The sequence below is a fragment of the Magnolia sinica genome, chromosome 9 (genome assembly GCF_029962835.1).
Source record: "Magnolia sinica isolate HGM2019 chromosome 9, MsV1, whole genome shotgun sequence".
NCBI lineage: Eukaryota > Viridiplantae > Streptophyta > Magnoliopsida > Magnoliales > Magnoliaceae > Magnolia > Magnolia sinica.
Window position 1 is genome coordinate 6,701,113 of NC_080581.1, and position 60,099 is coordinate 6,761,211.

The 60,099-nt window shown below is 39.4% G+C and overlaps 2 protein-coding genes across 5 annotated transcripts; one reads left to right on the forward strand and one right to left on the reverse strand.

Annotated features, from left to right (window-relative positions):
- Positions 1-10,469: 10,469 nt before the first annotated feature.
- On the forward strand, positions 10,470-42,523 carry LOC131256777 (putative lipase ROG1). Of its 3 annotated transcripts, none has more exons than XM_058257817.1 (10): positions 10,470-10,917; positions 25,551-25,618; positions 26,071-26,141; positions 26,464-26,742; positions 27,176-27,339; positions 27,424-27,479; positions 27,585-27,637; positions 27,765-27,885; positions 30,439-30,548; positions 42,227-42,523. In XM_058257817.1, the coding sequence occupies exons 1-10, from the start codon at positions 10,625-10,627 to the stop codon at positions 42,290-42,292; spliced, it is 1,281 nt and encodes a 426-aa protein (XP_058113800.1). In that variant the 5' UTR covers positions 10,470-10,624; the 3' UTR covers positions 42,293-42,523. The 3 variants fall into 3 exon arrangements, with proteins under 3 accessions (XP_058113800.1, XP_058113801.1, XP_058113803.1); XM_058257818.1 differs by having other exon boundaries at positions 30,445-30,548; XM_058257820.1 differs by lacking the exon at positions 30,439-30,548 and having other exon boundaries at positions 42,221-42,523.
- Positions 42,524-51,654: 9,131 nt separating this feature from the next.
- LOC131256778 (CBL-interacting serine/threonine-protein kinase 21-like) lies at positions 51,655-57,132 on the reverse strand. 2 transcript variants are annotated; one of them, XM_058257821.1, is made up of 15 exons: positions 56,026-57,132; positions 55,642-55,704; positions 55,467-55,538; positions 55,257-55,364; positions 55,065-55,136; positions 54,922-54,975; positions 54,530-54,655; positions 53,299-53,388; positions 53,061-53,186; positions 52,869-52,976; positions 52,656-52,775; positions 52,501-52,563; positions 52,293-52,367; positions 52,075-52,190; positions 51,655-52,001 (listed from the first exon to the last, which is right to left on the reverse strand). In XM_058257821.1, the coding sequence occupies exons 1-15, from the start codon at positions 56,185-56,187 to the stop codon at positions 51,938-51,940; spliced, it is 1,419 nt and encodes a 472-aa protein (XP_058113804.1). In that variant the 5' UTR covers positions 56,188-57,132; the 3' UTR covers positions 51,655-51,937. The 2 variants fall into 2 exon arrangements, 1 of the variants encoding a protein (XP_058113804.1); XR_009176938.1 differs by lacking the exon at positions 51,655-52,001 and having other exon boundaries at positions 52,167-52,190; positions 52,293-52,381.
- Positions 57,133-60,099: the final 2,967 nt, after the last annotated feature.

The following is a 60,099-nucleotide window of genomic DNA, read 5'->3' on the forward strand; positions in this document are numbered from 1 at the left end:
AGTAATGTAAATGAAAAGTCTGTGTATTATTGAATAATAAAATTTAGAATTTTCATTATTGAATAATAATCTTCTCCTCACACCATTCCCTATGTCAATCCTCAAGGCATATATGCATGTCAATCTAAACGTTTTCAATTGTGGGCCCCATCCGATCTGATCCCGAACTAATGACCATTTTCCTTTTGAATGATGCATCTGATGGACAACATTTGGGCGGTTAGGTTTCAAGCGAGCTGATTTTCAAGATGCGATCTGTCGACGAAGGGGCCCACAATTTAGATGGTGTATTGACATGTGTAAAAAGTGTTCAATTACACAATTGACATCTAGGTTCTTTCGTTCCAATTTTGCTCCAGGTGAGCTTTATGATATAGCCCCTTAATTTTGTTCCGGGTGCAAATATTCTAATAAAGTGACGCTAGTGAAAATAAAAATATTGCATACATAAATTAATATAGAATGTTGCAGATAAGCTTTTTTTTTTTTTTTTTTAAATAATAATTTATGGAAACAGTCGTCACACATCTCTATTTTATATAACAAGTAGTTGAGGCAAACATAGCTAGCAATTAGTTCTTGAGATGAAAAAAACTTTGCTTTATTTGAGGAATTGGGAAGTACTTTCTACCAAAGTAAAGATAATTTATGTAATTTACCCCTCCCAACATGCATATCCCAACCTGCTATCAAGATGCCCATGCTTAAAAGCTGAGAGAATGATCTAGTCCTCATTTAATATTATATGCTATCCAAGTTAGTATAAACCTTAGGGTGGGGGATGTGGATTGTGTCTAAAAGGGTGCTCGATGCACTCCATCCAATACCAATGAAAAAGTCTCATATACCAACATTATACGTGGAGCCGAACGTGGATAGCCTAATGTAGACACCTCATCCAAAATGAGGACATGTCAATTTTTGAGCTTCAGCTTTACTTCAATAAATTATCTCATGTTAACTTAGAAATTATTAAAAATCTAAACGGGTAGAACTGGGAGTATACTTAGCATATCCCAGAGATAAACCAATGGACCTTATCGGCTAACACCAAATCTAGTAATGAGTCGGTCACGACCATACATCCGAACTCCATAGCCTGAGAACTCTCTATATATAGCAACCGATGTATGAAAAATAGATAAATGAACTCTTTCTACCCAATGATCACTTTCTGTACTACTTAGTCTTCTCGGATAATGTTATGTTAAGGTGTAAAAGGTCACATTTTCAAAATTGAGGAAAGTATAGTCGTCCTTGTCTACAAAGTGGTCATGGTATTATTAAGAGCAAATGATCTTCCTAACAAATTCAAGTTTCCTCCAATTTAAGTTATGATGAGGAAAATCAGGCCCGTTTATCAAAACCATACATTATCGATTGACCAAAGTCGAAAAAATTATGGCAACACTTTAGACTAGTCAAATAAGATTCAATTGAAGTGATTTCAGTTGCATTGAAAATCTTATCAGACAGCATTTCCAATGAGCTTAAGATAATTGAAAACAGAACATTGGTCAAATTGCAAACAACCGATTTCATATACTGAACAGTCGTACTTTCGACAAGTCAAACGGATTCCAATCGAAGTGATTCTAGTCTTATGAGTACGCTTATTTGATTATTTTTCTAACAAAATTAAGATTACCAAAAATAAACAAAAAACGAAAGAAAATACAAATATTTAAATAATTTATAAAAAAACAAAAACTAATTATTATGTTTTTTTATATATACGATATATATCTAATAAAAAGTTTATATATATATATATATATATATATATATATATATATATATATATATATATATATATATATATATATATATATATATATATATATATATAACATTATATCTTATGGTTTAAACTATGGGTGCTCATAACACAATCCAATGAGTTACAGTCGTTGGTAGCAGAATGTGGCTGCCAATGCTTATATAAGGAACTTGAGGGACGAACAAAGGAAGAGATAAAGAGGAACAAGGGAAGTGAGCCAGAGAGGAAGAAAATGTAAGAGAAAGAAGCAAAGAGCGAGAGAAAAAAAGAATAGAGAAAAGAAATAGAGAGAAAAATATAGATAAGGTTTAATGGTTAGAGTTTACTCAAATGTGCTGCCCAAGGTACCTTAAATATTTTCAACACGGTGACATGTTGCTCGATATATGAGAAAAAAACGGCCATTAAAGAAGTCATTGAAGTTAAGAATTTGTCCATCTCTATTTAATTCGTATTCTACTCCACACATTCCAAGTGCATCAACTATATCCACATTTTCTTATATTTCATTCTGTATTATTCTCACTATTTCATTTTCTCTTATTTTATTTGCCTGCGTAGCATCTTAAATCTTGCAAAGCAAGACTAGTTGACATTTTATTTTATTCATTACATTTTACTTTATTTGCTTAACCGGGGCCATTTGACTCTGCGATGTAAGGCTAGATAGTTTTTTCTTGTTTTCACTTGCTTTGCTCTTACGTGTTATGCAAAGCACGACCAAATATAAAAATATCGAAACTCCGTTGAATTCCAAAAAATTGTAAAATCTTATGAAGTGGAGATTGCATATTGTGCGGGTGAGAAATGGTGCTTAATTTATTTTATTTCCGTCACCGAGACCCTTACTTAGAGTATACGATCACAGACCAACCGCGGGAGTCACTTGAGTTAGGGATTTGTGGGATTTCCGACCCCTAAGTGATTATATGGTTTCTAGTCAGTTGTAAATTTTAATTAGCTTCATTTAACTAGTGACGACTCCGAATCAAATACATTTTTATGCCCGAGTCAATAAGAAACTTTCGATTCAGTAGCAAATCAATACTACCCCAAGGAAGTGAGGGTACCGCCATTCGGCATGGGGGGAGGCGTTCACACTTACGTAAGCCTTTTATAGGAACTTCATGCAATGGGAAGCTAGGTAGGGCCCATCATGATGCTTGCGAGAAATCCACCTTATCAATTTGTTTGTCGTATCATGTTAGGACATAGGCTAAAAAATAAGGTAGATCCAACTCTTAAGTGGGTTGCGTGACGAGAAGCAATGAGGATTGAACGCCCGTTGTCAAAGCATTCAAGGGCTATATAAGTGTTAGATTATGCTAATGTTTTTGTTTTTACAGTTCATCCTAATAAGATTGACCTTGTGAATGGTATGATGGCATATGGTAAACTTTAATGAGGTTTCAACATCAGGCATTTCCCTACCCACTTTTTCCTGTTTACAACCCAGTTGAGTTTTGGAACCCCAGGACAAGAATTCGTATGGCCCAGGGTGGGTAACCACTAGTAAGGTGGTCTTAATTAGAAGACTTTTCCTCGTTCCCTCTTTCATGTTTCCTCTCGATAGTTCAAAATTAAATTTCATAGTCAACTTTAAACTTAGATGGAATAAGAGTGAGATTTGATAACCTCTAATCTTATCCTGACTTTCCAGTACTTTCTTATAAAATGAAAAAAAAATTATCTGATGAAAAATGATATTACTTGTTCCAAGCTGCAGAGAGGGAAAAAAAAGAAAAGAAAAGAAAAGGAATAATAGGCATTCTGTCCATCGGACTTAGCCTTTACGATGCCAAACTGCTGCTCAGATGGGATGTGATATGGAGGAGACACCAAAAGCACTTCTATGATGGGCTACCTTGTAGATGGTGGATAAGTCAAATAATCCTAAATGCTAGGCCCCCGCTCCTGCCAAAGTAAGGAATTTAATAATTGAAGGTTGTAAATATTTCACTCTTAAATTTTTAAGGCAATCCTCGTCGATTGGGCCGGGATATAATAGCTTACGTCATTAAAAATAACAGATTTACCAAACCCTTCGGTAAAAGACTTTTCAACTTTTCATTTCACGTGCCCGAAGACTGGGAGTGGGAGCTGATCGTAACACCGAATTCAATGCGGTTGTTGTGACCGTTGGGTCATCTTGATGTGTGTGTTGAATATCCAACTGTCCATCAGTTTTTTCAGCTCATTTTGGAATTTGACCTTAAAATGATCTCATATTGACTACACCACATAAAATAACGGTGACTAACAATTAAAATCTTCTTGTGGGCCATAAAAGTTTTGGATTAACTTAATATTTATTTATTTTATTTATTGTGATCTTTGTCACCTTATCAACAGGTTGGATGGCAAATAAAATTCACAATGGGCGTGAGGAAGATTTTAATGGTGTGTATGTAATCATTACTGTTTCATGCTGTGTGGTCCACCTGAGATTTGGATCCACCTCATTTTTCAGTCCATTCTCTGAGATGAAATGGACAAACAGATAGTGTGGATATACAGTAGATATATCATGGTGAGCCCACGGTGACGGCGGAAGTCATTGTTCCCCGACCTGACCTAGTCCGCTGCACCACATTTTTCAAGAGTGGGCTCACATTTTGGTGTGGTTGGTAACCGCATGTCCCGTAAGATTTACATAAGAATTAGTATCGGACGGTGATAAGATCTGTTACCACCTAAAGTCCCTGCCCACCATTTATGTCTGGTAATGGAGCAGAAGTATTATATCGTGCTTGAGCTGATGATAATATCTATAGCATGGTCCATTTCTGGTAATCCAAGCCGTTGTTATGATGGGATCTGCTATGGAGGAGACTACAAGAATATCTTAGAGTTGGAAACACAAACCCTTCAATTAGTGGCCATGAAAATATCTGGTTAAGAAAGAAAGTATATTAATGGTCTATATTTATCCAATTAAATAGGAAAGAAATTTAAATTTAATTCTATAATTTTAAGTTAGAAAAATATTCACCTTGAAAGAAATCATATTAACGGTTTGGATCTATGAAAAATAGGCCCCACTTGGACAATTAGAACCTGGCGCCACCTTTAGATATACACCAGCTGACGATTGTACGGTTAAGAACAGTTGATAAAGTCAAAACCCGGGACGTTGAGCATCATGTCATGGGCAAACGCCGCAGAAGTCTGGCAATTTCAGTATCATGCATGCACATCATTTTTCACGTGCTAAATGAGCTTTTGCAAATTGATGACCAGCTGACATTTTGTTTGATGTTTTGACAGCAGCGATTCATGCATTTTTGGTCCATGGACCATCAACCTTAGGGTTCGCTCTTTGAATAATTCCATCTTACCATGTGGCTTGTTTAGAACATCCAAGACGTTGAAAAGTGGGACATCATGAAAATTAGACCGATGATCTCATCGGGTGGGTCGAGTCATTGAAATCAACGGATGGGTGAGATCTGACGAACCATCTGGTAAGTGGGCTGCATGTGATCTGCATGATGGGGACCACCATTTTCACGCATTGGAGGTCCTGCGTTTGCCATAACATACGTGGGAAAGTTGGTGTAGATCCATTGAACCCAGAAACTATAAAAGCATATGCCAATGGGATCGGCTTCGGATCCACCAAGGTGGGTGGATCCTTCGTTGTGGGCCCCAACATGATGTATTTTTCTTATGTCCATGCTATCCATCTGTTTTACCAATTCATTTTAGGACATGATCCAAAAAATGAAGTGGATCCAAGTCTCGAGTGGACTACACGAGGAGAAATAGTGGTAATTGACCTTTAAAACCATTTTGTCAGCTATAAAAAGTTTTGAATCAAGCTGGTATTTGTGTGGTCATCAATACCTTGGATGGCGGATAAGCAATAAGATAGCCCTCAAGAAATTTCTAGCAGTGGGTACTCAATCATCACTATTTCAGCAAAGTGTGGTACACTTGAGACATAGGTTTGATTCATTATTTATTTTTTAAAATCATATCTTAAAATCAGTTGGAAAAATAGATGAATGCTCTAAATGCAAAAAAACCATATGTCACGGAGAGCCCTAAACTAAGGAATCCATGGTAGCCACAATGGATCTAAATAACCAAAGCTAGAGGTGGGCATCGGACCGAGTCAGATCGGATTGGGCCTAACCCGATCCTGTCCGAAATCTTGATACGCTAACCCGAACTCGATCCGATCCGGGGCCGGATCCGAGACATGATCCGATCAGATCCGACACCCTGTTGACCTGACCTAAATCGATTCCGACTCGACCAGGGAAACCGAGTCGGATCGGATTGGGTGCAACTCGGATTAATTGTTTTTAACGATGAAAATCATTATCCTCGTTATTATTTTCGGTGTGGTCCATTTGAGCTTTAGATATGATTCATTTTTTTCCAAATGATTTAAAATGATCATGAAAAATGAAAAAACGGTATGGATATAAAAAACTACATCATTGTGGGCCCATGTAACATTGATATCATTTGAGCCGTTCGTACAACTCGCAACTAGAGGCGTTACAGCTATGCCTGTGAACGTCACAGTCACAACAGCTGTAACGTGAAATGGTTTTCACGTTAGCATGTTCTATACATTTAGTAGGATATTTGTTATATCCAAACCGTCCATCCATTTGGCAATTTTGTTTTAAGGCTTGAGACGAAAAATAAGATAGATCTGACTAGTAAGTGGACCACACCTGACAAAGCATTCTCAGTTGCTAGATCTCCTTTAAACCGTTCGTACAACTCGGAGCTCGAGGAGCGTCAGTGCTCGTCTTCACACGACACGTGCCTACAGCTGTAGGCTTAGGGGCGCGGAGCTCTGAACGGGCAGTTCTGTGGGCGGGCCCACCATGATGTATCTATACATTCAAACCATCTATCCCTTTTCTCGTATTATTCTAAGGCATTAAAATAAAAAATGAGTAGATCCAACGATCAAATGGACCACACCAAAGATGACTCTTGCATTTAATTCAACTAACCTTCAATGCTTTGTGCATTTTAATGCAACCAAGAATAAGATTATTATTTTGTGTGGTCCACTTTGGCGTTGGATATGCTTCATTTTTGTGTTCATACCTTAAAATAATCTGAGAAAAGGGATGGACGGTTTGGATGTATAGATACATAACGGTGGGTCCACCCACAGAACTGCCCTTTCGGAGTTAGGCACTGGACGTACGTAGATTCTTGAAGAAGGTTATGCTTATTGCTTCATGAAGAAGCTTCAAGTACAGGCTAACAGTAACCCAGCTGTATACTCTCTAGCCTCTAGGTTGTCGTCGTGAGTAAACTCTGTTGGGCCCACCGTGAACGTATCTGGTCTATCCACGCCGTCCATCCGTTTTTCCATCTTATTTTAGATGTTGAGATCAAAATTTAAGCATACCCAAAGATCAAGTGGACCATACCATTAGAAACAGTTGGAATAATGACTTCCACCGTTGAAACCTTTCTAGGGCCCACAATGATATTTATTTCTCATCCAACCTGTTTATGAGATCACACAGATATGGATGAAGGGAAAACACAAATACAAGCTTGATCCAAAACTTCAATGGCCCCCAAGAAAATTTCAACGGTATATGTTCAATTCACGCTGTTTCCTATGGTGTGGTCCAGTTTAGGCTTGGATATACTTAATTTTTAGGCTCAAACCCTAAAATTATCTGGTAAAATGGATGGACGGAGTGGATATAATACATAAATCACGGTGGACCCCACAGAGTTTAATCAGTACGCTTAGCCTACTGAGTTACTCAGTATGCAATCCGTCGCAATCCGTTTCCAGCTAACACCAGCTGTAGTTGGTACGTGTCGCTCGAAGATGAGCACTGACCCTCCTCAAGCTCTGAGTTGTACAAACCGTTTAAAGGAGATCAAAGTTACATGGGCCTTACAGTGATGTATTTATTATATCTACACTGTTCATCTATTTTCAGAGCATTTTAGAGCATTATCCAAAAAAGAATCATATCCAGAGATCATCTGGACCACACCATAAATAGAAGCGGAGATAATGATTTTTTCACCATTAAAAAATTTGTAGGATCCACCTACTAATATGAGATGTAGGGAGGGGTAAACTTATAATTTTATAGTTACCACACCTGGTGCGGTTCGGATCAAATCGGATCGGATCCAAACGGATCGGATTTCAGTTCGGGTTGGTCGGATTTGTTACTTACCCGAATCCAATCCGACTGTCGTTTGGATCTGATTGATCCTACTCGAACCTAACCGATCCAGGCCATCAGTTCTGTTCAAATCGACATGGATCGGGTCTATTTTGCCCACCTCTAACCAAAGCTCAAGTGGACCACATCACATAGAGCGAGCTATGACAATAACACCCATAGTTGAAACTTTCCAAAGGCTTATTATAATATTTATTTTTCATAAAAACTATTCATAAGGCCACTTAGGACTAGAGAGGGGAAAAAAAAACATATAATAGCTTTCTTCAAAATTTCAGTTCCTTGTGAGCTTTTCAATGATAGGCTTTTAATTTCTAGTGCTTTCTTTAGTATTGTCAACTTAAGCTTTGGATTTGCCTAATTTCTGGGCTATGCCCTTAAATAATCCCACAAAATATATAGATATTGTGTATACAACACATACATCATGGTGTAGTCCACCTTATTTCAGTTGGGACCCACACATCCATCCAATGGGAGCTCGGTAGAGTAATTAACTGGGTACTCATGTGGAGTACCTTTCAAGAAAAGTAAACGCAGCAAACAAAGAGACTGATGCCGACAGCGCGGGCATTTCCCGACAGAGTAACGAACAACCCCGGAAGAAGTCAAAAATCAAAAGGGGCCTTTCGCGCCTTCGAATAGGTGGATGCATTCGTCGCACGACATCTGACACGTGTCAGGAGATTCGGTGGATCCAGCACTCCATCAGGTGGGTCCTTTCTCACACGGTTGAAAATCAGAGAGACATTGGCCTCTGAAATGGACGGCTAAAGTGGTTGACCATTGATGACTAAACATTCAATAAAATAAAGTGAAGGCCAGGATTATCAATCCGTTATCTACTTGACTGATAACTACATGCGAATAGGGCCCAGTAGATGGCCGGTCTGGATTCAGCGATAAGTCCCTTGCCTCTGGAGAATTTGGGCCACCCTCAGCCAAGGAAAAAAAAAAAGCTTTTCGGGTTTTGATCTCCAACAAACGGACCCATGATTCAATGATCCACACCATTGATCCTTTGGGTCCACCCAAAAGGATAAAAGATTGAAAGATCCCAACCACATGCAAACGTAGGTTGCTTATCCACAGTCCATTTATTTTCCAGCTCATTTTAAGGGTTGAGATCTAAATTGATCATGTCCAAACTTAAGTGGACCCACCACAGAAAACCATGAGGATAATGATATCCACCGTCAAAATCTTTTTAGGACCCACAATCATGGTTATTTTCCATTCGCTTAATCCGAAAACCTTTGTGCACCTTTTAAGATTTTAATGGTAGGCGTACAATATATGGTCTCCTGCGGTGGGACCCACTTGAACTCTTTAGATATATTTTAAATTTGACATATGATTTTAAATTTGACATATGATTTAAAATAAGCTGGTAAAACGGATGGACGGGTTAATAGGAAGCGGATTGGCTGGTGTAATACGTGTCGTGCAAAGACGAGCGCCGACTCTCCTGGAGCTCCGAGGTGTACTAACGGTTCAAATGAGATCAAAGTCACGTGGGCCTCACAATGATGTATTTATTATATCAATACCGTTCATTAATTTTTTGACATCATTTTAGAGCATTAGAAAAAAAATTGAATCATATCCATATCTCAAATGAACCACACCAAAAATTAGCAGCGAGGATAATGATTTTCACCGTTAAAAAATTCGTAGGCCCACCATAATGTTTATTTTCCATCCAATCTGTTAATAAGGTCAAAATTACATAGATTAAGAGGAAGAACAAATTTCATATTGATCGGAAACTTCCGTGACCCCCGAAAGGGTTTCAATGGTAGACGTTCAATCCACCACTGTTTTTTCAGTGTGGTCCACTTTGACCTTTATATCTGTCTTATTTTTCGGTTCAAGCCTTAACACGAGCTAGAAAAATGGATGAACGGTTTGGATATAACATATACCTCAGGAAAGGTTTCAACTATTGGCATTCTCATCCCAACTATTCAACTTGCGCATGGCTAGATGGATCGGTTTCAGATCGGATAGGAAGAATCAGGTGTGGCCCAGTTGAGTTTTAGATCGGGGCATAACTAAAATGAGCTGGCTCAAATGATGGACGGATCGGATGTCACACGCATTACAGTGGTCCCTCGCACAGGCTCCCCACAGCAACTATTGCACGAAAATTCGCGTGCCGAACGGAAAACTTGAGTCTTTTCGAGGTTACGATACAAGAATGACCAAACTACCCCTTCCATGCCGAAGCCCGTGAGGAATACTTTGATACTCTGGCTGGGTACGAAGGATGATACACATGCATGACTCAGAAATTGTTTACGTGGCATAAAAATAACTCAAATTAAACCTTCCAAATCCGGGCACCAATGTCTCATGAACTGGAAAAAATTAATCTTATTTGATCAAATAAATTCGAAGTGCCTGCGTATCAAGCGTCGTACGCAGCCGGAGTATCAAATAACACCCTCAACCCCAAAACCCTTCCAGAGAGAAACGCAGTATGGAGGAGTCTTCGATCCTTATATAAGAAGAAGAAGAAGAAACTGTCCTCTCCTCTATGCAACAGAAAAGGCCCCCTACTCAAAATTACCGAACTACCCCTGAAATGCTCTTCCCGATCTCTCTTACCCCGGCATAAATTCCGGTACCCCGACCTGATCGCCCACGCATGATCGGCGCCAACTCGCTGCTCGGGACTCCGAATCTCGGCTCCGGGATTCCCGCCGGGCGCTGCCGGATCTTTGCTTTGATCCGGACGCCCTACGTCGATCTGAGCTTCCGATCACGGGCCGTCCGGATGGATTTCGTTGCGCGCTGCTTCAAGGCCCCGTTGAGGAAGGAACGCCGTGGGAAGATTGAGGTGGAGATGGTGCTGGGCGGCGTGGACGTCTGGGATGCTACCACGTCAGCGGAGAAGTTCCCGGAGCACCTCGTCGTCATGGTGAACGGTATCATCGGGAGGTATGCTTGCTTCGTTGAGTGAAATCTTGGCCATGTTTGGATGTGCAATTGATTTTGATTGCGATAATTACGTTGCAATGTAGTGGCAGTGAATGATTGCGTTTTTCTTTTTCCCAATTTGAAATGTTTGTTGTCTCTTGATATAATTTCAATTGTTTTCCTTTCGAGTTCCAATGGGATCGTGATTTGAGACCAGTTATTTTCTTTCTTCTAAGTGGGGAGTTGTCAAACCTTGAGGATTTTTCATGCCTTAATTATCTGCAATTTAGATCAATTGAAGATCCAAACGTGACCATGGACTTAAGAGTTGTGGTGACTGTTTCGGTGGAGCCTGTGGAGTGTAGCAATCCTGCATGTGTTGACCAACTGAATTGGGCTAAAACTATGGACGCCAGTGATTACTAGATATGGCATGAATGTGGCTTTTACAGTTTATGTCAGCTGGATGAGTTTGTGTGTCTGACATCAAATTTTAAATGGTGGTGACTCCCACACATGGCATACATATAAGTTAATGCGGCCCATCCAAATCACAGGACGAATTGTGCATGGAGCATATCTTAACAATTACAATGATCAGATGGTCTTAACCAGCTAATATCTGCCATTGAATTTGGATGCCCGAGCATTCTTGTTTTAGCCAAACTTTGGAACTTGGATGGCTACCAGTTTGATAGTGATCATCACCAAAATGTGGGCCTAACTGCAGATGGAGCATGTCCAAAAAGTCACATTGATGGTATGCCTGGACAGTCTTAACAATCCAATTTCTGCCGTTGGATTTGGGTGTCTGAATCTGAATTGGATGGTTAAGACCATCCCATAAGTGTGATTTTTGGGACACCCTTCCACCATGGGTCCTACAATTTGGATGTCCGGAATGGATTTATGCATGGGTATGTAATGTATGCAATGAATGAGTCGCCACTGTTTAAGAAAAGGCATAGCAGCCAAGAACACACATAATAATCTAGCCCTTGTCCTGCCCCATGATTTAGCCTGCTGAAATGGCCTACCACTCATGCATGTGGGTTTTTAGTTTGGAAGTTTTGCCTCGCTATTTCACTGCATGCAACATTAATTTGGTGCCTGTTTCTCTGCATGTTGTTTTATTTGTTTCATGCGCCTGGCACATGTAGATTAACAAACGAGAAGATTGATGTGATGACAAAGAATGGGTGGTTGCATGCTATTAGGCTGGTGGTTGCCTGGAGGAGCCGTATATGGCATGAATGTTGTATGAAAACTAATCATCCCCTTTTAGCTATCACTAACTTAAATTGCTACCGAGTAGGCAATTGGTCTTGATTTTTAATTAAAAAACTTTCTGATTTAACAATTGAGAAACCATGGTGAACAAATTCGATATATCTCTTTGGGTTGCTAGATTTTGGTTTTCCCATGGTATATTGGGAGGATGTTATGGGATTTTCTTAGTGCCTAACAAAATGGGATTTAATACCACATTTATACCTAATAAGGCCTTATGGCCACATGTGCCAACAAAGATTTGTTAGTTATGTAGTTGCACTAAGTTTTGGTTCATCATCATCTAAGCCTTAACCTAACTAATCGGGATTGGCTACACGAATCCTGTTTTGCCTTTCCACTCTATCAAGGACCATATCCTTGGTTAAATCATAGGTTGTCAAATCTTTTCTTACGATCTCCACCCCCTTTTGGTCCTTCCCCTTGCCATTTTAGATTCTTCAATTTAAGCAATTCCATTGGTGTACTTCTCAATCTTTAATGGAAATGGCCAAACCATTTAAGTCTACTCCCCCTCATCTTATTACCTACTAGGGCTACTCCCAAGTTCTCTTGAATGTTTTTATTTCTAATTCTATCCTTCCTCATCTTGCCATTCATTCATCTCAATATTCTTATTTTAGGTAGACTCATTCTAAGGTATTCTGTGTTGGTAACGGTGACTGTAATGGTCACCACCATTATCAATATGGGTATCGGCCATAACGGCCGATAAGGGGGTGTGAATTCAAGGTGTTCTGTAACGGTAACGGTGGTCGTAACGGCCACCACCGTTACCTTTACGATACGGGTTGTAACGGCTGTTACAGCCCCTGTAACGGCCGTTACAGTCTCTTTTTTTATTGAAATTTTTTTTCGAAAAACCTGTATCTGCCCCTTAATGTTGATTAAAAAGTATGAAAAACCTGTATATTCCCCATAACAGACAATTACAGGGCTGTTATGGCCATTATAGGGGATGTAACGTGTCGTTAACGACAATTACGGGTCATTTTTTCCATAACGGTTGTTACGGCCGTTACGACTCCGTAACGTGTAACGGTTGCCACTGTTACCTTTACGTAACGGCCTTTACGGCCCTATAACGACCTTTACGGCACACCATGGGTGTGATGACCTCCGTTATAGTGAATTTTTTTTTTTTTTTTTTGCTTGAAAAATTCTAAAAAAATATTTAGAAAATCCTGAATAATGTAAATATTTCAAATATGTATTCAATTTTGTTTTGAACATGTTTATCATAGCATGCGGTTTACTCTTTGGTAAGAGTGTTGTATCGGGTTGTTTGGTGAATTTATGAACATAGTTATGTCTCTAGTGTTTACATATCACAATCAAACATTAGAACTAGAAATCGGAAAAACTGCACAAATACCACTTTTTCTCAATTTTTTGAAAAAATGGCCCTTGGAGCTTCTATTCACTCAAATTGCTTCAATCTATGGTTTTAATTCTAAAAACTATACTAAAAGTGGTTGAAATATGCTGTAGAATGATCTAAGAGAGTTTTTGGAATGAGAAAAGTGAAAAATGAGGATAAAATGGATATATATATATATAATACTAACAGTCGTTATGCCCCGTAACGGCCGATACGGTCCCAGAAAACCAATTGGCCTGTTTCACCCCATTAACGCATGACGATCACGGCCATTATATATATGTATCCGGAACACCTTGTCCTTGACTGTCCAATATTCTATCCCATAAAGCATGCCTAGTCTTCTAGCTGTCTTATATATATCTCTGCAAGTATGAGTTTTGTGTTCTCATGGCCGGTCACAAGCCTAGATAAAGAAGGGTTGTGTCAAATAGTCAGCCAACATAAAACTTTTGCCGTATCCTTCTCATGAATCCTAATAATCATACTATATTATGGTTTTTTTTTGGTGGGGCCTTTGGGAGACCTCTACTATTATTTTGTGTTTATAGGAGGCAAAAATCATCCTAACCATGGTTCCAAGAGCGCAGTTGCAAACACGCAAAATATGGACAAAATGCAAATGAAATTGATGAAGATATCACTTCACGTACACCCCTGTGTATGTATCAGAGGAGGAGGCGGGCCACACCGATTTCCCTGTGACTAGGCGAGTATACATGATCGTGCTGAAGACCCCATGTGCATATGTGAGCATCTGGAAGTCCCCACACTGGGAAGATGAACATGGGCTGCTTTATGGAGTGATCTAGACCGTTGGATCAGAGGGACATGATTAGGGCTGTACACGAACCGACTTAGCTCGGTTAGCTCACTCAACTCGACTCAAAAAAGTTTGATTTGACTTAGTTCGAAACTGAGTTTGAGCTGATTTTTTTAGCTCGAAAAAATTTCGAACCGAATTCAAGCTTGCCTGAGCTCGACTCGACTCGGATCGAACCCCAACTCGAATCGAACTAGTTTAGTGACTCGGTTATTTTGATATTGATGTTGCTCACCAAGTGTTTGATGAAATGACTCAATGAAATGTCGATTGGTGGCAAGGAAGGTATGGATATGAAACAAATATCCTTGTGTCTTGATTTTGATGTTGCTTACTGAGTGTTTGATGAAATACCTTTAAAACTGCTGCTGCTGTTTTACATACTGTGAGAAATTGAAGGTGCACTCCATGTGTTTGTGAAAATGCTGCATAGGTGAACTCGGCTCGAATTGGCCAGAGTTGCTCACCGAACCGAGCCAAACTGGCCAGTATGCTCGAGGATCGAGCCGAGCCGAGCTGACTTCGATTTGGGGTCAGCTAGTGGCTGAGCCGAGTTGAGCTGTGCCAAGCTTGACTCGGTTTGACTCATGTACACCTCTAGACGTGACGATCGGGCCGTTGGATCACATGATCGGGCCATTGATCGTGGATCGTCCACACTAGTTTTCTTAGATTTTATCAATATTATAGGATTTAGTTTTGTTTATGCTATGTTTGGACATCATTATGAGTGTTTTAGTTGATTTTAGTTAGACTAGGGCCATTTTCGTCAAAATTCACAAAACAGGGTGTTAATTGTAATTTTTAAACTTTCTTAAAGCTATAAAAAGAGGGTGGGCGTGTAACCCTCTCCCTCATTAGGTTTTGTGATAAAGAAAAAGAGAAAAGCTCTTGCTTTCTTCTTCTATCTTCAAGGGATTTGAAGATACTTCTATGTGATTTGGAAGGGAGATTGGTGTGAGGCTAATCTTCATCAACGGAGGTGTGAGGTCCCTATTTATCCTACACCGTCATCTCTTTTCCCCTCCATCTAGGTATTTTCTTTAGGTTCTTCATTCTACCATCCCGGATCTTCATCTTCTTCTAAACCTCACTTTCCCATAACCATCAATAATCAAAACCCTAACCCTACTTCTTATATATCTCAATCTCTTTAACCCTAATTCACCTTAGGTTGTATTAGGCCCTCTACCATTAAATAGACTATACCCTATGCTAATTGGATGTCCCTAAATCCATTAAATCCTAGTTTCTTTTTATTTAATCATCTCGTGTGACGATGTTGGTAACTTAGGTTAGGATTATGCATGATGTCCTTTTTTTTATTCATGATATCTATGGTGTTTAAGGCAATGCTTGTGTCTTTTTTGTTAATTGTCTTAATTCTGTTACTTGATCTCACAAGTTATTTGGTTCACGCATCGGTCCTGCATCAGAAACACTTGTTTATTAAACTGAAATAGTGGTTATGCAAGAAGCTTAAAGTTGAATAGCACGGTTTTGAATATGAAATTCGATCCTATTCTACCCAGGGTATCCCAAATTGGTTACGTATCGGCCGTTACACGTAATGGTAACGGTGGGACCCGTTACGCGATACGGGGTCGAAACGGCCGTTATGGAATTCTGTGACCGTAACAGCCGTTACGGGCCATAACGGCCGTTACAGACCCGTAACGGCTGTTACGGGCCTTTAAATAAAATAAAATAAAATAAAATAAAACCTTACCTTTTTTCTTTCTTTTCTTCTTCTTCTTCTTCTCAAGCAGCTGCGGCTGCGGCTGCGGCTGCTGCTTCCTGTTCTTCTTCTTCTTCTTCTTCCTCTCTCTCTCACTCTCTCTCTGTCTCTCTCTCAATCTCTTCTTTCCCGTTTCCCTCTTTTTTTCTTTTCTTTCTTTCCCTCTTTTTTTCTTTTCGTTTCCCTCTCTCTCCGTTTTTTTTTTAATTATTATTTGCTGCAGCTGACTGCGGTACGTGTCACGCAAAGACGAGCGCTGACACTCCTCGAGCTCCGAGTTGTACGAACGGTTCAAAGGAGATCAAAGTTATATGGGCTCCACGGTGATGTATTTATTACATCTACACCGTTCACCTATTTTCAGAGATCATTTTAGAGCACCAGCCAAAAAATGAATTATATCCAGAGATCATCTGGACCACACCAAAAATAGCAGCAGGGATAATGATTTTCACGGTTAAATAATTTTTAGGGCGCACGTAACGTTTATTTTCCATCCAATCATATCAGACCCGAGTGGGCCTCACCATAATGTATATATTTTATCCATATCATCCATCCATTTTGCAACGTCATTTTAAGTTAGGATTCAAAAAATTAATAATATCCAAATCTCAAGTGGACCACACCATAGGAAATAGTGGTTATAGAATGCTCACCATTAAAAATTTCCTAAAGTCCACTGTAATGTTTATTTTCAATCTAACCTGTTAATTGGGTCACATTGACGTGGATGAAGGGAAAACACCCATGTCAGCTTGATCTAAAACTTTTCTAGCCCTCAATAAATTTTTAATGATGAACGTTTAATTATTATTGTTTCTTACGGTGCAATCCACCTGAGCTTTGGATGTGCCTCATTTTTGGGCTCATGCCCTAAAATTATTTGGCAAAATGGATGAATGGTGTAGATATAACACATTCATCACGGGTGAGGCCCAAAAAACTTTGACACGTGTGCTGCACTTTACATCCGAATCCCTCCTAATTCAAACCTTAAAAAATTGTACACGAGACATATTAACTTGAAATTTGACAATTAAATTATGGACTGCAATTGCTAACTCACAATGCCAAAATCAAATTATTTGAATAGTTTTAATTGTTAATTTGTGAACTTTTATTTTTTAAAATAGGGCCTTTTGATTATTTATTTATTTTTTTATGATTCACTATCCAATAAATGTCCACCAATTTATAAGTGGGATAATGACAATAAATGACATGAATTTGAGGCTGATTTGGAGAATAAATTGGTCCTCCAAGTCAGCCCCAAATTGGCAACGCCATCTACCTGAATTTAATTTTATTTTTTTAAAGAACTATTGGGAGAAATGATATCAAGATGTTAAGTATATAAATTACATATTTAAAAAATTAAATATATGAATTTTGTAGTCAAATTCAAGTTACTTGGTTAAAAAATTAATCAGACAGTCCGATACAACTTCTCACCAAAGAGTGGACCGTTACACCACCATAAACATGTTCCAATTTATAAATGAATGCATATTTGGAATGCTTAGAATATTCTGGATTTAATCCATATTTTTTCATATTTTTTTGGCAAAAAAAAAAAAAATTGCGCCGTTACGGGCCGTTACGCCCCCGTATCCGTATCGGTTTCGGAGGGCACCGTTACGCCAACCGATACCGATACGGGACACCTTAATTCTACCCTTTAAATCTTGCAATTAGAAACGTGGAGATGGAGATGGGTAGACTAGAGGATTCTCTTGTGGATTATGCTAAAGCATGCTGCTACTAAGGTTCTCTCGTGATGCCGCACTAGCCAAGTTTCAGTTTAATTTGAGTTCTTGGTGTGATGTGAACCTTGATGTTGTTTGATACTTGATTCTTGTCACTTTTCCTTTGATTTTCCATCCTTTTGTGGTCTTCATGACATGTGACGGTTGGGGAAGAGAGAGTGGGTGTGGAAATTGCAATGAAATAGACCATGTTCTCTAACATCTCTCTCTCTCTCTCTCTCTCTCTCTCTCTCTCTCTCTATTTATTTATTTATTTTTTTAATGCTTATTAGTACACCCCACTGTCAGTTCACACTTCACTGTTAGCCACCCCCACTAGGGATCGAAACTAAGACCTCAATGTTGAAACAAGGTATCTTTCACTCAATCTACCACTTGAACTATGAATCAGGGTGTTCTCTAACATCTCTAAGAAGAAGATGACATGTTCTAGTTACATTGACTTAGTCAACTGGTGGTTGGAGCTGAGAACTGGAAATGTCTCTCCATGGTCAAGTTCCTGCAAAATAGAGGAGAAAAAGGGTTCTAACACATCTGGGTATTGGAATTATGATTGATATATGTTTAGTTGGTTCTTAGAACTAGATTTGGGCTTAAAAGATTGTGAAATTGGATTCTGGTGTGGTCAGTTTTGGGATTCGGATTCAGGCCTAGCGTGTTTTTGGAATTGAAATCCTGGTTATGAAGGGATTTAGGTTGGGTTCCCATTTGGCCATAATTGGTTAGTCTAAGTGTTTGTCTAATCTCAAATTGTATACATATGTTGGATGTGTCGCCTCCTTCAATTTGATGAGACACTTGGGGCAAATTGGTGGGTGGACGAGTTGTCATAGCTGATTGTTGTCGCCTACTACATTCATGATGAGTGATCATAGTGAATTATTTTACGAAGCTCCAGTTGTCAGATGTCTTGATTACGCCAAGACCTTTGATTTGGTACACTTCCCAGAGCAGATTGACCAGTGGGTCACATGATGATAGCATCTGTACCATTATTGTAATATTTGACGGTTGGATTATTTTTTAACTCCCGGCATGACAAATTTTATCTGCCAACAAATGCCCTTGGAAGAGCAAGGGTGGAGGGAAGGTGTCATGGAATCATTCCTTGAAACTCTTGCTTTGCCTTGAATTTTTGGTACACAAGGATTGAGATTGTACCCTTTTCACAAGTTGGCTCCTGACTTTGAATAGGCTAGTTCTTAGATCTAAATGGACTGAAGTTGGTTTCTGGTTTTGATAGGTTGAAGTTGGTTCTTGGATATGGGATTGAGCTCTGTTGGTTTGTGGAATTGGAAATGAAAGCTGGCTCTGGTCGGTTTCCAAAACAGAATATGATTGCAGTCAGTTCTTGGAACTAGAATTGGTGTGGTTAGTTCTTAGAGCTGAGATTATATAAATTTTTCATGAAATCTTTGAAAGCTGTGCCACATAAATCTCTTTGAGTTCAAACTGGTCTAAACGAGATTTTAAGTGTTGGATGCTTCTTTGGTAAGTCTAATAGTTTGGACTCCAAAAATGATTCAAATTCTCAAAATTTTCCATGTATAGAAGGACTAATTACATCTAGGATTTTGTCATTGTGACTTCCTTAAGACTAAGAATTACTTTCTTTGTACCCCTTTCTTCTTCCCTGTGTCAATTTGAGCTTATTTCATGGTTGGAAATCAAGGTGATGAGCACAATTTTTATTCTAAGGTTTTCATTTGCATTATTGGTTGTTTCAGGGCTTGAAACTGTAATTAATGGTGTACTCGCGGGGGGGGGGGGGGTCATCATTATCATCATTGTTCATTGTCATAATTGTCCCCATCATCTTCATGGTTTTGATTTGAAATCCTTCAACTGGTTATGATGATTTCTACTAGATTGTTAGCTTTCAGATGTTGTGGATTGTAGCTTCACTATAGGCCCTTCATCCTAGCCTCGCAAAGCATCGAGGCCTACCTTCTATGTGATTGGCTCGGAACCTCTTTCATCTTTTGTCTTGACTTTACGAATTGAACTAATGCAGGGGCATTTTCACACCGAGCTCGAGTGGGGTGGCATATGGAATGCAGGAGCACACTCGGGGTGGGTGGCACATATGAGGCGTGCCCCACCCGTGTGAGGCGGGTGGTTCGTGTGATGCGAAACCCATGTGATGTGGGGCCCATGAGGAGGGGTTCGGTCGATGACCTAACCCATGGGATATGGGGCCTGGGCTATGAGATAAATAGATTGATTTGCCACGCTTTATTAGTTTGAGCTTTTAGAGCAAGTGGTTAGTTGTCCCGTGTCATGAACCTTTATTGAAATTTCAACTCATAGCTGGGGTCAATTCCAGGTTCTGATTTTGGCTGAGTTTAGTTTTAGGAATTGATCTTGGTTGAGTTCGGTTTTGCATGTATCCTGGCCAGGTTTGATTTTGGAATCCTAGAAACGATCTTGCTGAGTTTAGTTCCCGGAACCTATCTTGAGGATTTTCCATTGCTAGTTCCAAACCTACGAGGGTTTTGTTCCATATTCTGAACCCATGTGATTGGATTTAGGCTTGGTTCCTCCTTAGGGTGTGTTTGGATCACTTGGACCTGACGTATTGCATTGTTTTATTATTAATAAATACAATATACACCGTTTGAATTGGATTTGAAATCCGCGTCTGTATGTGGCACACAAATACAACACCGAACTAGAATTGCGTGGACACGCGGTTCGGACATGATTTACAAAAATGAATTATTGGAAAAGTAGGAAGTTCGAAATGGAGCCAGCGTACCGATGGTTTTACTGACGCCCCTTTTCTTTCGTATACCACTCTTACATCTGCCGTGTAAAAGCACATAGATATATGGTTCGGTTTTACTGTTTCGGATTGCACATAGATATACCTGTACTCGGGGCTTAGTGGGGCCCACAGAGATGTTCTTAACAAATCCACTCCGTCCATTTGTTTTTAAAGACCACAATGGACAAAATATAAAAATCAATTAGACCCAAAACTCAGATGGACCATACCAACGAAACAGTGGGAACGGAAATGTCATACATCGTTGAAACCTTCTGGAGCTTAGCATGATGTTTATATGCCATCCAAGCCGTTCATAGGGTTTTTACCACTCGGACAAACTGTAGGAACAAATATCATCCTGATACAAAATTTCTGTCACCCCAAGCATTCAATACCCACTGTTTCGTGTGATATGGCCCACCTGAGATTTGGATCTGATTGATTTTAAGATTTATGTCCTATTGTGGTCTTTCAAAGAAGATGGATGGAGTTTATCTCTCACAGCCATCTCTGTGTGCCCCACACAGCCCCGCGCACAGGAATATTTGTGTGCCCGGGATCGTAGGCAATCCCGCTTTTAAATGAGGTCGCGACTCGTGAGCGACTGTGGTCAAGTGCACTCCGATGGACCCTGGAAGCTACTGTCTTGTTTGCAGGTTTGAATCGCATGTCATGTTTGAATGGCATTTGAGCCGTTGAAAAGGTTGGCCCTATCTTGGAGATCATTAGGTGACGAAATTTGGACAGTGGATTGACTCATAGTCCAAACAAGGCCCACCTAATAAGTAAATCAGACCGTTCTTGTAGGTGATAGTCTAGAAGTGGGGTGCCAACATAAACAGTGATAATCTGGACGATGGATTGACTCATTCCATACCTCGTATTGTATGTGGTCTACTTAATCGTCCATTTCAGATCGATCCTTCAATAAACAGTGAATATGCATACATCCACTGATTACATGTCCAAAGCCAGTCCTTCCCAAACAATCTGTTCGTAAACGAAAAGGGCACTTGATACAGTGTACATCCGTTGTTGTACATCTGCCGTATTGTATAACAATGCAATACAGTCCTATAGGCGAATCCAAACAGGCCCTTAGTCTATTATGGATGTTATTCTCTACCTCGGGCTCGGTTCGGTCATTAGGAATGTTAGATGGCTTCATGGTGCTATTCTTGAGGGCCTATGTGAAGCTACAATGAGAAGAAGAAGAAAGAAGGATAAGAAAGATGTGAGAGAGAGAGAGAGAGAGAGAGAGAGCGATGACCTTATTGAAACCCTAGTCTATGGGCCTAATAGGCCTTATTCAACTATCAACCTTTCAATACTCCCTCTTAAGTTAGAGTATCCTAATGAGGGCCAGCTTGGAACAAGGGCTAACATAATCAAACTGAAGAAACAATGAAATTCTTTTCTAACAAGGAAACACCTCTTCTCGAACTGCACCTCCATACTAGTCTATTATGAAGTAAAGGTTAATGACCTAAGCATTCTGAAGTCGGACTTCACTTTTGCTTGCCATTTGCATCATGATACAATTAAGCCAATAAAAGGTGATCTATGTATTCTTACAAGGGATACTTAATACAGGGGAAGGAAGTACACGTGTGCCAAGGCTACAAACAGTTGGCTTTTTTTTTTGAAAGGAACTCTTTGTAATGATTCTTCTGATTGTTTGGATACTTATTTGTTGGGGCCTAGTTGAATTTCGAAACCTGACAGCTGGATCAATGAAGAAACCCCCTACTTGGTTGTGAAGTTGAGTAAAGGAGAAGCCACTGAGCAAGGGATCTGTGTTTCAGAGGGTGACATTCGGTCTTTATAGAGTGGGCAACATGGACCTCGAACATTTTTACTTCACATAGGCCCATAGAGAAAGCGAATCTTTTGGGCCCGTTCTTGCATCTTCATTGGTGTTTGACCATCGAAAGGTTGTTACACAAGCAATGCTGGAAACCTTTCACCCTCTGTCAAACACCTACATACTCAGCAATGGAGAGCTGGGTCTTGCTCTTTAGGAGATGAAGTAACTGGACTCCCTATCTTATGGGATTTGTATGAAGACTGAAGAGTGTCCCTGGCAATGCTGAAGTTGAGAAGATGGATGCTGTCTTTCGAAATATCTTCAGGAACGTCATTATTGCATACAATAAGATGTATGCATAAAAAAAATAAGGAATGCAAACTTCCTTGGTTAGAATGTTTCACCAAGTTTCACTTAGAGAGTAATTCAGAAAGCCTTGTCTTTCTCAACAATGATGTTTTTCAACCAGTACACACTTGATTCTTCTTAGGCTCTGGCGATCTATCTGGTGTATTGTTTAAATGGGGTTTTCATGGTTCCAGTGACGCCATCCCCTCAAGACTTTTTCTCCTACCTGTTAGTTGGCATGTGACAGACACTTACCTTGCATTGGCTATGGTGGCAAAATTATGTGCTGGACGACGGAAATATGTAACACAGTTGGAGAGTAAGAATCCAACAATAAACACCATTCTGCAGTATCATTATTTCTATTCATGATTTGTTTACCACAATTAAGACTTTTACATCCTCCAAGGAGTTAAGTCGGGCTATTCTTTCATGTACCATTTGAGAGTTAGCAATGGGAATTTGATGTCTTTAAAACCTATGCATGGTCTTTTGCGGGACCACACGAATGTCTAGTTCAACATGTGTACTTTTCCAGTTTTGGAAGATTGGGTACTGTTTATGTTTATATAGAGGTTGAAATTCAAGGAAAGGCCGCGATAGATGCAGCTGGAGAAGAGTGATTATGACGTAGAGTAACTCAGTTTCGGCTCTAACGTTCAATCTTGTTCCCTTTGATCATTGCAATTACAACAAAGATAAAAAGGAGGCATTGTGAAGAGGGAGAAGAGTAGGTAGGAGGAGCCTGTTCCTAGACAATATTCTCCACCGTGCTTCCTCAGTTCCAAGGTGTTTTATATGGTTACGGCCACCGCCATTACTGTTATGATATGGGTAGCTGTTACGTCCATTACGGGGCTGTATCAGCCGTTGCATAATGGTAACGCTGCCAATCTTTACTTGTTACGGGTTGTAACGGCCGTTATGGAAAAAATGATCCGTAATGGCCCCCATAACAGTGGTAATGGCTCCCACAATGGTCCATTTATGGGGGCTGATACAGTTTTTCTTTTTCTTTCTTTCTTTTTTTTTTTTCAGTTTTTTTTTTCAAAAAAAGAAAAAGAAAAAAGAGAGAGAGTAATGGCCGTATCATAATGGCAACAGTGGTAGCCATTATAAATTTATAATTACGGCACACCTTGGTTACAACATTTTTTTTCTTGTTTTCTTTTTGAAAAAAGAATGTTACAGGCCATTTTTCTATAATGGCCATTTTGGCTTGGTAACACATTATGGTTATTACCGTTACCGTTACGTAACCATTTTGGCATATCATGTTCATTTATCTTGGGATGTGATACTTGCAAACTTAAAAGTTCTGGGTTTGATTTGAGTTCTTAGTCAGATGTAATTGGTTCTTTTCCTTTGATTTTCTGCCCTTTCTAGAGTCTTCATGATGTCCGATAGTTGGGAAAGAGTGTGATTGCAAAAATGGTGATGAATGTGATCATGTTTTCTAACCTCCCGACAAAGTAAATGACATGTTCTAATTCTGCTGGCGTAGCCAACTTGGGTTCAGAGCTGGAAAATGGGCCTCCGTGGTCTGATTCTTGCAAAATAAAGGAGAAAACAAGTTCTGACACATTAGGGGAACAGAATCGGGAGGTATTTGCTTGGTCGGTTCCAAGAACTAGATCTGAGCCTGGCTGGTTCTTGGAACCAGGAACAGGCCTAGCCAGTTTCTGGAATTGAAATCCTGGTTATGAAAGGGTATAGGCTCAGTTCCCATATGGTGGGAGTCTGTGTGTTTATTTAATCTCAAATTTTATAAGTACCTTTGGTGTGTCGTGAACTTGAATCTGCTGTGACTCTCAGGGGAAATTGGTGAGTGGCCCCACCTAAATACATCATGATGAGAGTGTACCACTAAGATCCAACTGTCAGATAACCTTCAAACTTTACAAATGTCTTCATCATGCTGAGACATTCGATTTGATGCAATTTTCAGAGCATATTGATGAATGGATACCATCATGGTATCATTTGTACTGTTATTGTGAGATTTGACTATTGGATTGTTTCCAAGCTTTGATGTAACAGATTTTATCTGCCAACAGTGTTTTTGTGCTTTGCCATGGTCGTTAATGACAAGCAGGTCACTTGCGATGGGTTCTTTGCTTTTGTTGTTTTTCTTTACTGATAAAAACGTCATCTCTCTCTCTCTCTATGTATGTGTGCGTGTACGTGCAAATGTGCACATGCGTGAGCACACATGGGTGTGAAACACAAACACTATAAGGGTCTGAAGTTGAACTGGTTGGACCGTAATTTATGGGCCACCTAACTAATAACTTCACACACAGTTGTCAGGTTGGATGTCACATGCATATGAAAGGTTGGAAGTTATCTGCTAGGTGGACAGTGATTTATGGTCCAACCAGTTGAACTTGAGACTTCTCAAATATGTGTATCTATGCATGCATGCATTTATGTATGTATATAAAATGGTTTGCAATCTGAGAGAAATTTCCACCATAGTGGATGGTTGTGCTATTCTCGATTCATCTCTAAGAAAATCATTCACCCTTCTTTTCCAACCAATAGATTTGCAATTATTATTACTTGAAGAGATGGAATGGAATACCAAGTCTGTAAAACTGCTGCCTCATGGTATAAGGCCAAGGTCCTTGCCATTAAAGCAAAAACAAGGAATGGTCATTTAACATCACTTTTCTATACTAGACGAAGTTATGCCTCTGACAAAGTCATCCTTTTTACATGCATTCAGTGCTGATGACTGGAGATATGCTGCAGAGCAGTTTGTGAAGAAGCTACCAGATAAAGTTATCGTGCATCGTGAGTTTTTTTTTTTTTTTTTTGTTCCTTTTAATTTATATGAAATGTTGTTTCCCTTTGCCCTGTGATTGTTATAGTGAATATGCATGTGCTACTCATAAGCGAACTGGATATCTGAATTTATTTTCTTATTATCTTCAATAACAAGGAAGCTTAAGCACATCATGGGATTTTGGAGTGCTAACAAATGGATGAGTGCCTCATCCTTGGGATTGAATCTTGAATGTGTTCTCCAAATTCAATTGGCTGACAGGGTTCCAATGCTCTAGTCATATGTTTATAATATCTTTTGAATCCCTCTTTTTCTCATGGACCAGTAGTCTATGAAATTTCACTCTTCTTTTCCTAGTCTTTGGTGAATAGGAGGGTGACTTGGGACTGTTCAGACTGTTCCATGTGAATGTCATTTTTTGACTGTATAATCCATTTCTGCCTTTGTCATTTTCATGCAGGCAGTGAATGCAACTCCTCAAGATTGACTTTTGATGGTGTTGACTTGATGGGTGAGAGATTAGCTGAAGAGGTACCCAACATTATTTTGTCCTTTTTCTTTTGTATATTCTTTGATATGACTTCTTAAAGAAATAAGGCGTTGACCACTCCTTTCTTTCTGCATGATTTTTTAACATGTTGATCCTATGTCAGCTTGAACCAAGAAACTTTCATGATTCTTCAAGTTTTATAATCTTTCTTGCATTTTCTCATGGTATTTTATTGTCTGTTGTGTGTCTACTTGTCTTATTTACAACATGAATTTGAAAGGGCTCGGATCCTAGTTTGGAATTTGCTTTGCTGGAAAAGATTTGTAGGAGATGATTCACCTTTAGCATTTTTCTCTGCTGTAGGTATTGTCAGTTGTTAGACGTAGGCCAGGGGTGCAAAAGATCTCATTCGTGGCTCACTCATTGGGTGGCCTAGTGGCCAGGTATGCTATTGGAAGGCTTTATGTACCTATTCCAGAGAGGGAGGCTTCGGTTATTAGCGGGAACTACTTGAGTGAAGAGGGCTCAAGTTACTCAACGCAGTGCCTTGAAAAGCATCAAGAAGGCAGAGTGGCTGGGTTAGATCCCATGAACTTCATAACATTTGCGACACCCCATCTGGGTTCAAGAGGGCATAAACAGGTACATACAAGAATGCTATTATATGCAAGCTGCTGACTTAAATGGCTTTTATTTATTTCTCATGTAGCATTTCCTTTATTCTTAAATATTTATGCATATGGTTAGATTCAAAATAACAAAGCAAGGTCAATGCATAATCCTCAAAGTTGGAGTCAATCTTTTTTCAGGATCATGAGATGAATGTATAATTAACCGCCATGGAAACGTTTATTTAAGGAACCTGTTAATCTGATTTAATGTAGGCTTATTTCTATTTGCATCAGTCTTTCTTAAGAAACCCATTAATCAGATTTAGTGCAATCTTAGTTCTTATCTCTCTCTCCCCTCACCCTCCCTCCTCCCTATCAGAATTGAAGAGCTTGTTGGATCTGTAAAATCTTACTTTTAGATTTGATTCCTTGATTCTGGTACCTACGTTTTCATGTTTTTGCAGCTACCCTTTCTTTGTGGTCTTCCGTTTTTAGAGAGAAGGGCATCTCAAACTGCACATTGGATTGTTGGAAGGACTGGGAAACATCTCTTCCTCACTGATAATGATGATGGAAGGCCTCCACTTCTCCTTCGAATGGTTGATGACTGTGATGAGCTTAAATTCATGTGAGGGTTGATAATTTATCCATCTAAGAGTTTTTTATGAAATTGAAGAGTTTAAATCAATGTCTACATTCTTCTGATTTGCAGGTCAGCTTTACGCTCTTTCCAGCGTCGTGTTGCCTATGCCAATGCAAACTTTGACCGTATCCTGTTTTGGAGTCGATTCCTCTGTCACAAATTTGTGATTCTTATCTTTTTATGTTCTAAAAAAAATTGAAATTAATGTAACCCTTTAACTAACCATGTAGATATGGTAGGTTGGAGAACGTCATCAATTCGCCGTCAACATGAACTCCCAAAGGTATGTTTGATTTATGCCTAACATGTATTCTTTTCAAGAGCTTGTCATGTATATTCTCTGATGCATTTATTTTTGCTTATGCCCCTCCCTATTATAATCCTTCTTCCCATTATTCTCTTCTCTACAGCACCATCTTCTAGTAAAGGATGAGAAATATCCACATATTGTATATGTAGAGAGAGAAAATTCTGACAAGATCCATAATGTAGCATCTTCCTATGTTGAAGGCAAAACAACTGATTTGGAAGGTTAGTAAACTTCTCATAGCTAGTTTGATATATTAAGATTCTCTTAGAACTGCATTTTCTTATTAATTTGATTTCAGTGTAGATGTGTTTCAACTATTTTATAGTTTCTTTATATAGAAAATAGTCATCCTTACCCTTGTTGAAAAAGATCTGCATGATTAGTCCAGAATTGTTCTTTTTTAGGGTGTCACAATGATTTACTGCAGGCATAACTTGTAAAAAGTGAGATATAAAGACTTGGTTTGAGGTGGCGTTCATCCGGGTACTGGACTGAGTTTCATCACTGATACCAATATGACTCATCTGATACGGGACGAGTCACCTTAATTTACACAAAAAAAATAATAAGATACTTTAATGCAGAAAAGTTCATAAAAATTAGAAAAAAAAATCATCGCACATCTAGGGCCGCCATGATGGAATGGCTTTCATACACAAGATCGAAATAGTGTGGCTACCATGATGGAAAGCTCGGATCTCGTAGATGTGTGGTCTAAGCACGGAGAAGAAAAGAAGCTTGCTTTGGACTCTTTATTAGTTGGTTCCCTATTTTGTTTGCGTTCTTCTTTTTATTAAAAAGCAAGTTGAGATAGTTCAGGAAATTTTTTATTAATCGGCCAATAGGATTTAAGTAACAGCTTATTTGGTTTAAAGTACGATTCTAAGCATGCCTATATAAAGTCATATTGGATAGAGTAGACATGGCTTTTGAGATATATCATGTATACAATTGGAATAACTTTTTATGGGGTTCATTAGGAGTCAAGATGTTTCTATCTAGACGTGGGACTCTTCTAGAACCCTAAAGGCGAGATCCCATTGGGTTATTATCCTTGTGGGAGACTCCATAAAACCATCTTCTTGCCTGATCCTTGCTTCTATACTGCTGTATTAGTTGATTGGATGAAATCTGAATAGATCTAATTGAGGATAAACCATTAGAATCTCGAAAACTCATGTCCTTGCGCCCTTCTTGGATTTGAATCGAACCTGGATTATTTTTGGACTTTGATTCCCATCATCCATTTTTTGTTGTTATTGAGGAGAGAATAAAACCACATCATGTTGCTTTCTCACAATGGTTGCCCAAAGCAAATAATTAAGTTATTGCAGCTATACCTGCTTTATGCTAGCCTATAAGGGTAGCAGACTCAAGGTGTTGTAACTGCAAACTCATTGTGTTGTTTTTTCACCATGGTTGCCCTATTACTGATGAACCTGCTCTTAATGAACATATACTAATCTCGCATAAACAAGTAATGTCTTTTGTAGAATACTTGTCGACAATTTCATATTTGAATATAGCTGCATAATTTCCCATTTTGTTTTCTACAGGAAAGTCCAGTAAATAAGTTTTAAGTGGATATTTGGAAGAAATAAGCCTCCCAATTGGTTATATGTGGTGTATGTTGTGGTTTCTTCCTTATGGATTGGTTGATGCAGGACAATTAACCACTTGCTCTAAAAGCTCGAATTGTTAGAGTATAACAAATTAATCCCTTTATCTCATAGCCCAGGCCCCACGTCCCATGGGTTATGACCTCGGCCGAACCTCCTTCGTGGACCCCAAATCACATGGGCCACCCACCCCGAGTGTGTCCCTGCATCCCACGGGCTATCCCACTCGAGCCCGGTGTGAAATGCGCATTAATCACCCCTGGTAAGGAGTTTCAAACACGAGATCTCCTCCGTCGACCCCAAATCGCATGGGTCACCCACCCCGAGTGTGCCCCTGCATCCCACAGGTGACCCCACTCGAGCCCAGTGTGAAAATGCCCCTGCATTAATCACCCTTGGTGAGGAGTCTCTAACATGAGACCTCCCTGATACTAATTTGATGCAGGACAATTAACCACTTGCTCTAAAAGCTCGAACTATTAGAGTATGGTGAATTAATCCCTTTATCTCATAGCCCAGGCCCCACATCCCATGGGTTAGGACCTTGACCGAACCCCCTTCGTGGGTGCCAAATCACATGGGCCGCCTACCCCGAGTGTGTCCTCGCATCCCATGGGCTGTCCTACTCGAGCCCGGTGTGAAATGCGCATTAATCATCCTGGTAAGGAGTCTCGAACACGAGACCTCCCCCGTGGGCCCCAAATCGCATGGGTCACCCACCCCGAGTGTGCCCCTGTATCCCACAGGCGACCCCACTTGAGCCCAGTGTGAAAATGCCCTTGCATTATAGGTGCAAGAAATATGGATATTGAACCTACTGTTTTATACTAATTATGCAAGAACAAAGAGATCCAAGAAACTTGTTTCATGTTTTGGCTTTTGATCATCTCTTATATTCTGATGAACAAAATAACAAAACAAGTTATATTGCTTTAAACATGTAATAGTTTTGAGGCTAACCAGTGTTTCTATATGACACCAATTAGTCACCTAAAGATTAGGTGCATGAAATTTTTTATTGGCTCTGTACTAGTGTCATTTGATTTTTTAACATCTATCCACTCATTTCATCTATATAAAAGCCTTACAAGTGAATTTCACAGTTTCTTTTTCTTCTTATGTTTCAAAGCATTTTGAGAATTCTCTTTTTACAAGATGCAGAAGAGATGATTAGAGGTCTGAATCAAGTGTCCTGGGAACGTGTGGATGTTAGCTTTCTCAAAAGTAGACAAAGATATACAGCACACAACACCATCCAGGCAAGGGTTTCTTCTGAATTGCCTGACAATATGCTATTTAGTGGCTTCCACTCTTGTTGCTGATTCATTCTTATTGTTCATTTGAAGCTTGATACAAGCATAAAACAGCATTAATCTAAAGTCAGGGGCCTTTATTTTTTCATATGCATTGCCGCCTTTAGATGCATATAAAGGATGTATTTACTATCCATTTCATAGGGCTGTCAATGGATCTGGTCCTCGTATACCCAGACCCAGACCCACCTGAGACTATGAAGCTCATGTCCTGTTGGGTTTGGGTCCGGGTACCATATTTGAGGTGCTGGACGGGGATCCAATCAGGTCCAGGTGCATGTCTGGTTCTTAGATCATTGGTTTTGTGTTGGGTTCAGCTCCTGTATGGTTGGGTCCACTCAATGGATGGATTAGATTGCACACACATGTGCCTCTTTAACATGTGCATAGTATGTAAATGGCCTTTATTATATACATGCAGCTTAGGAAACCTCATTTCTTTTGCTAGAATAATCAATATATATTAAATGAGAATACTCCAATGCTCCTACTTGTATTCAGCGTTCAAAGTATCAGTATTGTTATATGTATTGATGATCGGGGATACAAAAACATGTATCAAAATCAGTGATATTATCGCCAATACTTGGAAAAATATCGCTAAGGGAAATGTTGGGAAAAAAGGTTTAATATTTCAGTGAAACTTTAGGAGATGTTAAAAGGCACATGTTTACAAATGTAACAATCAAAATATGGCAAAAAACAACTATACACTAAGTTTCCATTTTATAGGGGCCTAACCACATGTTGTAAAAAAATCATTGAAAATAAATATATAAAATTTGTACTTAATCAATAAATCGGCCAACATTCTTTAATATATAAAACTTCCACATTAATTAACATGAAAAACACATATTTTTCAATATAAAAATGGAAAAATTAGGATTTCATCAATTTTCCTTAATTTTCACTTAAATATTAATTTTTTACCACAAATGCATGTTTGGGGCTGTTTGAATTTTCATTTGTCAGGGAAATACCTGGTAAAAAGCTCATTATTACCTTTTAACTCTGTTTGAAATTTCAAGCGTATTTTCATCTCAAAAATTGGTCCAAAAAAGCTGACTTAAATTTGTGGACCCCACTGTGATGTGCATGACATATCCACACCGTCCATCTGTTTTATCAGAAGATTTTGGGGCCTGAGTCCAAAATTGAGACAGATCCAACGCTCAAGTGGGCCATACCGCAGGAAACAATGGCCTTAAACGTCCACCATTGAAAGTTATTTCATTCATTGGGTCCACATTGATATTTATTTTTCATCTAACCTGTTCATGAAGTCATAAAATCATTGATAAGGGGTAAACACAAGTATCAGCTTCATCCAAAACTTCTGAGGGCCACACAAATTTTTATACAGTAAGCATCCAATTTCCACTGTTTCCTGTGGTGTGGTCCACTGGAGCTTTGGATCTGCCTGATTTTAGGGCATTTTTGGGCTCATGCCCTAAAATCAGCTGGCATAAGGGATGGACGGTGTGGATAAGCCACATACATCATAGTGAGCCCCACATTTATTTTGTACCTTTCCTCAGTTTTAGTGCTAAAAAGCTAGCTATCAAACTACGCATTGGTACTGGTGTGGGAATTGCATAGGGAAGTAATTATTACCTATTTACCAGTCATTTCCCAATGGAATAAAAAATCAAACAGCCCCTTAATGCGTGAGAATTATGCATAGACATGGATTTCCATTACAATTCATGCCGCGCTCAATAGAAGATATTCTTTTAACTTGGCATGCTGAGGATGGAGAAAAAATAGGGAAGAGAAAATGGCGAGTAGCTCTTCTTGCCATTCTCTGGGTCATCTGGGCTGAAAGAAACGACTACTGCTTCTGCAATAAGAGAAGATCCGAGGCTGGGGTTATCTTGAGGGTTCTTTAATTTCTGCAGCATTGGGGTCTATGATTTCTGTGGGGTTTTTCCAGCGATGGCGCTGGTTGTTGTTGTATCCCTAGTCTCTTTAAGTGTTTTTTTCTACTTTTTTCAGTTTCTTGTTGTTTTTCTTATCTTTCGGTTTTTTGGCACTAGGTTTGTTTTCCCTTCTTCTTCTTCTTCTTCTTCCTTTTTTTTTTTTTTTGACTTTTCTGTTTGCTTAATAATATTTCACCTTTAAAAAAAACATTTGGGAAAAAAAAATGTTTCTATGGATTTTTTATCACCTTTGAGTTTTGGCCAGTATTTGTTTCAAGTCGAGATTTCTCCCCAAATCCAAACTTTGATTCACTAAAAACCAAAAATGTTCAAAATCACCTAGGGAACAAAAAAAACCCTTAAAAATGGTATTTTTTGGGTTTTTGGAAAATTTTCAATTTTTCCGTCAATTGAAAAATTTAAACTTCTAATAGTTTTGGTATCACTAACCCGGCAATACCAATAATATCGCCGATATGGAACAATTTTTGCATTTAGTTGCATTGGGACACTTGGACTATCCAATCCATTGATCTAGATTGTTCAGTAGGTCCAGCATACATTTCATGGGCAACCATGTATGCATCACACCAATATGTCAAATATTAGCCATTTAATTATTGGTATTTAAAATGTTTGGTTAATATCATTTACACAAAATAGGTCTAATCAACAATTTAATCCACCTATTTGTTAGAGACCATCATGGTGTACTTTTTTTTTTTTGGGGGGGGGGGGTGATGCAGGACAGGAAAATTAAATATGATATGTGAGATTTTAGGCTTAAGATCATGTTAGTTCAGAAATAATTACACAAATTCTATATCCCACATGAAAGTCCAAACATTCAATTAAGGGGAATCTATGCGGGTCCAAGCCTACACATGATAGGGTTGGATCAATAAAAATTATGAAACAAACGATACTCAAAGATAAGAAATAATCATTCACACATGCATAGTAATTAGTTCCTAATTCAAGAGATTTACCAATTTCAAATCAAGGAACCCTAGGGCAAGAAAATGGGCATAAAATTGGAGATTTGAGTAATTTAGGGTTAGGTTTAGGGATTTTGGGTGAAAGCGGTGTGAAAGAGAGGAGAGAGACGAACCAGAGAAGTACCGCATGCGTGGACAACAACAATGGCCCAAATGCACGTGCGTGTGATCTTGGCCGTACGTGTGTGAGGCCCACTATTTAGAAAAAGGCCACCTTGGCCTTGGTCGGCCAGGGATGGACTCCAAAACCCCCAAATCTCAGCTCGATCCGATGTACGGTTTGTGCGCGGTGCTCTGTCGAAGTTTCAGCCCTCCTATAGGGCCAGAATCTGAAATTCTGATGCGGGGAGGAGAATTGCTGCAATAGATGATTGATTCGAAGTGTAGATGATGGGGTGAGATGAGAAGAAGGGATGATAGAAGATGGATAGTAGAGATGACGATGGTTGGGGGCGAATCGGGATAGATATGGCTTTGCACCACGGTAGTTAACCCTTCGATGAAGGGAGGGCTTCGCAACCAATTAGGCTTCACAACTCAGAGAGTAGGAAAATGTTGAATTTTTATTAATTTTCAATTAATGAAAAAAGCTACAAGGGGTGCCTATTTATAAGAAAACCCTATACCCCAAAACTCGCGGCATGTGCATAACCTATTACTTGGCGATGAAGTAAACCAAAATAAAAACTAATCAAAGAAATCTAAAGTGACCATGATGTTCTAAATAACATTAATAAACAAAACCTAAAATATGAAATCAATCTGATTAGTGGGCCATGATCATGAGATCCCATGATGGGCTTTTCTTGACTAACGGTCCTACTCTGAATCAAAACTTCGTCTTCTAGCTAGGAGGCCCTCCCTGGATGTCGTCATCGATCTAGATCGACGGTGGGGCCCTCCTGGCGTACGAGCGTAGGGGGTGGTGTGCGTGCACGTGTGGACGGCGTGCAAGAGATGTCCCCATCAATTCTCCCTGGCTGCGAAGATTTTGCCACTGACGAAATAAAACTCCTAAACCGCTCTGAGATGTAAGGATCAAGTCTTTGAAGCTCCTCCTCAGCGAGCCACGTATTGGTTGAAGTTGGACGTGACTTCAATTTGACTAGGTACTTTTGAAACCCGCCGTCCGACGTTGAAACTATCTGATGGTCCATGATATCCTCTATTTCTTCTCTAGGTGTGTGAAGGTTAGGTAGGGGAGGCAGAGACAGAGAAGAAATGTCAGGAAGAGTAGGTATGAGAGGTAGAGGCTTGGAAAATGGGTCGGGACGGGTAGGTATGGGAGGTAGAGGCTGAGAAAATGGGTTGGGACAATTAGGTATGGGATATAGAGACTGGAAAAATGAGTCGGGAAGGGTAGGTATGGGAAGTAAAGGCTGAGAAAATGGGTCGGGAAGGGGCCATGATTCAAGGGATAAATATGGGGAATCAGGATGGGTGGGCGAAGGGCCAGACAAAGTATCAGTGGTCTCCTGAAAAGTAACTAGATCCTCCACATCAAATGTGAAACTAATTCCTGTGGAAGGTGGAAGATCTACCTCATACAGATTGAGACCGTTTCGTTTTATAATTTTGAAGGGTCTAGCGCTACGCGCGTGTAACTTACGAACGGCCCCCGGAGGGTATCGCTTGGGCCAGATTCGGACCATCACAGAGTCCCCAATATTGAAATCTTTAAAACATTTATGTTAGTTTGCAGAAAATTTGTAATGTTCATTACTAGTAGTGATCTTCTGCCTGATTTCTTGATGTCATGAATGAATGTGATGCGCAAAAGACTACAGGCTCTAACGCCCTATGGGACAGTGACATAGGGACAAGATCAATAGGTTTCCCTGGTTTATAAACAGTAATGACTTTATAAGGACTGAGACCTGTGAACCTATCGACAAAACTATTAAACGCAAACTCGGTTGTAGGTATTGCGGTGTCTCATGTTCTGGTGTGCTCTATATCCCTCCTAGGGGGAGACTCATCCGGTAGATCATCAGGAAATACATCACGTAACTCATCCATTACCGGAATGGCCTCAGTGGGTAACTCTACACTAGCATCTGGTGCACTCTCTCCAGCCACAAGGCCGCACATGTTGTATCCCTCAAAATAGTGGTCTTGATGTCTTTCATGGGGTGGGTGCACGGGTGCACACACATAATTGATTCTTTGACCAACTCCATTCATTGGTCTATCCTCCAGGTCACCTGCCTGAGATTGGACATCTACCCCAATGGTGGGGTTTGTCCTGGTGATGGTCTTTAGTCGGGCAATGCGTACATCAAGTTGTTCAAAACATTGGTCCATTTCCAAGCGCTTAATCAAAAACTTCAACTTCTGGGACAGCTTGTTTAATGACTCTTGCAATTATTCCATGTTTAGTGTAGGCTGCCAACCAAAATTCAGCAATATAGTTGTCAAAATATAAGATTTATTATTATTATTATTATTTAAATAAACAGCCTAGTTTCTAAAAATGAAAAAGGAAAGTTTTTAAAACAAGTTAGGAAAGTTTCCAAAAAAAAAAAAAAAACAAATTAGGAAAGTTTCTAAAAAAAAGCAACCTAGTTTCTAAAAACGAAAAAGGAAAGTTTCTAACAAAAACAAATTAGGAAAGTTTCTAAAAATAACAAATTTGGAAAGTTTCTAAAAAAAACAAATTAGAAAAGTTTCTAAAAAAAACAACCTAGTTTCTAAAGAAAAAGAAAAAGGAAAGTTTCTAAAAATAGAAAGTAATTTAGTTTCTAAAAAAGAAAAAGGAAAGTAAACTAGTTTCTAAAAAAGAAAAAGGAAAGGAAATTAGTTTCTAAAAACAGATTAAGAAAGTTTCTAAAAAATTAGTTTTTAAAAAACAGAAAAGGAAAGTTTCTAAACCTAGAAATAGAAAACTAAGTTTATTTCTAAAATAATTCAAATAAGGGGATAACAAAAAATTTTAGCAGCTTATGTCAGGGTTTATGGACCTCTAAAGAGCCATATATGATGAGAATTGATGCGTAATGGACATAAATAACCAAACCCTAAACATGTAATGAAATCCCCTACAAGAACCCTAGGCTTTGATACCAAATTTGATGTAGGAAATGAAAATTAAATATGATATGTGAGATTTCAGGCTTAAGATCACGTTAGTTCAGAAACAATTACATAAATTCCATATCCCATATGAAAGTCTAAACATTCAATTAAGGGGAATCTATGCGGGTCCAGGCCTACACATGATAGGGTTGGATCAATAAAAATTATGAAACAAACGATACTTAAAGATGAGAAATAATCATCCACACATGCATTGTAATTAGTCCCTAATCCAAGGGATTCACCAATTTTAAATCAAGGAACCCTAGGGTAAGAAAAAGGGCATAAAATTGGAGATTTGAGTAATTTAGGGTTAGGTTTAGGGATTTTGGGTGAAAGCAGAGTGAAAGAGAGGAGAGAGACGAATCAGAGAAGTACCGCACGTGTGGACCACAACAATGGCCCAAACGCACATGCTTGTGATCTCGGCCGCACGTGTGTGGGGCCTACTATTCAGAAAAAGACCACCTTTGCCTTGGTTGGCCAGGGATAGACTCCAAAACCCCCAAATCTCAGCTTGATCCGATGTACGGTTTGTGCGTGGTGCCCCGTCGAAGTTTCAGCCCTCTTATAGGCCAGATTCTGAAATTCTGATGTGAGGAGGAGAATTGCTGCAATAGATGATTGATTCGAAGTGTAGATGATGGGGTGAGATGAGAAGAAGAGATGGTAAAAGATGGGTAGTAGAGATAGCGTTGGTTGGGGGCGAATTGGGATAGATGCGGCTTCGTACCCAATTAGGCTTCACAACTCAGAGAGTAGGAAAACGCAGAATTTTTATTAATCTTCAATGAATGAAAAAAGCTACAGGGGGTGCCTGTTTATAAGAAAACTCTATACCCCAAAACTCGCAGCATGTGCGCAACCTATTACTTGGCGATGAAGTAAACCAAAATAAAAACTAATCAAAGAAATCTAGAGCATTCATGATGTTCTAAATAACATTCATATGCAAAACCTAAAATATAAAATCAATCTGACTAGTGGGCCACATTCATGAGATCCCATGATGGGCTTTTCTTAACTAACGGGCCAACTCTTTTGAATCAAAACTTCGTCTTTTAGCTAGAAGGCCCTCCCTGGACGTCGTTATCGATCCAGGTCGACGGTGGGGCCCTCCTTCTAGCGTACGAGCATTGGGGGGGGGGGGGTGTGCGTGCACGTGTGGACGGCGTGCGCGAGATGTCCCCATCAGGGGGGGGCAAGTTGGACATCAGATCAGTGAGATTTTGCATGGTGGCCTTATGTGTTCTGGACTTAATGGACCATTCAAATCAATCATTGGACTGTGTAACTGAACTAATGTAACTATGAGCACCATAACTTATTGTGCTCTGAGAGCACTAGAGCATTTCACCATATTACACACGCACACACTAATAAAACTAGAGGGAGGTTGGACATCAGATTAGTGAGATTTTGCATGGTAGACTTATGTGTTGTGGACTTAATGGACCATTTAAATCAATCATTGGACTGTGTAACTGAACTAATGTAACTATAAGCACCATAACTTATAGTGCTTTGAGAGCACTAGAGCATTTCTCCATATTACACACGCACACACTAATAAAACTAGCTGGATCCAACCCCAACCCGACTTTAACCGGGTCCAAAAGTTGAGATTGTGAGCCAACCTGCTTTCTTAACAGGTCCAAAAAAGGGACCCAGACCCATTATTCATCGGGTACCCCAAGGTCTGGGCACTCACTGACAGCCCTAGATATAGGGAAGGGGCAACTAGACCACGAGATGTATTTGGGAATTCGGAGAGTGGATGGGTTGTCACGATCTTGTGAACTTGCCTATTGGAGGTGCACAATTCACCCGGTCCAACAATTGCGAGGATCCAGCTATGTCTAGGATTGATCAGATCCTCATCTCTAGTAATTAGGGGTTCCAATTTCTGGGAGTTCATCAACAAGCACTACTAGGATCAATGTCTGATAAGTGCCCTGTTGTTCTCAATTCAAAGATGGAATCGTTGGACCCTAAACCCTTCTGTTTGAACTAATGTGGCTGGGTCTGTGGATAAAGAGTGGCATTCCATCAATGTTAAAGGTAACAAGAGTAAAAGCCGGGCCCTAAAAGTTAATAAAGAAGGAAGTAAAAGATAAATGAGCTGCAAGAAGATTGGTTGGGGGTGGTTGAAGAAGGCAAGTCTCAAATCCTTTAAGAAATTCAAGATCTTGGCAGGATTAAGGAATTGCAAGAGCTATTGGAAGAAGAAAAGTGCTGGCATTAGGTTCTTAAAAACAACTTCAATAGGAAAGTCAATGAAGAATAGATTAATTGGAAACAACATACTATCTCTTGGCTGAAGGACGGAACGGAAAGAAGAATGCCCATGGCTTGGCATCAACTAGAAGGAACAAAATAAGCTATCAGAAGAAGAAAAGTGCTGGCATTAGGTTCTTAAAAACAACTTCAATAGGAAAGTCAATGAAGAATAGATTAATTGGAAACAACATACTATCTCTTGGCTGAAGGACGGAACGGAAAGAAGAATACCCATGGCTTGGCATCAACTGGAAGGAACAAAATAATCCAATCCATTTTGGTGGAACGGAGCTGCTTGGAAAACCAATCCGAATATCTGTATGATGTTGGCTGAGCTCTTCAAAAAACTGCACAAGACAGAAGATTGGAACTGTCCAAAGCTTGACAACCTTCAGTTCGATTAGATTTCCAAGGTAGAAGTTGACATCTAGAATTCCAGTTTTTGAAAGATAAGGTGTATTTGACCTTGGTAGATATCCTGTTTGAGGTTTAGATGGTTCTCCAATGGTCTTCATTATGATTTGTTGGGAAGATATTAAGGTTGGCCTCTGTATTCATAACAGTGTTCCATGAAAGGGGTGATTGGGTTGAGAAGTAGGTGTGTCCTTTATTGCTTTGATTATGAACAAAGAGAGAATGGTGGGGCTTAAAGACTTATGGCCTATGAGCCTTATTAGAGGCCCTTACAAAAATAAAAATAAAAATAAATAAATTCTCTTAGTTATTGTGGCTGAGGCAGTAAATATAATGCTTAATAAAGATTTGTGGAAGGCATCATTAATGGTTTCAGACAGTTCCAAGTTTCAAGTCTCTCACCTTCTGTTTGTGGTTGATGCTTCATTGCTTTTTGACATTTTGAGAGAGCAGGTGCTTTGTTTGAAAATTATTGTGCAGTGTTAAGAAGTGGTTTCTAGTCAAAAGGTGAACTAGTCTAGAAGGAAGTGCTAGGGGTTAGGATGGCTGATACTAGCTTCAAGCATGGTGTGTCGTAATGGCCATTACATAATGGTAATGGTGCCAACCATTACTCGTTTTGGGGTTGTAACGGCCGTTATGGGGAAAAAAAGGACCCATATCAGCCTTGTAACAGCTGTTTTGGCCAGCATGGTGTGTCGATATGGTTTGGAGGGAGGGAGGCCATTATGGCCCTTATTGTAACGGTAACAGTGGTGGCGGTTATGGCCACCATTACCACTTCAACCCAAGCATGCAGTAATGTAGGGGCATTTTCACATCGGGCTCGAGTGGGGTAGCCCATAGGATGCGGGGACACACTCGGGGTGGGTGACCCATGTAATTTGGGGCCCACAGGGGAGATCTCGTGTTCGAGACTCCTCACCGGGGGTGATTAATGCACATTTCACACCGGGCTCGAGTGGGGTAGCCTGTGGGATGTGGGGACACACTCGGGGTGGGTGGCCCGTGTGAGGCAGGGTGGCTCGTGTGAGGCGGTACCCATGTGATTTGGGGCCCACGAGGGAGTTTCGGCTGAGGTCCTAACCCATGCGATGTGGAGCCTGAGCTATGAGATAAAGGGATTAATTCGCCATGGTCTAACAGTTCAAGCTTTTAGAGCAAGTGGTTAATTGTCCTGCCTCATGCAATTTGTTCATTCTCATCAACTTGAGTAAGTTTGTATGATTCTGTGGAAGGATTATTATAAAGGAAAAGATTGGCGGTCTCCGACATGCCTATTGGCTTCATGTCACTATTCCAGTGCCCGACTAGTGTGGTGTAAAGATTGGAGAGGCTTTAAAGGGATTTTCTGCGGCAAGGCAAGGAGGATAAGGGGAAGCGTCATTCGGTTGAGTGGAAAGAGGTTCCTAAGCTGAAGAAGATTTGGGGCAAAGCTGTTTCAACGAATGAATTAGATATGATTTTGGGAATGGTTTAGAATTCAATTGTAGGAGGACATGTGGTGTGCTAACTGTCCTCTTCACCTCCTTTTCATGAAGCTCGACAGGTTGGCCTAGGTGATGAAATTGTAGTCGAATGTTTCTTTTCTTGAATGGAAGAGCAAGTTGCCTGGACCCCACCACACAGTGAAGGAATTGTGGTTGAATGTTGCCTTTCTTGAATGGAAGAGCAAGTTGCCTGGACCCCACCACATCCACACACACACACATACCCACGCCAACTGATCAGGAGTTGTTGAGCATTCATGTTGGGAAGGCAGAAATAATGGCTTTCTGAGTTGGAATGAACTTATACCAATGCATGCGCCACCCACAATTATTGAGGCCGAGTCCTGTAAATGGGTTTCGTTTGTGGATGGCTATCCTTGGAAATTGATAAGGTGGGAGCAAGAAATACGGGAAATGAAGGGAGCTCTCTGTTTCTTTCATCCATTCCCACAGGGAAGGAAATGATGTAGCTGATGGATGGGTGATGCTTGGGACTTGTCTCCAATCATTGTTGATAAGGGAATCTCTCCATCCGTTGTAATTCCTCTTTTTCTTAATAAAAGCTTAGATCTTACCCATTGAGAAACGAGGACTTTCTTCCGAATATGGGGACTGAAGGACTCAGGTCTGATGATGAGGGTAGAAGTGAAACTGTTGGTGTTCTCTCTTTGGTTATGGATGCTCAAGGGATTTCTTTGCCTGGTTTTCGGTTGACAGGTAGAAAATGCTAAGGAGTTGTTGCAAGCCTTTTAGTTTTTACCATTTACAGACTGAAAAGCTAACTGTAATGGATTTCTCTGTCCTCAAATGTTAGTTTGCATTATCTGCTAATCCAAAAAAGCTGCTACACCAAGCCTTTTTTTTTTTTGGGTGGAATGTTAGTTTTTCGGTGTGTCATTTTCTGGGTATTTACTTGATACTCCCTAAGAAACATTATATGATTTCATTAAGATTTTAGTTCCATATTGTTGTTTGTGTCAGATGCCTGCATTACACTATTTTCAAATTAACCATTTTGAGCATCCTTCGCAATTTCCTTGCATAACTACATTTTACATATTGCAAGGTGGTTATAGACTTACTGAGCATCTAAGAAAATTGAGGTTGACATTATTGATGGATCACAAACAGCAGATGACACCAACTGAATATGGAGTCATTCAATCAAAATCAATTAACGTTTGTCATATTTATGTGAGCTAGCTCACAATATTTCCATGAAAATGTTTGTTTTCTTTTCTTTTTTTTTTTTTTGTTGTTGTTGTTGTTGTGATTTTTCCCCCTCTTTTGCATGACTGGCAAGTTCATTGTTTCATCCTTTCAATGATGATTAAGTTTTATGTGGTTATTCTACTGCAATAGTGTTAAATGTTGTGGTTGAGGAATTCTTGGTGGTTGATTTTTTTTCTTTTCCTTTTCCATTTTCCTTTTGTTATTATATCCAGGTGAAGAGCTATTGGATGAACTCTGATGGAGCGGATGTGGTTTTCCATATGATAGATAACTTCCTTATCTAGTTTCTCTACAAATTTGGTGCGTCATGCAGTGGCAGGATGATAGGTTAGATTGCTAATTGCCTGTGTACACTGTAATGCACGAGTGATTTTCCTTTAGTGGATATCATGCTAGTATGTAAATAATTATGCTCGCTGATGTCAGCTATTCATTTTGTGTCATGTTGATTAGCTTGCTGTATCTGTTAATTGTTAAAAGCAATTTTATCTTTAATCCCCTCAGTTGATTTGTTAGTGGAGATGTGTTGGTGGAAATTTTGTGCATAAAAGTCTATGGATACTAACTTTTAATTGGTAGTTGTGAATGGTAACCTGGTCTAAGGAAACCTGAACATTGAACCATGCCTCTTGTTCTACTTCTGCCTCCCCTGTTTTCTTCTGGCTGATGTATGTGTTTGGATTTATGTGGGTGAGGTGAGTGGAGAGTGTTTTTCCGTCATTTACATTAGTATGGTAACACATTCACATGATGGATGTTTTACTGTTTTGCGATGTCTTTACATGGCCCATGGTTCTGCTAGCATTTAATTGGTAATGTGTTGTGACCCTAGACTCCTGTCTTTATAAGTGAGTACAGGGACCCATTTGTGCCTCTATGATATTGCTACTATGAGCTGCAAGCCATGGGTCTTAAGAAGACGAAATATGGGGTTGATGTAGTGGCATGATTGTGCTGAAATACCAAGTCATCTCTATGAAGAATTCATCCCTGAAGTTGTCCTAAAATGGGCCATGATTAGATTGCAACAGTTGGTCCATCTGGTGGGCTCCATGTGTTGTTCTAATTGATATAGGAGCATTTTTTGTTACTTGTTTTGTGGGCCACTTTCGGGTGTCAAACTATATCGGAATGAAATGGAATTGTTCCCAATTGAAGCCCATTGGGTAAGCTTTTGGGCCCAAGATCATCAATTCCAACATCAATTGTGTTATGGCCGATTTCCTAAATATGTATATTGTTGTGTCAGGATTTATGGGTATTTTAGTCATTATCAATAATTTACTTAAATAGATGGTTAAGATTAGAATTAATGGCTAGGTCTGGATTAGGGATTTTGTTTTGGGAAAGTGTTTATGCATGTAGAAGACTTTTTTATGAGTGGTTGAATGGAGATTTATTTTTATTTTTTTCCTCATGGGAGAGGGATCCCTCAACTCTTGCGTGATGCTATGCTTATCTAAGTGATGCTTCATATCCATTATCATGATGCCAATTGAATTTAGACATTGTACTCCAACTGTACTTAGGTATCAACTGAAAATCAGCAATTTATTCGTTAATTACTTTTTATTTGCTACACTCGTATCATTTTTTTGGGGATTCAGTTAGGGGCTAATTGTAACCATCTAAGCATTATCACCCTGCATCTCATAGGCAGATTTATATTCTTCTGTTATTGATCAGAATCCAATGATCATCTCTTTCCAGTATTGCTTGGACTTGGACCTTGTTTGGACACCATGGATTCCATGCCGAACAATGGAAAAGGGTTTTCCTTTGATGTGATGGTTTACGTTGTTTGGATAGAAGAGAAAATGGTGGATTCCACCTAGGAATCATTACACTTTTCCATAATTTGGATTCTCGACACAAGAAGCTAGGTGAGTATTGTGAGAAGAAAGGATTTCCACTTGCTATACAAACAAGAACTCAGAATTAGAATCCATATTTTAATAGCTCCCATAGAAATCATCATTGGATAATCTTTTCCTTTCTTTTCCCTTGGATTCCATGTATCTAAACATGGCCTTACATAAGGCATGTTAGGGTTCCATTTGAAGTGCATATGGGATCACTTGCTGTCCACCTCAAACCAGGAGGTCATTTCAAGGACTTGAAACAACATTGCTACTTGCAGTGGGCAAGGCTGTAGTCCTTCCATACTTCCAAAACCAAACATGAGGCCTGTTGAAATCTGGGTAATTTCAGCCAGTAACTACCTCAATAAACTCCAGTTAGCTTTATTACCCAGAACATACCTGATTCTTGGCTCATTATTTCTATTTGAGTGTTCTCTATTCCAAGACATTCTCTTTCTACAAGCTAAAAGATGTAATCTACCCAACTATTTGTGTTTAAAAAGCAAGTTTGGGTGGAAAGAGATAAGTTGACCAATTTTAATCCATTATTCATGGCTTGGAAATAGGGTAGGAACCACTAGTTAGACATGAATGGGATGGGTCTTTGTCATGTGATTCATTAGTAGATTTATGCAGACACATGCATCATCGATATATCTATTTGCATGTATGCATTGTTGTTTTTGGTTGTTCTTCTTGTTGGTGTTTTGAGTAGAATGAAGTACTAAATAGGTTTTGCTTTTCCAATATGGTTATACCTGCCAGTTTACCCATCGGAACCTTTCCAGGTTGCATTTAAATATTAGCTTTGCTGGTCATATACTTACCTATAGTCTGTTTCGTAGTTGAATTATTTATGAATATTGTATGGTTTATACCTATTACATCTGTTTCTCTATGGTGTAAAAAGCATCAAATCTGTGCTTGAATGAGTCACTCACCCATCAAACAGCTACTTATAATGTATTGAGGTGGACACAACCTGCCTAATTCAAAGCTGATAATTTGTAGTTAGGCCAATAGTGTAAGAATTTTCTATCATTTCCACGAGGATGGGATGAGGGAGAACTCAACCAGAAGGCCACGCAAGCTGGTTGATCAAAGATCTGAACAATACAACTGCTCAGATTGTCTTGATTGATGATCTGGACAGATCCACAGTCGAATGATTAATCTTATGAGATCAACATCATCTTATATTGTGGGGTTGATGGAATCAATTGGATGGCTCTCGAATTCCCAGTATTTATAGCATTTAGGGTTAGATCTAGTCATGGAAAAGGATTCATGTAGCTGACCCCAATTAGTTGGTATGAGCTTAAATGATGAAATGATGACGAGGGTTTGGTTCTAGTCATGGCTTATTTAATAATTTCCCTTTGTATTTTTGTTACTCTTTTGGTGGGCCACATTTTGTGCTAGAAATGATGTTAGAAACACATGAATTTGGTCCTGTTTAATATTTTATTGAGTTAGCTTTCAAATGAGCCAAGATCATGCAATTCCGATGCCGTTTGAGTGAGTTATGGCCAAGTTACAGAAGGCCCATCTAAGTGGGCTTATGTAGGCCCATATCACATTCATTAACACTCATCCTCAAATTGGAGCATAGATATCATCTTTGCCAAGCTTGGAATATATATATAGGGAAATGGTACTATGAGGTCGAGTTGTGTGGGCCCCACCGTGATGTACATCAAACATCTACCTCATCAGTTAGATGTACCATTCCATGGTGGGCCACGGGCTTAAAAATCAATTCAATCCATGACTTGGGTTGGCCACACCACATACAACAATTGAGAGGAATTACTCTCCCATGAAAACATTCATAATCATTTATTGGGCCCACCCAGATGTGGTTCACAAATCCACCCCATTCATTATGTGTGTCCCACTTAGATAAGGGGTCAGACCAAGTTTCAGCCGCATCCAAAACTCAGGTGGGCCCCACCAAGTGCTTTTATATGTTTTAGGCATGTCTTCATATAGTTTTAGATGGTATGGCCCACATAAGTTTTGGATATGGCTGATTTTTGGGATAACCGATAATCTAAGGGAGACCCATCAAATGCACGGTGTTGATGTCCAACATACATCACGGTGGGGCCCACACTGCTCAACCTCATGGGAACTTCCCATGAGGTCGACCTCATAGTACTATTTCCCATATGTGTGTGTGTGTGTGTGTGTGTGGAATGAAAACCCTTGGTGAACTCATCAGCGAGTTAGTTTTGAGATTGAACTTATGGAGTAGAGATTTCGCCACTAGAAACTTACTCACATACGAAGTGACAATCAACTTCTATGAGTATAATTCTTTCGTGATAGACTAGATTGTTTCCAATATATGAAGTAGCCTTATTGTCACAAAATAGCTGCATAGGTAGGTGCGCTATAAATCCTATTCCTTGCAACAATTTCTTGAGTCACATCAACTCACAAGAGGTATGAGTCATTGCTCTGTACTCTGCTTCGGCACTCGATTGGGCCACCACACTTTGCTTCTTGCTCTTCCATGTGACCAAATTTCCTCCCACAAATGTGTAATATCCAGTACTGGATCGTCAATCTGTTAAAGAACCTGCCCAGTCTGCATTTGAATATATTGGGACCCAAAGATGACCATTCCATTTATACAAAAATCTTTGACTTGGTGCTCCTTTGTGGTAACTAAAAATTCGAATAACTACTTCCATACGAAGTAGTCTTCGAGAACTCATGAATTGGCTTGCTACGCTCATTGCATAGGATATGTCTGGTCAAGTAAGCATTAAGTAAATAAGTTTTCCAACCAATCTTTTGTACCTCCCTAGATCTTCCACTACATCTCCTTAATCACTTACATGCTTGTAACTAGGATCCATTGGAGTGTGACCTGGCTTGGTCCTAAGAAGACCCATCTCTATGAATAAATCTAGAACATATATATGTTGAAATAGATTAGTTCGTTTAGATCTGGCTATTTCTGTACTAAGGAAGTATCACAGATGACCTAGATCTTTTGTGAGAAAATGTTGTTTAAGATGCTTCTTTAGTTTTTCACTCCCCATGTTATCGCTTCCAGTAATTATAATGTGATCCACATATACTACAATCATAATAAGACTTGAGATACCCTTCCATGCAAAAACGGAATGATCAACATCACTTCAAACAAAGCCATAGTTTAATACAACCTTGTTGAACTTGTCAAGTGATGCATGCGGAGGCTGTTTTAGCCCATAAATTGTCTTATGCAGTTTATACACTTTATTAGACTCCCCCTTAGCAACAAATCTAGGAGGTTGCTCCATATCAACTTCCTTTGTAAGATCACAATGAAGAAATGCATTTTTTTAACATCAAGTTGGAAGAGGGGCGAACCATGTTTAACAACAACAGACGGTGTAATCCCAATGGAATTCAATTGGGCCACATGAGAGAAGGTTTCTCTATAATTAATACTAATTGTTTGGGAGTACCTTAGTGACTAGGCGAAACTTCAACCATTCAACCATACCATCATGATGAAGTTTGATTGTGTAGACCTATTTGCAATTCACAACATGTTTAATAGTCAGAAGAGTGGTAAGTTCCCAAGTCTCATTCCGATGAAGTGCGTCCATCTTTTCCTCCATAGCCTGCTTTCACCCTTAATGTAATTGAGCTTTCTTCCTCATATGACTTGGGAACAAAGTAAGAAGACAAGAATAGGACAAAGTTGTAGAAATTTGAAGATAAGAAATAAAAGGAAACATATTTAGAGATGGGATAATCGGTACATGTATGCTTACCTTTTCTTAGGGCAATATAAATATTAGATGTATCTGGAGAACTCACTGGACCACAAGTTTTTAAAGAAGAGATGTTAGATAGCACGTCATGACTGGTTGTACCACCTATCTGTTTTCTTCTTGAGTAGACCTTCAACAGAGGCATAGTGGGAATGGAAGACGCAGTAGATGATGGAGGTTGGATGTATTCATTGACCACAACAAGTATGAAAACAGTTTCCGTATCAAGAGATTTGCTATCTTTTGAGAATAATGGGGTAGACTTATAAAAGGTAAAATCAATACATACATATTGTCTTTAAAGTGATGGACTATAACAATGATAACCTCTCTGTGATGAGGTAGAGAAAATAGTGAAATATCTAGGAACAAAATTTGATGAGGTGACTGACCCTTTAAAACATGTAAAATATGTTGTTAAGTACTACATCACTCCAAAACTTCATGTGAATTAAGAGAGCATGAGTTACCTTGTTGTGGGGTGTGTGCACATAATATCTGGTGTTGAATTCCTATTTCAGAAAAAAACTGACTTAAAGCTTGGGACATATATTCATTGGCATTATCAAATCGACACACGGACACTTTCAAATTAAATTGATTTTACACTTTCATGTGAAAAGTCTTAAAATAGAAAATCATTCAAATCTATGCATCATTAAATCAAGCCATATCATTTTCAAATAACCATCAACACACCTAACAAAATACTTAAACCCAGACCTACTAATTAATTTAATTGGACCCCAAACGTCTGAATGGACTAAGGATAAATGAATTAAACGACGCTTCTCAGCATGTGGTTGAAAAATAATATAGTGGTGCTTACTCAACTCACACACATCACACGATAGACATGACATCAACGACAATGAAGGAATGACACCCCTTAAGAATCTTTAATGATGGATGACTGAAATGGAAGTACCGCTGATAGTCTGAGATGTCTTTTTGTGTTGTTGCACCCACAACATCGTGATCAAGATAGTACAACTCATCATGCTTATGTCCTCCACCGATCTTCCTCTTCGTCTTTAGGTTCTAGAAAACACATTGTGAAGGGTAAAAAGTGACGCAACAATTAATGAATTTGGTTTCTTTGCTGACACAAGGCTTGAAGGAAATTTTGGAACAAATAAAATAGAAGATAATGAAAGAGAGGGACTTGTATGAATGGTACCCATTCTGAATACTTTGGAATGGGTACCGTCTGCCAAAGTGATAGAAGAGCCTGTTAACGAGCCATTAATAGATGAAAGCACACTAAATTGACCTGTCATATGGTCGGAATGCCCTAAAGTCAATTAACTATGAAGTATAAGACTTGTTTACTAAATAAGTCATACTTGAGGTCATGAATGTAGCGATAGGGGTGGAAGTAGCTATAAAAGTAGTAGCAACAGACTGATTTTGTAAAATGTTCAGCAACTTGAAATTTCTTCCTGAGTCAAGAGGAACCATCACATCAGTCATATGTGTTTGTGGAGCAGCACATGTAGAATTAGCCAAAGGAGGCATGTTGCTCTCTCTAGTGTGGGAAGCTTATTTAGCCTATGAAGGTCCTAGCATTTTTCAATATAATAATTCAAGAGCCCACGATGCGTGTACTTCCTAGGTCCACAACCTCTGCCAGACCATCTCCCGTGCCAACATGTTCACCTCTTCCAGCATGACCACCATGTGGCTCCGGCTAGAGAATGTAGAGTTGAGCTGTCATCGGTTCTATCGGTAGAGCCCAAAGATACACGTTGGAGGCGTGTATACACCTTGTTTAGAGATGACACATTTTTGCCACCCAAAATCTTTACACAAATCAGTTCTCATACTCATGTTTCAACCAATAGATAAGAATTGGCCATTCGGGTTCGAGTAGGGCTGTACACGTGTCAAGCTGGCTCAACTCGGCTCGAGTAAGCTCGGATTGACTCGGCCTGAAGGGCCAACTCGGGGCGAGTCAAGCTACTTTTTAAAAGCTCGAGTTGAGTTCGAGCCGAGTTTGAGCATGGTGCATATCAACTCGACTCGACTTAACTCGGCTCGAGTAATATATATTGATATTATAGTATATATATCTATACACACACACACACACACACACACACGCACACATATATAACTTCTTTTTTTTTAAAAAGTAAAAACAAATTAACAAACCCTACCCGACTCCCCATTCCCTCTCTTTCCCTTACCCTACCCAAAAATATAATAAATGGACATATGGACAAGCTCGACTCGACTCGAGGTAAACTCGACTCAACTCGAACCACGAGCTCCACTCAAGCTCGACTCGAAAGCTTTGGCAAACGAGCCACGCTTCAATGTTGAGCTCGAGGGTGAGCTCGAACTTGAGTATAGCACTGACGAGTCGAGCCGAGCTTGGCCCACCTCAACTCAACTCGGCTCGATGTACAGCCCTAGGTTCGAGTCCTTGCCTCGATGGTATACTCTTAGGAGTTTCAACACCAAGTTTTGGTTTCGAGTTCCCATAGTTGGTGAAATCCCACTACAGCATGAGTGCAGGGGTGTGTGCTTGGGTTTGCGTGGGGTGCATGTGTGGAGTGAAAAGAAAAAAAGAACTAGCCACTCAGAACTTTTCCCATTACTGATGTACTTTCTCCAAATCAGTTGTCAAGGACTGATACGCATTCAACTATTTCTATATTTCTTTGAGTTTGGAATAGTATTCACCCAACGATTTATACCCTTGTTCGAGCTTGAATATTTCTTTATATAACTAATTAGTAAGAGAGATGTTTTTTCTCAGATGAATACATCTCTCGTAAAACATCCCCCCCTTTATATTATGAAAATTTCATAATTACAAAAATGCCATTAATAACAAAAGAAAAGAATCCTCCATGTGTCCTAAACCCAAATAATCCATCTAAGTGTGCCTATGTAGGCCCATATCACATTCATTGACACTTTCTTTTGTTTGAAGTCTATATAAGGTTGTGCTTGGACGTCAAGCACGATGATGTATAGGAAATAAAAGTTCTTTGAGTTTTGGATTTTCTTTGCTTTGGAAGAAGATTTGAGAAGGGAGTTTTCGTGATCTCTAGTTCTTGACTAGAGCGTTGTTGGGTTGTTTCGCGCAATTTTGTTTTTCTTGTCTTTAATCCATTTGCATCCTCTCTAGGATTGTGTTAATTGGTATCAAAGTCAGGTCCGTTCCATGGGAACTCGAGGAACCTCTGTGTGATTGTTCCTCCCAAACTGCAATGCTTATTATCATATAACCAATCTAATGGTTCGAATTGTCTTGGTGGATTGTCTTGACCAGATCCATGGTCTCATGATCAATCTTATGAGATCATTGGTTAACTTATATTGTGGTGCTCATGAGATCAATCGGATGACTCTCAAATTCATAGTATTTATAGTTTTTAAGATTAAATCTAGTGATGGTGTATTTAATAATTTTCCTTTTTTGTTTTCATCGCTCTTTTGGTGGGCCATTTTGTGGGGCCAAACAATGTCAGAATGACATGAAACTGGTCCTGCCTGTTGGGATATGGCTTTAAACAAGCCCAAGATCATGCTAGTCTGATGTGGTTTGAGCGAGTTATCTCCAAGTTACGGAAGGCCTATAGGGTTGTGACAAATTTCACTGGTATTTTAGTCCTTTCACAAATTAGGGCTTTCTTTCTTTTGTTTTAAACCTATACAAGGCTATGCTTGGACGTACGAAGCCCGATGATGAATTGGGAAAAAAAGTTCTTTCAGTTTTGGGTTTTCTTTGCCTTGAAGAAGATTTGAGAGGCCTTTTCGTGCTCTCTAGATCTTGACTAGAGGACTGTTGTTTCTTTCCCATAATCTTGTTTTCTCTTCTTTGATCCATTCAGCCTCTGGGATTGCATTAGAAACCCAAGCTTAGTTTTATGGTTTCCTGCAAAGAGCGGGTTCGTCGTGCATGCTTAAATACTGTGCATGTTAAATGGACATTTGTCTAAGGTTTCCAATCTATCTCACAAACTCAAGAGATTTTATCGGACGTGAGAAAGCATGAGAAGTCAAAGGATGCCTATTATGTTATTTATCATCTTACAAAATGATATAGAATGTCAAAACATTGCAGGAGGTGAAAAACTTCACAAAAGAATTACACTTTTGAAGCCCAAGCAGAACAAAAATACTCTTTCTTCTTTCTTTTTGTTTTTGTTTTCCTTGTATCTTTTCTCCAACACTTCTATGAGTTACAAGTATAGGTATTTTTCACATGTGCTTAGTTCTGGGAAGCAGATCTAAACTGGTTCAGCAAGGATTTTGAGAAGTGAGGAGAGATTCGGTTTTAGAAGGAAGAATAGCACTGAAGGAATTCTTTACTATCCTCGTCAGTGTCATCCTCTTTGGAACTGCATGATTGAAAAAACCATGAGCATGCGGTAACCATCTCTTTCTGTTTAGCAGAACTCGGTCCGTGATTACCATTTTGTTTCCTGAGGATCATTTCCATCGACTCCATCTGCTGTGGAAGACATGCACAACTGTGATGAACCATCTACAGATTCCTCTTTAAGCACACTTGATAAGCTCTTGCAGAACTGGTTATTGTAGATGAGATGATTGTAGTCAGATAAAAGGTACATTCATTTGCAAGCATAGCCAGTTGCAGTGGGGGGAAAAGGAGTTTTGTTTCACCATACCTCTTTGTACACCCTTAGTTCTCCTGCATATTTTGATATTTCTACCACGCAGTGAGTTGGGGCGACCTCAATCACCTGTGTGTATAAATCTTATGTGAGTCCATGCAAGAACAAGACTGGGTTAGTTCTCCAGGGAAGTCGAATTGACTTTGATGAGTCAACTCGGTTTTGGTGGATTTTAAAACTTAGGCATGATTTGATAGATTACCTCTGCCGATACTGTGAAATGTGATCTACATCTTGTAAGCATCCTCGTTCCATGAAGTTTCACCTGATAAAATCAAAAGGCGGCATGGTTGCAGTGAGAATCCAAGTTCATTTCATCCAGCTTCTAAGGAGAAGGTAAGCCAGAGATCATGTTACCTTGGAATTGTTCATCCTCTCAACTGAGAGGCGTACATCCTTTGCAGCAACCTCAATCTTTTCTATTGTCTCGTGAATCGAATGCTCCGAACCCAATCTTGTTCTCTGTTTGTCATTGTCCTTGATGGAAGCAAATTATAAGTTGTGTTAGAGATTTCATATTCAAACGTGTTCTAGCGAAATCAAAATTTGGAAATCAAGATTTTGAAGCACCTCTTCTTCAAAAAGGCCTGACAAATCTAGATCATTAGACATTGCTATCAGTTGGAAAGCATTGATGAAACTTGGGGACTTGGCTTTTTCCATCTCAGCAGTGGTTTCCTGTATTCATTTCCATTAGTGTAATTCAGATTGCAATTCTACATCAGTTATAACTGAAGCATTAAAGATTTTTGAAACACCTACTCCTATGCTGTCGAATGCAGCATTAACATCATCCAAGTCTACATTCTCATCACTGTCGATGCCCGTAGAAGGCTTGTAATCTATATGAAACCAATCATTCTCAAGTATTTCCGCCACCGTCATTCGCTGTAGTGAGAAAAGAGAAAGTCATTGCTTGCAAATTTAGAGGTGCAGTCTATGCATATAGAGAAAAGATTTAGCAGTTTCTCATAATCAACCAAGACATTCAAGAATATACCGTTCCAGGCCGTGGATCCAATATCCTGAAAATTAGCTTTCTTTGGACTTCTGTAAACCACTCAGGCCAAACATATTCTGCTCTTGATATCTTTGAACAAGTAGAAGTATCAGTAATAGGAGGAATTAACAGTTGTGATTCATCAGGATGCGAATAATAATCTGATGTACCCACCCCATACAGATGGGCCTGTGGTTTTGATGTAGAGCGGGTCGCGGATAATTTCACGGCCAAGATGGACCCTGAAAATGCCCGATCGGAGATAGAAATGATCCAGACTGTTGGAACTTAAAATAGACATATCTTGCAAACCAGAATGAGTTATCGGACATAAAATATATGATTTTGGGGTAGGACGAGCTACTTTAGCCACCCAACCCCACTACGCCAGGTTGCGCAGGCCGGATTTGCGAAATACCATCAGATCGACGGTCAATTCCTTGTTTTAATTTCGTTTTTACTATAAATAGTAAGTTTTAGTTTTGATTATAACTCTTCATCCGTTGGGCTTTAGGAGTTGCGCCCAACATGAAAAGTTCTTAGAATAATCAGGAGAACAGCGTGGTGAAGCCAAATAGGACACTTACTATTTTTGGCCAAAAACCTTGCGCACTAGTAGACATCATGACCGTCTTTAAATAGTAAATTTACTATTTATAGTAAGTTGCGAATTCTAGGAGTTTTAGTTGTAGAGTTTGATTCTGAAATTTCTTCCATTGCTTAGTATCCCTATTTAAAGGGTTGTGAACTCGTTTATTTCATTCATCAATCAATATCGAAATTTATAGAATTTATTTTATATTTCCTTGTTCTTTTCCTCATGGATTCGAAAAGTCTCTGTGAGGAGTGTAGAGAAGTTCCGTGGATTTGGAACGGTTATCCCCTTGAGGAAGACAGTGCTCGGCCTCACGTCCTTCCCTGCGTCAGGTTTGGTGATCCAGACTGTTATGACAGGCCCCAACATGGATTTTGGATGCCCCAAAAATATCCCAAACTCGGAAGATCCTCACCCTTTCTTCGTTTGGATGGACACTATCTGCTAATCTGGAAGAGTACACATGTCCAGTGCAGGACTCTATCAGATGAACGATCTAGATGAACAAACCATGGGTTTACTTGTAATGATTGGGCACATCAGGAAGCTATTCACATCCTTGATGAACCAGGAGATGATTAACTTCTTTTCATCAGGAACTTTTAAGAGGAAGACATTGTCTCCACAGAAACTCACCTTCCGATACAAATTCATCAGGTTACGATCTTCGAAGGGTAGATAACCCGCGAGTAATTCGAAAAGAATCACGCCGCAAGACCAAACATCTGCTGCCGATCCGTCGTAGTTCTTATTGGCAATCACCTGTTGATGAGAAGATATCCATAGAATTAGTGTTTTGGCTTTCAAACTTCCTCCAAACTTGGAACAACAATGAAATTTCAGTATCTTTCTTTTATATAGATGGTATTGTGATCATCATCATTGTCATCGTCATCACCACCACCTTTTCCATCATGCATCATCGTCACCACCGTCATCATCATAGCCTTGTCCCAGCCATTTGGGGTTGGCTATATTCTCATTGTTGCTCTTTTTTAAGAAATCTTTCTCCAGTTATATGTGTTTACCTCAGGAGCGACATAGCTCGGGGAACCGCATGCCGTAGATAGTAAGTCTCCAGGCTGCCAATTCATTTGGAAATTTGGTCACTCATGGCTGATACCAGAAATGTGAACTTTAGTTGGTTGGGACTTTTTTAGCTTGATCTTACCTTGCGCAATATGCTGAGTCCGAAATCAGAGACCTTCATATTCCCTTGACTGTCCAGTAGCAGGTTTTCAGGCTGGTTACATCAACGAAATAGGGAGAACCCAAGAAAACCCAAATCAGATTGCATAAAATCTACTTTGACTGTAGAGCATTAGAGAATGGAAATATTCCTTCTGCTTCATTCGATTCTGACCTTTAGATCTCTGTGATACACACCTCTGCAATGGCAGTAGTCGACGGCATCAATCAACTGCTGGAAGCATTTTCTTGCCTCATCTTCGTGCAATCGTTTGAGGTAAGACTGGTGAGTAAGGAGAAAAAGCATTCAAAGGTTATTCAAGTCAGAAAGGAAAACTGCCAACATTCAAGACTTGTCTAGAGCCTACAGGTAGATATGGCCCACCATCTTGTCAGTGAGCTGCCCCCCTGAGATATATTCCATCACAAGGTATATCTTCCTCTTGGTCGCAATAACCTGGAGAATTCAACAGAATGATTACGAAACAAGAACCCAAAATTGCAGGATATGAATACCCAAAAACCCAACTGGTTTGAATTCAAGATCTTGCTGGACTGACCTCATATATACGGACGATGTTGGGGTGGTGTAGAAGCTTCATTGTACTGATCTCTCTCTTGACCTGAAATTCAAGCTCAACATACATCAAGGACTCATTTGAAGTAAGATTACAACGCGCTTTTGCCAACTACATCAGGATGTGTTTGGCTGTCATGGCAATGCAGTTGGGTGGTACTAATTTCTACCCAAAACTACACATGAAACAAGCAGAATACTGATGTTGGACTGAGGATGGAAGACAGGCCGGAAACATGGTTTTTGTGACTTCCAAATGCCATGCCTCCAGAAATATAGTTTTGAGAAAACATACTTCCATAGGCTCCCTCAAATTTTCTTTTTTTCTTTCTTTCCAACCCTTTATTCAGAATGTTGAAAGTAGTACCTGATCCATGAGATTGTTATCTATGACCATCTGCTTATCAATGATCTTGATCGCAACGTTGTGGCCCGTCTCAGTGTTCACCGCCACCTTGACCTTGGCGAAGGTGCCTTCACCAATGGTTCGACCCAGCTGGTACTTCCCTATGTTGGCTGCATAACCCATATTAATTTCAGTTGCTTTTTTTTTTATATCTTCAGCAGATAATTCTCTCCCCTTTCTTTGGTATTTTTTGCTACTCAAATCCTCCTAATTACGACATTTCGGAGAGAATGTGAGGTTTCTCTTGGAATCTATAACTCTGAGAAGAGTCAAATGTGTTGTCCCCAACTGCCATTTTGGATGGTGGTTGTTAGTATTTAGACTGGAATTGGGATTACTACAAGAAAGTTACATTTCTTCGGAGGGAAGACATGCAGGTGGGTAGGCGCACGTGATTTGAATGGCAAGTATTCTTCCATACTCTGGCAGAGCCTGTGATTGATACACAGACACTTAGATATTACTTTAGAATTGCATATTTAGCATACAAGTAATTCAAGTTTAACTTTTCCTCATTTTGCTGCTGATGCAGATGTATTTTGAACCAAAAAAAAAAAAAAGTTTGCTTATTTGATTAGTGGACATTTATTGGACGGTAGAAATGGAAAAAATAAATAAATAAATAAAAATGAATCCAATCGTCCTCTTTCAACAAACAAGTGGACCTAAATCAGAGGTTGGGATGGCTCGACGAATCCAATTTTGGTATAGCGTCAATGTGTTTCACAATATCGTGATGTGTACAATTTCTGAGTGCCTGCGTATCGAGCGATGTGCGTTGCTAGTGTATCAAATAAATCCCCATCCTGGTCCCCATTTTTTTTCCTTCACCCTTTTTCTACTGAGGTGACTTGTCATCAATCAGAGGAATGCTATGGGTCTTTAGTGAGAGATCCGGGCCATTCATTAGGTAGGGCACACTGTAAGCATCTTTTGGTCCAAAAATCAAAATACTTCACTCATTAAGTAGGGCATACGTTTGTAGAAGAATAGCCTACCTGACGAGAGCACCAATATGATGAATGGCTTGGATCTCACACGTTTGTCAAGTGGGTGTGTGGATCATGAAGCCTAATGTCCATCTCACACGAGGGAGTAGTTAGATATGACCACTTGTCATATAGAACCCGTGATCACCCAGGAGGCTTTCCCTTTTGTGCACAGGATCGGTAAGGGAGCCTTGTTTCATGTTGCTGACACGTGGCAGGTGGGCAGCGGATCCAGACCAATCCATCTGGTTAATTCTATCCGTGATAATCCTTGGTTGAGAATCACACCAAGCAGACTATCCTCACCATTCAAACAGCAAACTTGAAATGGACAATAGACATGAAAATGGTTGAACGTTCAACAGGAAGAAATGGATCGCTGGCCCATTGATGAATGGGACGTTGAAATTTTGGTTTTAAAAAATTAAAATATTTTAAAAAATTAAAATATTTGAAAATTTCATTTTTCCGTCAAAATAATGTTGAAATTTATATATATATATAAATGCGGTTCTTCCTTAGTTTCACATTAGAAGGGAAGAAAGAAATTTTGTGATTTATATGTGGCTGTATATGTAGTATTTTTACTTGGAGTATTGGAGGTTGAGATGCTTAAGTTGCGTGTTTACATGCGCACTCAGGCACGAACAGTGTTGTTGTAGTGGTGCTAGATAGTGCACTTTTCACGTTGATGATCCAATTGTCAGATTGTTTGATCCAACAATCTAAAACGCCCTAAATTTAATATCAACAGTCAAAAACGTTTTACAAATGTTCTGAATCATTGATGACCACCTGACAATGATCCCACTTCTCTAGGTCTTAAACTGGACCATTCTAATCCAAAACTAATCAATTCCAACAAATATCATCCAAATACATCAAAGCTCACCAAAAATCTTCTCCTTCTAAGAATATTACTAATAGACCACTGAATCCATCAAATCTCACCAAAAAATTCTCCTTCTAAGAATATTGCTAGAAGACCACTAATTATTTTGTTAGACGATCAGCTACGTTGAAATGAGTTTCTAAGCAGACCATTCGTAACTGCTGCACGCAAGATTTATATAGAAGACTTGTCTTATCTTGAAAATAATTCACTTATAACCCATCAACAATTAATAACGGGGTGAATCAAGCTTTAAGGACGGCCAATTTTTATATGATTCAATCTAGTGTTAAAAATAAATAATTTTTAATTTTTCAGTTTTCCACAAGGGCTCTACTTAGATGGACGATCTGGTTTCACCGCCATTGGAGCCAGGTGTCAACTATTGGCTAAGAAATGCCTGCCTGATCATCATATGATATTTAAAAAGAAGAAGAAGAAGAAGAAGAAGAAGAATCTCAAATCTAGAACGAAAGGTCCAGAATTACTCTTCAAGCCCTTCTGGCCATTTCAGCTCTGTTCTGTACGAACCTATGTAATCGGGTGTGAACTGACAGTGGGGTGTACTATTTTATTTATTTTTAAAAAAAGACGAAGAAGAAGCTAACAGGCTGCTTGGATCATGGACTCATGCGGCTCGTCCAATTCGACTCGGGTTTGGTCAGACCGATCCGGTTTGACACCACCAGTCAACCCGACTCAAGCGAGTCGGCCTGCTTTTTCCTGGACTCGTGCGAGCCGCAGGGACGGTCCGGATGAGTTCCCTAGCCTTAAATCCATGATCTGCATGCATAAACCCCATTTATGAATCCAATTAAAAGTTTAGGTGCTGGGGTCATTTTATAGTTGGTGTGACCCTCTTTTGTGTGAGGTCCAATTCGGTGTATGTATTGTATATCTATGCCATCCATCCGTTTTTTCAACTCATTTTAGGACATGGGACAAAACAATGAAGTAGAACCAGATCTCAGGTGGGTCACACCACAGGAAACAGTGGTAATTGACCACCAAAAACTTTTTGTGGGCCACAAAACTTTTGGATCAAGCTGATATTTATGTTTTCCCTTCATCAAGGTCTGTATGGCATTATCAACAGGTTGGATGTTAAATAAACATTAAGCTGAACCCTGGGAAGTCTTTAATGATGCTCGTTCTAAGATCACTAATACCTGTGGTGTGGTCCACCTGAAATTTGGATCTGCTTCATGTTTGGGCCATGCCCTAAAATGAGCGGGAAAAACGGATGGACAGCATCAATGTACAACACATACATTGAGGTGGCCCCACAGATAAGACCTTACCAAACACGGCCAGGTCTCCACCTGACTGAATCCGCCCCCCTTTTGGGCGGCCATCCAAATGGATGGGGTGACCAAAGGCTATAAAGAAGGGTTGGCGTATGGTCCCGAAAATGTTATACTATTTAAAGAAAAAAAAATTGATGTCAGCGCTGGGTTAAGGTTAAAATGAGATTTAAATATGGGTATTATTTTAAGGGGCTGGTCTCCTAAGCTAGTTTACCACCATTTTGAAATCAGAAGGGACTCATCCTCCTCACGTGTGGCATTCATGTATGGCTGCGGAAAATCCAAATTGTGGGGCATGTTGTGGACTATATTTCCATGATCACACTCATCAAGCAATCTTATGCATCGGATTAATGGCTGCCAAGTTAACAGTTAAAAATAAAATAGTGAACGATCCCAATTCCAAAGGTAAACACCAAACAGTTACTATCAATCGAGGTTTAAAAAACCCTAACTTTGATATCATGATAATGTAGAAAATTAGAAATCTTAATTAAAGAAAACTAAAGATGTAGGGTCACTTCCCTTCTCCTCTTTTATTATAATAAAATAATAATGAAATAATTTGAAAAACCCTATATCTCTAATTTCTTTAATTAAGTTCCCTAATTTCCCACATTATCATTACTTACAACTCTTAATACATGGGATATGTAAGGTTTGTTATATTGGATAATATACATCAACTAGCCTAGACCTTTAGCATATGCAGTATTCTCCACTATACCCTTTTCTTCCTCATTTAATGAACAATGAATTTACTAATTTAAACCTTTATAAAGTTTTATCTAACTTTCCTGAGGCATAGAAGCTTAAAGCTTATGTCCTTAGATTTTTTAAAATTATT

Bases quoted from the DNA above. Each gene is read 5' to 3' on its own strand.
- LOC131256777 (XM_058257817.1), top strand. From the start codon at position 10,625: ATGATCGGCGCCAACTCGCTGCTCGGGACTCCGAATCTCGGCTCCGGG. The intron at 25,619-26,070 runs GTGAGTTTTTTT...ATTTTCATGCAG, and splicing joins AGATAAAGTTATCGTGCATC to GCAGTGAATGCAACTCCTCA. The intron at 30,549-42,226 runs GTTTCTTCTGAA...ATCCAGGTGAAG, and splicing joins ACAACACCATCCAGGCAAGG to AGCTATTGGATGAACTCTGA.
- LOC131256778 (XM_058257821.1), bottom strand. From the start codon at position 56,187: ATGGGTTATGCAGCCAACATAGGGAAGTACCAGCTGGGTCGAACCATT. The intron at 55,705-56,025 runs GTACTACTTTCA...CTTGAATTTCAG, and splicing joins ATAACAATCTCATGGATCAG to GTCAAGAGAGAGATCAGTAC. The intron at 52,191-52,292 runs GTATGGTGAAAC...TACAATAACCAG, and splicing joins AACTAAGGGTGTACAAAGAG to TTCTGCAAGAGCTTATCAAG.